This window comes from Hevea brasiliensis, chromosome 1, assembly GCF_030052815.1.
Source record: "Hevea brasiliensis isolate MT/VB/25A 57/8 chromosome 1, ASM3005281v1, whole genome shotgun sequence".
In the NCBI taxonomy this organism is placed as follows: domain Eukaryota; kingdom Viridiplantae; phylum Streptophyta; class Magnoliopsida; order Malpighiales; family Euphorbiaceae; genus Hevea; species Hevea brasiliensis.
The window spans coordinates 113,361,023-113,432,561 of NC_079493.1; the positions used below are offsets into that span (position 1 = coordinate 113,361,023).

Below are 71,539 nucleotides of genomic sequence, written 5' to 3' on the forward strand. Positions count from 1 at the left end.
GAAGGCCAGATTGTTTTAGACGAATTTACTTGACATCCAATTTAATTTTATAGTGATTGACGTTTCTTTGTCTTTAAAGTGACTTATGGCCTATTTGGTTTAACTATTGCATACAGTTGATAACTGTTATCTGATAGCTGTTACTGTTAGCCGATAGCTGGTAGCTAATGATAGCTGATTTATGTTAAGTGTTTAGTAAAACTATATTTAGTTGTTGCTATTTATATGTGAAATATGAGGGTATATATTATATAATTTATTTTATTATTGAAATAAATATAAAATTATAAATTTATTATATTATATTATTTATTTTATTATTAAATTAAATATACAATTATTAAATTAATATATTATATCATTTATTATATTATTAAAATAAATATATAATTATTAATCTATTATATTATATTATTTATTTTATTATTGAAATAAAAAATAATTAAATTTAAAAAAATTAATTAAATAACTTTAAAAGTATGGATAAAGTAATAAAGTAATTATTATTGTTGATAAAGAAAAAACTTATAATTAATTTTAAGTTTTTAGATATAAATAAATATTTTATATTTTATATTGTTAATAAAAATTATTTTAACAAAGTTGAAATACGTTAATTAAAATGTTAAAATTATAAATAAAAAATATAAAAGTATTAATAATATTAATTTTTGAGTTAAATAAAAGAGGATAATATGATCAAAATAAAATCAAACCAGTTATCAGCTGATGAGAAGCAGCTCTAAAAACAGAGCTGATACAAATTGCAGCTGATGGGTACCATATCAGCTACCCATCATGTCGCGACCCAACCTATGGGCCGGACCGGCACTAGGACCTGGGCCTGCATAAAGTCCCCGAGGCCCGTAGTAAGCCTTATTGTTCCCAAACTCATGACCAAGCCCATAATTTAGGCCCAATGTGCATATAAAATAATTTAAATTAACTATTATAATTTTATTTTGGGTCAACTTAACCCAATAATTATCAGAAATTAAAATTAGGGGAGCCCAGCTCAACCCTGTTACATCATTCACAAACGATTTAAAAATCATAAAAATTTTTCATTTGTTAATATAAAAACTTAAATTCATATAGTCCCTAACAAGATCAATACTACTGCTAGTACATGCGGAGTTCTAAATTACAAATTTAGAGAATAATAATACAATTAACTAATTATCGATAACTTGCGAGAAAAAAAGCAGGTTATTCTGAAAAAGGTCTCCTCCTGTAGCCTGGAAGAAAAATAGGGTGAACAGGAGTGAGCGTTCGACTCAGAGAGTAAAATACCAATTTTAAGTATAATTTCTATAACTATCTAAAACCAATGCATCCTAAAGAGTGGAATGCAACACCATCATAATTTTCACACAAATCACATCATAACAGCAAAAAGGTAATTTAGAGCACTCACACACCCATACAATATTCAAACAATAAATATACGGGAGTTGATCCCCTATACAGGTCTCCCGGACTTTCGTTTAATGAACCAATTCTGGGGGTCAGCGAGTATCTCTCGAGCCTTGCCTACCCCGACTTATCCATAAAAGGACCGGGTCCCAGCGAGTGTCTCTCAAGCCGCGTCTATCCGTCCTATCCATATTCAGAAACGCACATACACCAACACACGCACACTGCTCCAAATTACCATAAACAACATTCATGGTATTTCATCAATTAAAAATGCAATATAAAATGTGTCTAGTGTTTATCTACATAGAAACATATTTATAAGTGATGCATAGCATGCCTGAACATATAATAATATTGAAATTATAATTAAAATTAATATTTTACTCACAGTACACCGAGGACTATTGTGGTTGTTGGATGGAGAAAGATAGCTGACCACGATCACCTAAATAATTATATTATAAATTTATTAGTATTAAGTCAAAATAAAACTCTAAAGAGACAACAGATAGCTTAATTCATGCAGAAAATCTGGCAGAGTTTTTCTTATACCTGGGACCTACCCAACCTACAAAAAGATTCAAAGAACACTTCTAAATCTCAATTTCCAAAAATCACATAATCACAACTCAATCACATCACATGGCCCCTCCTAGGCCCATCCAAACAGTCAACAACTACAATTTAAAGAATTACAATTTAGCCTTTATAATTAGCCCTTTTGCAAAAACTACCCAAACGAGCTCTAAAAATTCTAAAATTTTGTCCCGCGGTCCTTAGCAATATTATAGAGCTAAAGCAAAAGGAATTATAATTTTATAATTATCCATGAATATTTTATGAATTTTATTCTAACCCAATATAAGGCAAAATTTGAGCAATGTAGAGTTCGGATTTATCTGTGCCAAATCTGACACCTGAAACGTGTTCGGAACATCTGAAAACACTAAGATTGACTACAATATTGACCACGTTCCGAGACAGGCCGCTGGACAATCGGATCTGACTGAAAATGCAGTCCCGACGCTGGTGAGCGATCCTTAATCCGATTGTACCTAAATTAAGTCCAAATTTTGTTAATAATTATCATAAAATTATTTTTAAATTTTTGAAAATCGAAAAAGTTCGAAAATCTTATCAAGTGATCTGAACCCGTCCAATTGTCATCTTTTTCAAACAGTGTCCGATCGGAGTGGAACTGGTCCTATCTTGAAGATTTCGTTGTCCTGAGTCCATCGGTGGCCTCGGATTTCCGATCCAATGGTCGGATCGACCGGAAACTTGCTAGAAAGCCCACTGCCCAATTTTCTCTCTTCTCTTTCTCTTTCTTCAAAACTTGTTTGAAACCTCCATGGAACGGAGCAGTGCCGGTCGAGATGGGAAGCCCGTGGTCCCAGGAGTGAAGCGCCACCCTCCACTTGCAGGAATGCAACAGAAAATCGTCGAAATTGCGCCTGAAAGGACGCGGCTGCTACACGTGTTGAGGCCTCCCTTGCCGCCATTCGCTGTCCATGGGGGTTGTTGGCGCCGTTGGGGAACTGCTGGAAGCTCGTACTGCCATTCCACCTTCGCCGACCGTCGCCCTCCACTGGGTCAGCCGGAGACGCAATGAACAGAGAGGGAGAGGGAGAGAGACTGGAGGAAGAGAGAGAGAGACGAGAGGGGAGGGCTGTTTGCAAAATTTTTTTTTTTTAAACTCTGCTCTTTTTTTTTAACTTTTAATTTTATTAAATCCCTAAACTTTTCTTCTTTGCTCACATAGATCCCTAATCTTCCTTTAATACATTTAAATTGATAATAATAATAATAATAATAATAATAATAATAATAATAATAATAATAATAATAATAATAATTATTATTATTATTATTATTATTATAAAATTAATAACAATTTAATTAAACTATATTATGATAATTGATTTAATATTAATGTATAAAACTAACAATTTCAATTAAAATTGGACTATTTAGTAATTATAAATTAGGTGAATACTATTAAATTAATATTTTAATACCACATATAAAATTTTAAAACTTGTATTTTAAAATTCAGGTCATTACACATCAGCTATCAGTTTTATTTTTTTAAACTTACTAAACACTCTAGTTCACCTATTTGGCTGTCTATCAGCTATCAGCTGCACCCAACGGGTGAACCAAATACCCCCTTAGTCACTAGTGTGTAGATGATTTAATTTACTTAATCTGAACTACCTAGTAATTAAGAAAGCTTCTATTTGTCACATCTCCCTGCGAACCTCTCACAGGTGGTATCATTTACATTATGTGTGTATGTGATTAAGCTTTATAAACATTTAGTGTATTAAAATTGCTAAAAATCAATTTGCTTAGAGTTTAGAATATGCTTATGTTAAATTTTTAATCTTATATTCTCTTTATTGAATTTGAATAAAATTAGTCTTCTGATGAAAAAAATTAGCATATTCCATTGATGCTCATAAATTTATTTGATTTAATGCCTACCATGTAGTCTACTTAACATAGCACTTACTCATTAATTTTTTTTTTTTTGGAAATTTACTATTTAGTTCTTGAGTTGTGATTGATATTACAATTTAGTATTTATATTTTGAAAATTAAATAATTTAGTCTCTCACTTATATTTTTTTTCAATTAAAATTAATTGTAATTAAATAAATTAATTCTTTATGTTTTATAAAAAAATAAAAAAATTTTAATTAGAACAAAGTTAATAAAAAAATAAATTCCAATAATTTCAGATTACTAAATTATAATTTTTTAAAGTACATTTTTTTTAAATTGTAATATTGAAGTATTTCAATTTATTAAAATAAATTAATTTTTAATAATAAATAATAATATATTATTATATGAAGTGGATTTTAGAAATTTGGAATGGCTACATCTTCTCTCTACCCACTTATTATTTAAGAACCAATTCACATTGGTGAACCATTTTCTTTTCCAAACTCCTTTTTGTCCAAGCTTATTTTCCAACTTGAATTTAAAGTTGAAGAAAAATTATAAAGACCAACACATGAATTTATATATATGAATTCTAACTTATGTTCTTATAAAATACTCTAAGATATCCATCATATTTGTATTACTAGTCTATCATATAATCATATGAATAATATAAATTATATAGATTAATGCACAATCCAAGTGTGTACCTTATTATTACAGAAAAATAAAATACTTCTTACTATTAAGGTTGATAATATCTTTAAAAGAAGTTTAAGAACCAATTTCAAATGGTATCACTTTTATTACTATTCTAATTAACTACTTTTTTCTTAAGAAGGTTGGCTATTTATAATTTAATATAACCACCTTTGATCAATAAATACAACTCTTTATATGGATATATATCTATGTATAGATATAATTCTTTGTATAAATACAATTCTTCATAATTACACAAATTTATTACTTTCTTTTAATATATATATTTTTATTTCATATAATAAAAAATAATAAATTCGAATTGACTCATATAAGTGACTCGATTTATATTTTCAACAAAAGTTAACAATTACGATATAAGGACGACTGATGTTGTATCGGATATGTAAAAAAAACATATACAACTTGAACTAATATACATATATATTTTTTGAAAATGATTATAATATTATTAAATTAAATTTTATTAATCAATTAAATTAAATATATAACGTTAAAATTTGCCCTTGTTTTGGTCAAATTCGTGTTGAAACTGACGATAAATTTTTTTTTTCTTTTTTGCATATAGTTGATAATATATTACTCTTAATGAAGCTGTCAGTACGCGCGCGTATGATAAGCACTAATCAATTGCAAATTGAGTGGCCTGTTTGTCATAATCTCTAACCTATTAAACAATTACCATTAGTTTATTGCAAATTGAGTGGCTTTACAATTATTGTAATTGCCGCTGAAAATCTATTAGAGAAATTGACATGAAATAATTTTATATTTAAATGAAGAAATTATTGTAATTATCGCTGAAAATTTACTGGAGAAATTGACCTGAAATAATTTTATATTTAAATGAAGAAATTATTTTAACTATCTCTAAAAATTTATTAAAGAAATTGACATGAAATAATTTTATATTTAAATAAAAAAATTATTGTAATTATTCCTGAAAATCTACTAGAGAATTGAAATGAAATAATAAAAAAAAAATCTGAGCATAAATGCTTGGGTTGGCTAATGGCTTAGCAAAATATTTGCCATCATATAATTATTCCATATTTCTAATATGTATTTCTATTTTATTACTATTTTTTAATTATTTTTGTCAATAATATTTTCTTTTATTTTTAAAATATTATGAAATCATTAGTAAAAATCTGTTAGATAAAAAGCTTTATATATGTTTGTGTGTGTGGGAGTTGGGGGTAAAAATAAAATATAAGTAATTAATAATAAATTTAAAATATTATTTTATTATATATTTATTTTGTAGAGATTATTTTATTATATATTAAATTAAAAAAAATGTACAAAATTATAATTATTTATGAACTAAAATTATTAATAACCACATGCATTAAATGAGCAAATTTCTAATTATGATTATATATCATTAACACTTAAATAATAAATATATTTAAAATATTAACATACACAAAAACTATTTTTTAATGGTGACAGTTATTGAATCGGCTTACAGTTGAGTTATTACATAGGTATGCTGGAGATATGTTAGCTAATACGTATGAAAGACTAGCTGCAATCAGGCAAGAGAAGACTTTTGATGAGTATATTGACTATTTTGTGCCTCATGCTGCTCATGTGAAAGAGTTAACAAATCGGCAATATGCTGGGCATTTTCTTAATGAATTGAGAGATGAAATCAAGACAAGGATGAGAACTCAAGATACGATTCATATACTTCGCAGAATGAATGTTGCTCACGACATAGAAAGAGAGTTGTAGTTTCTTCAATTTTTCTGGGCGTCCTCTAAAGCTGTTGGAAGGGAAAAATAAAATCTAAACGATTATACTGAATTTATCATTAACTTTTTATTTTTTCATATTTGTATCTTGAATTTATAATAAATCGAATCAAAGTAATAATTTTTAATACTCGTCACTAATACTTAATTTTTTTTTTATTTTGTTGGGTTTGCATAATCAAAGTCCAAAAGATCAATAAGGTTTACCGGTTGTTGTGAAGGTAAAAAATGAAACCAAATTGAAAATGAAGTTACCTGTGCAGAAAATTATAATATTCTTTACAAGTTATATTATTTTGCCTTAACTGTGTTTTTTAATCAGGTAAGGAAAGCAAATAATTTTTCTTATGGAGAGAGAAACTAGGTTTCAAAGCTCGAAATTTATTTTTTGATATTTTTTGTTCGATTTATAGATTACTTTAACGTCTTTAATTCTTGGGTTACTCTAAAGTAACTTATATAGTAATTTTTACAAATTTTTAAAGTTGATTAGCATAATTTTAAAGTTTTAGTTTTATTGAAAATTTTATTGAAATTTAATGAGGAGGTGTGATGTGAAGAACTAGTTTACATGCAGTAATAGGAAATACACTAGAATTACAATCCTGATAATTGAGAATTCACAAGTAGCAAAATCACTCCATTTAGCCGTTCACCAACACAACATCCAAAGTTAAATGCAGTGTTAAAAATGGGTAATTAATATATAAAACTAATTAAAAATCAATTAAATTAAAAAAAAATGAAAGAACAATGTAATCTGCCATGTGAATTGTTCTGCATGTGTTGGAAGTTGAAAAAAACCAGAATACAAGCACATGTAATTCCCACCTCTGTTCTTTTTTAATGCATAATAACGCTACCCAGACTACAAAAACTAAAAATTGATTCGTAAAGATAATAAGCAAAATGGTAAAAGAAGAACATATATATTTAAATAAAAGAAATAATCATTCCACTGTATAATTCATTTTATTGCATTTAGCAGAGAACTGATTACATTCTACTAAAGAACTGTTTGACATATCTGCCGTGAAAGTACTACACCATGCAAGCTATCATGATTATGCCAACGACGATTCCACCAACCATGCAATCAATTTGAGCCGCTGCCAATAGAAGAGAAGCCTCTTTTGGTACAGTAGGATAAAGAGAACACAAGAATCCAAACATTTTGTCCCAAACTGATATAAAATATGATATTTTTTGTATTGTGTTGGTGGGTTGCTTAACATTTCTATAGATGAATCTTTATTTGTAAGTGAAGTCTTGGCTCTTAAAATTCTCATCTGTGTTGATTTCTTCTTCATTTATAACATCATTTAAGTACCATTCATGCATTGATGCTTTTGAGATTCTCAACATCTATTCATTGTTTAGGTTGCCGAATTTCATGCAACTCGTCAAAAGATTATATGCTCCCTCCATTAACAAATAATAGCCACATTTAAAGTTCTTATGGTGATTTAAAAAATAATTAAATAATATCATTTTTATAAAAATAATATTAGTAATTTATTTAATTATTCTTTATCTAAATTGTATAAATATTTATTATATTTTTTAGAGATAAAAGATAAAATTATAAAAAATAATTAATTCTCTTTATTCTTTTAAATGTGATAGATAATTTTAGATAAAATAAAAAAATTAAATATAACTATTATTTAAAGACGAAGAAAATAATTGATTTTTTTGTATAATTTTTTTTATCCTTCATTATCAAGAATCGATTTTTTTTTTTTTTAAATGGTTTGATGGACTCAATTGGACCTTCGGCTTTGAATAATACTTCACCAATGATGGATTTGGACCCATTTGCCTCATAAAAATGCTAAATTTTGTTTGGGCCATTAATCTTCAAAATCTTGTTTCCTCAAGTACTGACAAGCCTGATCGGCTTGATTAACGGAAGAAATACATATATTACATTATTATACATTGCACAGCATTATTTATCGAGAAAATTATTGTTTAAATTTAATTTATTATAAAATTAAAATATAAATATATATTATTTATATAATTAATAAATGAATCTCATTATCTATATATTATATGTTAAATTTTTAACGAATCAGATTTAAATAAAAAAAATCTTATTTTTCATTGGAAATTGGCACCGTTAATGTAATAGGGTTAATTTTGTAATTTTGTTAATGTTTGAGGGTATTCTCTTTATTTTCTTTTGCGGTGGGCTATTTTTTTTTTTTTTTTTTTTTTTTCAAATTTGAGCAGGCCAAATTGATAAATGCGTTAAGCTTAGCAATAAGAACTTGAATTTTTGCTTCCTTTTGAGCCGCATTGTTCGTAATGAACACTAATAAATAAATTGAATGTATCGAAGAAAAAATCAATAAAAATGCTTCACGAGACTTGCAAAATTGTTTAAAATGATTAAAATAAACAGAAAAAAGAAAAAATATGAAAAATTTTAATTTCCAATTAGGATAAAAAAATTAAAAAAAAAATCAATAAGTCTATAAATTATATGCATACTATATGTGATTCTAGAGGAAATTAGTTTATCATGAGTCACAATATTTTTATTTATATATTATATGTTGATTGAAATGGAAAGACTGAAATGATCCAATACCAAATTTTTATTATTAATATGTATAGCCAAATGTCGTTATTCAAGATATTAAAGAAATGGTAGCTTGATCAACCATAAGTAGTAATGTTAGGATCATATAAAATGAATGATTGATAATTTCATTATGAAAGATATAAAATTCATATTTATATATTAAGCAATACAAACACAAAATACTTGCAATCAAATTCAGAAAATTCATAGCTTTAGAATATAGATATGAGATCCAATCTTATATTTAAATAATAATGCAAGCTTACACATGCAGTAATAGGAAATGCACAAGAATTGCTGTCTTGATAGTCGAGAATTCACAAGTACCAAAATCACTCCATTTGGCTGTAACACATCCACCAACATAGCATCCAAAGCTAAATGTAGCATTTGGCCAATAGCACCACTCCACAGTTTGCCAGCTCATCCTCTGCCACTAAAAAAATTGCACCAGAAGTCAGACTCAACAATAATACTGAAAGGCTTCAAGCATTTGATCCAGGAAATAATATGATCAAAAAATGTCAATGCGAAATGATAAAATTGTTTTACGGAGCCAAAGCGTACATTGGGCTTTTGCCTTTTTTTCGGAAAGAATTAGAAGGAGATCGAAGTAACATGTTGAAAACAAAAACTAATTACCTATGGAAACCAAGCAGATGTGAGAATCAATAGTGAGAGCGAGAAGGCACAAAACATGATAGAAAGGTAGTTTTAGTAGAATCATCCTCCCATTCAACATCTTTCCACCATCGTTCCTCTGCTTCAATCTTAACTTTGCCTCCATTTGCGCTGCTCGAGTTTAATGGGAGCTTCTTAAGCTGTGGGTATTTATGTACATTGATTCGTTCTAGAGAGGGAAAGGACAAGGCTTTGGGATAAATGCTTTTCAATTCTGGTAATTCTTCCAAGTCGAGATATTCGAGTTTAAAAAACGGATTGAAATTTTCATCCCCAACTTGAACATCATCTAACTTTTCAACACTTATTATCTCTTCTATATGCTTGTTGTCGCCCACATACAAATACGTCAAATTTGGAGCTAGAATAATCCATGTCAAATCCTTCAATCTGAGTTTTCTCCCTAACATCAATGTATGAAGGCTGTTAGCATAATTACAGTAATTAACATGATTATAGGAGATTTGTGTAGCATAATTATAGCAATTATTATTCTTGTCTAAATTAGTTCATATTCTCATATATAAATAGATGTAATATCTCTGTAAATCAGACACAGACAAATACACAATCATTTCCTTCATTACTTGTATTCTTTCTTCCAACATGGTATCAGAGCCGTAAAGCTTTTATTTCTAATTTCTGGAGTCTCTCTTCTCTCTCTACAACCTGTTCTGGTTCATTCTGTCATTCCTGTTATTATACTATTTTTTTTTCTCCTCATCTTGTTATCAATGGAGAAATCTAATATTTCAAAACCTATTGCAACAGTTCTGACTGGTTCCAACTATAATCATTGGGTTCAAGGAATGAAAAGTTTTTTGATAGGTCGCAAGTTTTAGCGTATTGTTATCGGAGATATCACTATGCCGACAAGAGAGAACGATGAAACAGATGCAAAATTTGTTGATCGTCTTGAGGATTGGGATAGTAAAAATCATCAAATCACCACCTGGTTTCGCGATACCTCTGTCTCGTCCATCCACATCCAATTTGCTAATTATGACTCTATAAAAGAAATCTGAGATTTTTTTGCTATTCGATATCAGACCACTGGACTTGCCCACTATTATCAGTTGTGGACTACTCTTTATAATCTAAAACAAGAAGCAGGTCAATCTGTGAATGATTTTCTTGCCCAGGTCCAACCCATTTGGAATCAAATATCTCAGGCCAAAATCAGTGAAGATCATCTTCATCTCATTCAAGTTCTAATGGCTCTTCGATCAGAATATGAGGCTGTTCGAGTGTCCCTGCTACATTGAAATCCACTCCCATCATTGGATGCTGCTATTCAAGAGATTATTTTTGAAGATACTCGTCTCAGTTTGGATAAAACTCCTCAATTTGAAACTGCTCTTGCAACTACTCGATCCTCACATCAGAAATCTAGCAATCAACTCTGTAAGAATTATAATCAAATTGGTCATGCTTTTGCATATTGTCCTACTATAGAATGCAAATATTGTCATGGCTACGGTCATATTCTTGAACATTGTCCCACACACCCTCCAAGACCAAAAGGAGGGCATTCTAAATTCAAGAATGTCTCAAAGCCTGGATCTTTCTCTGTCACTGCTATTGCTGCTACTGAGAGTTCTACTGCCATCACCATGAGTGATCATGAGGCACTATTCAAACAGGTTATCTCTTCTAATTCTCCTGCTACCATGTTTGCCACTCCGGGTAATTCTTATTGGCTTTTTGACTCTACATGTTGTAATCATATGACCACTAATCTTAAATTCTTGTCTTCCGCAAAACCTGTATCTTCCTTACCACCAATCCATACTACAAATGGTACTAAAATGAACATCACACATACTGGTCATGTGTATACCTCAAATCTTCATCTCCCTGACACTTATTATATCCCTAATTTGGCACTCAATCTTATTTCTGTTGGTCAGTTGTGTGAAAAAGGACTAAATGTTATTTTTTTCTCCCCATGGTGTCCAGGTACAAGATCCACAAATAGGACAGATTCTTGGGGAGAGTCACAGAGTGGGTCGATTATTTGAGCTTACATCTTTACATCTTCCTCAGAGATTTGTGTCTGCAATTACAATCCCTAATTCCTCCATTCACCAATGGCATCTTCTTCTTATTCATGCTTCTGCCAGTAAAATTCAACCTTTAATTTCTCGTAGATTATTAGGATCTACTAAGTTTGAGTCATTTAATTGTTTAAATTGTCAGCTTGCAAAACAACCTGCATTATCTTTTTCTCATAATAATACTACTTCAAACACTCCTTTTGGTTTAATTCATTCTGACATTTGGGGTCCTTCTCCTATTTCTTCAATAAATGGTTTTCGTTATTTTATGATATTTATTGATGATTATTCTCGGTTTACTTGGATATATTTTTTGAAACATTGATCTGAGTTATCACAAATTTACATCACATTTGCAAAAATGATTAAAACTCAGTTCTCTTGTGACATTAAAATTCTCTGAACAGACAATGCCATGGAATATCGGGATTCTTCTTTACTTCAGTTTCTTAGTCAACAAGGCACCATTGTTCAACGTTCTTGTTCTCACACCTCTCAACAAAATGGGCGAGCTGAACGCAAGCATTGCCATATTCTTAATTCTGTACGTACTCTTCTTCTTTCTGCTTCATGTCCAGAAAAATTTTGGGGAGAAGCAGCTCTTCATGCTATTTATATTATTAACCGTCTTCCTACCTTGGTTCTTCATAATTTATCTCCTTTTGAAAAGTTGTTTGGACAACCTCCTGACTATTCCATCCTTAAACCTTTTGGATGTGTTTCTTTTGTTCTTTTATAACCTCATGAACATACCAAATTAGAACCCCGTGCTCGTCTATGTTGTTTTCCTGGTTATGGCATTGAACACAAAGGGTATCATTGTTGGGATCCTGTTTCTAATAAGTTACGCATCTCTCGTCATGTTACCTTTTGGGACAATACTATGTTCTCTTCTCTTTCCAAATTTCATCACTCTGTCAATACTGACTCTCTATTTTTCACTGACTCCTCCAAAGAGCTATTTCCAAGTCCTGATCCAGGTGATTGTGATGTGCTCAATATTGGCCCAACTACACCTGCCCCTGTTGAATCTACACCAGTTGTTGATCCAGTACTTGCGCTTGCATCTCCTCCTAGCACTGCTCTTCGTCGTTCTCCCCGTGTAAGAGAAACTCCTCATTATCTTTCTGATTTTCACTGTTACTCTACTATTGCAACCCTTCATGAGACTCGTTCTTATCGTGAGGCAAGTATTGACCCTCTTTGGCAGCAAACTATGACTGACAAACTTCAGGCTTTAGAGAAAACTCATACTTGGGATTTAGTTGATCTTTCACCAAACAAGACCCCTATTGGTTGCAAATGGATTTACAAAATCAAGACCCGTTCTGATGGAACTATTGAACGCTACAAAGCACGCTTAGTAGCCAAAGGGTACACTCTCAAGAGTATGGTATCGCCTATGAAGAAACTTTTGCTCCAGTGGCCCGATTAACATCTATTCATAGTCTCTTAGCTATTGTTGCAGTTCGTAAATGGAAATTTTCCAGATGGATGTCAAAAATGCTTTTCTTTATGGTGATTTAACAGAAGAGGTTTATATGCATCATCCTCCTAGTTATCATTCTCCTCATAAGGTTTGCAAACTTCGGCGAGTCTTATATGGATTAAAACAAGCTCCCAGGGCCTAGTTTGCCAAATTTAGTTCCACTCTTGCTCAACTTGGTTTTCTCGCTAGTCCATATGATTCTGCATTATTCACTTACCGAACTGACAGTGGTATTGTTCTTCTATTGCTTTATGTTGATGATATGATAATAACAGGAGATGATTTATCTGGTATTTCAAAGTTACAATATTATCTTAATCAGCATTTTGAAATGAAAGACCTGGGTTCTCTTAGCTATTTTTTGGGTCTTGAAGTTTCTCAAAATTCTGATGGCTATTATCTATCTCAAGCCAAGTATGCATCTGACTTACTTTCTCGAGCAGGCATCACTGATAGCAAAACAGTATCAAACCCATTGGAGCTCAATTGCAAACTTGGCACTCCTCTTGATGATCCTACTTTATATCGACAGCTTGTCGGGAGTCTTGTTTATCTCACAGTTACTCAACCTGATATTTCATATGCTGTTCATCTGGTCAGCCAGTTTATGTTTGCTCCTCGCTTAGCTCATTTCTCTGTAGTACTTTGAATCCTTCGTTATATCAAATGCACTCTTTTTCATGGTTTGCACTTTTTCGCTACCTCCTCCCTGGTATTATCTGGCTACTCTAATGCTGATTGGGCTGGTGATCTGACAGATCGTTGCTCTACAACTGGTTATTGTTTCTTCTAGGTAATTCTCTCATCTCTTGGCATAGCAAAAAGCAAACTGTTGTCGCACGTTCTAGCACAGAATCTGAATATCGTGCTCTTGCTGATGCTACATCTAAATTACTTTGGTTATGGTGGTTATTAACTGATTTGGGTGTTACTCATTCTTTTGCCACAATGCTTCATTGCGATAATAGAAGTGCCATACAGATTTCTCATAATGATGTATTTCATGAGCATACCAAACACATTGAAATTGATTGTCATTTTGTACGTCATCATGTTGCTCATGGCACCATATGTTTGATTACTGTCTCCTCTGTCAGCCAAACCGCTGATATATTCACCAAAACGCATCCTTCCGCTCACTTTTAGGATCTCTTAAGCAAACTCAAGTTGGCACCTGTGCTACCACCTTGAGTTTGACCGTGTTAGCATAATTACAGCAATTAGCATGATTATAGGAGATTTGTATAGCATAATTACAGCATTTTTTATTCTTGTCTAAATTAGCTCATATTCTCATGTATAAATAGATGTAATATCTCTGTAAATCAGACACAGACAAATACATAATCCTTTTCTTCATTACTTGTATTCTTTCTTCTAACAAAGGCTATTAAAGCATGTCTCCCTTGAGATCATTAAGTTGCCTAGACCTCCACCTGCATCATCATGTGTTTCTATCTCTTCCATTACAACATCGACATCCAAATCTTCTGAATTCCCTCCACCAACTATAACTAAAACTTCTAGATTCTTCATATTTGTTAACCACCAAATGTTGAGAGATTGTGGACCTGGAAATAATTGAAGGCTTAGAGCTTGAGTACAGTTGAGTAATGCGTAAGAGTTGACATAACACTGGAGACCTGAGACACATGTTATTGTGCTGCTCAGTTCATTCAAGCGTTCCAAACATTGTAACTCCTCTACTAGCATATTATCTTCCCTTTTTTGGACCTCACAAAAACCAATGTTGTGCATTTCGAAAACTTGCAATGATGATAAACTAGATATGACTCCCCTTGGAATCATATTTAGATCGATGTTATTCTCCAAGTTTAGATATTTCAGATTTACCAACAATTTCAACTCAACTGGCAATTGCCTTATCAACGTCCTTGACAAATTAAGATACTGCAATGAGTTTAATTTTGATATTTCCACTGGCAATTCCCTTATACCAGTGAGTGACAGGTCCAGAACATTTAGTGCATCCACAAACTGAACGAAACCATCACTGATCTCCCTCAAACTATGATTATAACTGAGAAATAAAGTTAAAAGATGGGGACATCTAGGAACTTCATGGATTCTATCTATAGAGTTTGCGATCAGGGACATCCGTTTTGTCGTTCCCATTTTCCAACCTCTGGTACTTGAGTTAATTGGGCACCCGCTTCCATAAAAATCTCATGCTTTTCTTTTTCACATTTACATGCTATCCACAGAGCCATGTCACGAATCACATCATGCATTTTCACATGTTCGCCTTGCTCTTCCAATAAACATGCCCCAACAAGTGAACCGATTATAGAATATGACTCATTGCGATCACCAGAATTCTCACAAATCCAATAATCTACCAATCCATGTTTGGGAATTTCAAAGTCTTCCGCAAATAAGGAACAATATAAGAAACAAGATTTAACTTTATCACTACTCATACTATCATAACTAAATTTCAATTGTACAAATACCTCAATCTCCATATCTTGAAATACCTCATCCTCCATGACTGGTAAGCTTGAGGCAGAACTTCTTAGTACCTTAAGAGCATGCTTCCATTCTTCCCTTGTAATTCTACTGGCTGTGGCTCTACCAATGGTAATGAGAGCGATTGGCAATCCTCTACACTCTTTAGCAACATCTTGAGCCAGAGGGAAAATATCAAGATCAATATCCCCAACCTTCTTCTGAAACAATGCCCAAGCTTCTTCCCAATCCAAAGGTCTCACTTTTATCATCTTTTCAGCTTCCATTTGCCTGCCTACTCTGTAAGAGCATGTTGTGAATACTATCTTGCATCTGTTTTGTCTTGTAGGCCGAGGAACCCCAATTTCTTCAAGATCACTCGCTGCCATATGTCAGCTAACAATAATACAAATTTCTTTCTGCTCAATACATGGAATATGTCATCCGCTTTCTCATGGAGGCTTTTCTTTTCCCATTTCTCATAAAAAAAGCCAATTTTTTTCCAAATTTGCGCTTGAATCTTCTCAAGTTTCAAATCTTTAGAAACCATAACCCAAATCAAAACATCAAAATTATTAGATATAGTGGCAAATCTATTGTTGATTTGAGTAAGGAGAGTTGTTTTATCGACTCCCCCCATACCGTCTATGCCAAAAATTCCCACCTTATCTCCCGTGATGAAGCTCCATGCCTTGTCTAAGGTAGTTTCAGTGCCCACAGCTGGATTATGATGCATGCATTTTAGATCATCATTTAGGTGTAATTTTTGCACATAATTTACCCTTATTCATAGCTATTATTATAGATATTAACATATATTTGATCAATTTTATAATTTTCACACTTCTTAGTTTAATTTTTGGAATTTATTTGTTTTATAGGTTAAATTTGAAGAAATTTGGTGTATTTTGATCAGAGTAGCCATTTGGAGGAGATTAGAGTTGAATTGCAAAAATTTTTGAAGTTGAGTAAAAAATGGTCGAGAGCGTCACAACCTGCAGCACAACCGATTTAGCTTATGTCGCAGGTTGTGTCGATCGTCAGATATTCAGGCCGAAGGTTACACAACCCGCGACACAACCAACTCAGCTTATGTCGTTTTTACTGGAAATGGCTGACGTGGCATTTTCGTTACTTTGATTTTATACCTCACTTTCTCTGGAATCTTCCACCTTTTTACCCATTCTAGGGCAGACTCCTAACCCATATAAAGTCTCCTTTATCATTTTCTTTCCATAAGGAGGAAGGGAGGCATTTTTGGCAAGAAAGAAGGAGAGAAAGAGAGGAAGACGGGATTCATTTTTCCAGCAGCTGCAGAGGCATTTTTTGCACTCTCCAGCAGTAGATTCTGCAGCATTCTTCTGGGTTTTTCTATTCCTTAACTTAGATTTCCATTATTTCTTCATTTCTACACTTGGGTTTGTCTTTAAACTATGATTTGTGAGTAGTTATTTGAGGTTCTAGAGATGGGTTTGTAAATATTGTTTTGTATTGTGGTTTTGAACTGATTTAGTCATTTAAATGAGGTTTGTTACATTTTGATTTATTGCTTGTGAGCTTGTTGCCTTGCTTGATGAATGGGCCCTCATTAAGTTAAGCTTTAATCCTTAATAGATGGACTGAAAAGTGAATATTAGGAATAGATAATCTTGCAATAAACTTTGTTTTCTTATTGTTAGAGATAAGCTAAGAGGATTAAGGGGAACTTTCCAAAATCAATTAGAGCTTTAATTGGGTTTTTGTTAGGTTTGAAATACCGTGAAAACAGGGTTTGATTTAATGAAAACCAACTTTGAAATGCTTGAAAAAGGTTTCAAAAATTTAAGAATTGATTTCCCTCAAAATTGCAATTCTCATGTGTTTGGCTAAATTAGGGATAAACCACATGCAAACAATATTGAAAATCCAATCTCTAGAATCACTTTAATTTTTATTGAATTTAGATTTAATTCCTCCAAATTTCATAAATAGAAATTTCAAATTAAATTTTGGTAATCTAGTTTAATTAATTTTAGCTAATTGTTTGATTTAGCTTAAATTCCTCAAATACCAATTTTAATTTCAAATTTCATTTTACATCTTTAAATTTTGTCATTCTAATTAGCTTATACTTTTATTTCCAATTTAAGCTCAATTCCCTGTGGGATCGATATCATTTTTTTTAAAACTATACTACTGTGACCCATGCACTTGCGGACCACAACACCAAGTTTTTGGCACCGTTGCCGGGGAATTGTTTGTTTTTAAGTTGGATTTTAATTGTTTTAAGCTAATTAGAATTTTTATTTTCTTTTATTTTCACTGCTGTTCCTTGTGTTTTTCAGGTACTTTTCTTGTTTATGAGACAATCGAAAAGCACAAGTGATACTGAATTGTTGTTCAACCCTGAAATTGAAAAATTCTGAAGAGCCAACAAAAAGGAATACAAGAGAAGAAAGGAAGCAGAAAAAGAAGAACAACAAAGATTTGAGCAAGAGGAGACAATTGAAAATATGGAGAATCAAAATAGAGTTATTGGTAGAGATAATGGAGGAAATGAGCAAAATAGGCAAAATGCAGTTATTAATCAAAATGATCCTCAGAGAAGATCCATGTTGGATTATGCTTTTCCTAGATGTGCTGATGTGAGAGATAACAGACCTATTATTGGAGCTAATCAATTTGAGCTAAAGACTGGTCTCATTCAAATGGTTCAGAATTCACAATTTGGAGGTAGTCCACTTGAAAATCCTCATTCTCATTTGAAGAAATTTTTGATGATATGTGGTACACAAAGACAACCTGGAGTTTCAGATGAAGTGATTCGGCTCACCTTATTTCCATTCTCTCTTCGGGATTCAGCATTGGAGTGGTATGACTCACTTCCACAAGCTATTATAGCTACTTGGGAGCAGCTATCTCAAGCTTTTCTATCTCAATTTTTCCCACCTGGGAAGACTACTCATTTGAGGAATTTGATGGTAGCTTTTAAGCCAAGGGATGATGAAACTTTGTATGAATCTTGGATGAGATTTAAGGAGCTTGAAAGGCAATGTCCTCATCATGAAATACCCAAATGGATGATTGTTCAGAATTTCTACACCAGAGTTACTCCAGCCATAAGAAACACAATTGATTCACAAGCAGGAGGAGATTTCATGAGAATGACAAGTGAAGAATGCTATGATCTATTAGAGAAGATTGCTCATAATACCCATTTGTGGGGAAATCCTAGAGCACTTGAGCCAAAGAAGGCTGGAATTTATGAACTTGACTCAGTTAGCTACATGAATGCAAGATTTGACCAGTTGACTCAACTTCTTAGTGATTTTTGCACAAAGGCAACAAACTCAACTCCTACAACTATGCAACAAGTTGCTTACACAGATGGAACCCAAAGTTGTGGAGTTGATTATTCTTCTTATAGTGATGATTATTTGCAAGAGCAAGCTGCTTATGCAGGAGGCTATCAACAGAAACCTATGGGAAATGCTTACTCTAATGTGAACAACTCAACATGGAGACCACAAGCAACTTTTGCTCAACAAGGTCAAAGCTCAAATTATGCTCATAACCAGCAGTTTATGCAGCAAAATAAGCCTCAGTTTTAGCCTCAATTTCAGCCCACAAGGCAACCACAACCTGGATATCAAGCAAGAGCACAACAATCCCTCCCACCTCATGAACCAAGGCCAACCTTGGAAAGCATGATGGAGAAATTTTTTGCTAAACAAAGTAAGATGAATAGCAAATTGGAGGAAGAAATGCAACACATGAGACAAACCATGGATCAATTACAAGTCCACAATCGCATGTTGGAGACTCAATTGGCTCAACAAGCAAGCTCATCGGGAAGCAAATCCTATGGGAAACTACCTAGCCAACCTCAAAACCCTCATGAACAATGTAAGGTTGTAACTTTGAGAAGTGGTAAGAAAGTTGGTCAAGCGAGTGAAAACAAGAGAGAAGAAAAAGAGAGCACAAAAGAAGAAAATTTAGTTGAGAGCAAGAAAAATGAAAAAGAAGAAGAAAGCAAAAGTGAGCAAGATGAGGGAGAGAAACCATACATCCCACCTGAACCTTGCAAGCCCACCCTTCCCTACCCTTAAAGATTCATCAAGCATAAGCTAGACAAACAATTTGGCAAATTCCTTGAAGTGCTAAAGAAGTTATATATCAATGTACCATTCACTGAGGCACTATCCCAAATGCCAAGTTATGCCAAGTTTTTGAAGGAGATTCTTACCAACAAAAAAAGGCTAGAAGATTATGATACCATCAACTTGGGAGAGCAATGCCGTGCTATAATTCAGAAGAAGTTACCTCCCAAACTCAAAGATCCGGGTGTGTTTTCCATTCCTTGTCATATTGGTGATAATTGTGTGGCAAATGCCTTATGTGACCTTGGAGCTAGTGTCAGCCTAATGCCACTTTCAATATATGAGAAGTTGAATATGGGAGAGTTGAAGCCCACAAACATGTATCTTTCATTGGCTGACCGTTCAATTAAGTATCCAGAAGGCATTCTAGAAAATGTGCCTATCAAGGTTGGGAAATTCTACATTCCGGTGGACTTTGTCATTCTAGATATGGAAGAAGACACAAAAGTTCCTATCTTATTGGGAAGACCCTTTTTGGCAACAGCTGGTGCTTTAATTGATGTAAAGGGTGAGAAATTGACACTTAGAGTGGGAGATGATCAAATGATATTCAACATCAATCCAGCCATGAAAAGGAAACATGAAGAAGTTGAGTCTTGTTTGCCGGTAGACATTATTGATGAGATTGTTCAAGAGCATTTCAGAAAAAGCTATCCACAAGACTCGCTTGAAAATTGCTTAGTCCATGGTGGGAGCATTGATGATGACAATCACAACATAGCTGCTTTTGCACAACACTTGGAGAGCTCTCCACCACATCCTGAAGCCACAATTTTTCAACTTGAAGGAGTGCAAACTTTGGAGATTAAACCACCATCATTAAAGGTAGAGGATGCCCCAAAGGTAGATCTTAAACCTCTTCCTTCCAACCTCAGGTATGCTTTTCTTGGACCAAATGGAACATATCCTGTTATAATTAATGCATCTTTGACTGATATTGAGAATGAAAAATTGTTGAGAGTTTTGAGACAATATCGAAGAGTTTTGGGTTATGCAATTGATGATATAAAGGGAATTAATCCAACAATTTGTATGCATAGGATTTTCCTAGAGCCAAATAGTAAACCTTCCATTGAACACCAAAGAAGATTAAATCCTACAATGAAGGATGTTGTGAAAAAGGAAATCCTAAAATTACTAGCTGCTGGAATTATTTACCCTATTTCTGACAGTGAGTGGGTTAGTCCTGTGCATGTTGTACCAAAAAAAGGTGGGGTGACAGTTGTTAAAAATGAGAATAATAAATTGATATCCACTAGAACTGTTACAGGTTGGAGAATGTGCATAGACTATAGGAAGTTGAACAATGCTACAAGAAAAGACCATTTTCCCCTTCCTTTTATGGATCAAATGTTAGAGAGATTAGCCAAGCATTCATTCTTTTGTTACTTAGATGGATATTCTGGTTTCTTTCAAATTCCAATCCATCCTGATGACCAAGAAAAAACTACCTTTACCTGTCCCTATGGCACCTTTGCCTATCGAAGGATGCCATTCGGATTGTGTAATGCGCCTGGCACATTTCAAAGGTGCATGATGGCCATTTTTTCTGATTTTATTGAAGAAATTATGGAGGTCTTCATGGATGACTTTTCAGTATATGGAACTAATTTTGATTCATGCTTGACTAATTTGTCTAAAATCTTGCAGAGATGTGCTAATAATGATCTGGTGTTGAATTGGGAGAAATGCCACTTTATGGTCCAAGAGGGGATCGTTTTAGGGCATTTGATCTCAAATAGGGGAATTGAAGTGGATAGAGCTAAAATAGAAATTATTGAAAAAATGCCCCCTCCAACCACTGTCAAAAGAGTGCGGAGTTTTCTTGGACATGCCGGGTTTCACCGGCGATTTATTCAGGATTTTTCTAAACTTGCTAAACCCTTAACAAATCTTTTGAATCATGATATTAAATTTGATTTTAATCAAGATTGTATGGCTGCTTTTTGCAGATTGAAGACGGCCTTAACAACAGCTCCTATCATGCAACCCCTGGATTGGACTTTGCCATTCGAAATCATGTGTGATGCAAGTGAGTTTGCTATTGGAGCTGTCCTTGGCCAGCGAAAAGATAGAAAACCTTATGCCATTTACTATGCAAGCCGAACCCTTGATGAAGCTCAAGTTAATTATGCTACAACTGAAAAGGAGTTCTTTGCTGTAGTATTTGCACTCAATAAATTTCGTTCTTATTTGGTTAACTCAAAGGTAATAGTTTTCACTGATCATGCAGCAATAAGGTATTTAATGAGCAAGAAAGAAGCTAAATCTAGGTTGATTAGATGGATTTTGTTACTTCAAGAATTTGATTTGGAAATAAGAGATAAAAAAGGTGTTGAGAATGTGGTGGCTGATTACCTTTCTAGGATAAAAACTGAAAATAAAGATGATGAAATTGTGCCAATTGATGAGTTTTTCATGAATGAGCAGTTGTATGTGTTGAAATCTGCACTTCCATGGTTTGCTGATATTGTGAACTTCTTGTCTTGTGGTGTCTTGCCACCTGATTTGTCTTGGCAGCAAAAGAAAAGATTCTTGCATGATGTTAAATTTTATTCTTGGGAAGAACCTCTTTTGTTTAGGAGATGTAATGATGGAATAATTAGGAGATGTATACCAGAGGAAGAAATACATGATGTTATTTACCATTGTCATTCTTCTGAATATGGTGGTCATTTTAGTGTCCCAAAAACTGTTGAAAAAGTCTTGACATCAGGTTTCTATTGGCCTAATATGTTTAAACATGTGAGAGATTTTGTAAGCAAGTGTGATAGGTGCCAAAGGGTAGGCAACATTTCCAAGAGAGATGAGATGCCCCAACAGTCCATATTAGAAGTTGAATTATTTGATGTGTGGGGAATTGATTTCATGGGGCCATTTCCATCTTTTTATGGGAATAAATATATCTTGGTAGGGGTGGACTATGTATCTAAATGGGTAAAAGCTATTGCTACACCTACCAACGATGCAAAAGTTGTGGTGAAATTTTTAAAAAATTTTGTTTTAACCAGATTTGGTGCCCCACGTGCCATAATCAGTGATGGTGGTAGCCATTTTTGCAACCACCAATTTGAAAAATTGATGAGAAAGTATGGGGTAAAACATAGGATTGCCACACCATATCACCCTCAAACAAATGGCCAAGTAGAAATCACAAATAGAGAGCTTAAGCAACTCTTGGAGAAAACTGTCAATAAGTCCAGAAAAGATTGGTCCCTTAAATTAGATGACACTCTTTGGGCATATAGAACAACATTTAAAACCCCCATAGGAACTACACCTTATAGGTTAGTTTTTGGGAAATCATGCCATTTGCCCGTAGAGTTAGAACATAAAGCTTATTGGGCCATTAGAGCAATCAATTTTGACTTACAAGCTGCTGGACACAAAAGACTTTTGCAACTTGATGAGTTAGAAGAATTGAGACTTGATGCTTATAAAAATGCTAGGATCTATAAAGAAAGAACTAAAAAATGGCATGATAAGCATATCAAGAAAAAGGACTTTAAAGAAGGAGATTTGGTTCTCTTATTCAATTCAAGGTTAAAATTTTTTCCAGGAAAATTAAAATCAAGGTGGTCTGGTCCATTTAAAGTTGTGAAAGTTTTACCTCATGGTGCCGTGGAAATTTTTGGTGAAAAATCGGGTAATTTCAAGGTAAATGGGCAAAGGTTGAGGCAGTATTCAGTTGGTGAACCAATTGAGAAGATAGCAACTTGCTATCTCTCTCATTCTCCATAAAATCTTGAGTGAGTATGGTCAAGCTAAAGACCTAAACTTAGCATTTTTGGACATAACTCATAATTTTTCATTGATTCTTTATTTCTTTCATATATATATATATTTTTTAATTTTTTCTATACTCCTTATTCAGAGTTTAACATTGTTCTAATTTCCTTGTGCAGATGGGATGCAATGCATTGCAAGCAAATGAGCATAAAAAAAAATTTTGTTTTTGTGTTAGCTTTAAATTTTAGCTTTAAATTTTAGTTTTAAATTTGTTCACTTACCATTTTCATCTTTCTATTGTTGAGTATTTGCTGGTGCATATTGCTGGATTCATTGCCCTTTTTGTTAATTTTAAGAGAAAATTTTTCCAAATTTTGACATCTTGGATTAAAAGGAAAATTATTTGAATGTGGATGTGTGAAATAGTGCTTTGAAAAATTATTTTTATGAGTATTTGATGAACCTAACAAGTTGAACAATTAGAATTCATGTTATAAAGGTTTAATCATTTGAAATCTAATTTGTTTTAATTTTTTTTAGGTGCTATGAAATTTGGTCAAATTTGGGCAGTAGAATTCACAACCTGCGACATAACCGGTTTTGCTTGTGTCACCGCTTATGTTCGCTGGGCACATTTTGGGCAGATTATTTCACAACCTGCGACATAACCGGTTTTGCTTGTGTCACCGCTTATGTTCGCTGGGCACATTTTGGGCAGATTGTTTCACAACTTCCGACACAACCCCTATCCTTATGTTCTAACTTGTGTCGCCTGTTTGTTTTGCAGGATAAGAACTCACTTCACCAGAATGGGCCAGCAACTAAGCCCAAGCCCAAAAGCCCACTAACCCATTTTGACATCATAAAAAAAAAACTAACTAAACGAAAGCCCAAAACCCAAACCCAAAGCCCATAACCTGATAAACCCATTCCCTCCTTCTTCCTCTCGGCTTAGCCTCGACCCCCCCCCCCCCCCCGGATGAATCGTCACCTTCATCTTCACAGTCACCTACACCACCCACCATTCCTCTTCTACTTCTTCACATTATTCTTCTTTTTCAGTCCCTTCCCTCCATTTCGCCATGCCCGACTCCCCACTCTCCTTCGAAAACTCCCCTCCCCATTCCTCACAGCCGCCACAGCCCCAAACCACTCCACCCATAAATGCCAACTCACCGGCGGCCCATTCTGGTGACGTCCCCATCGCTACATACAAGAAGAAAAAGGCGAAAAGCATTAAGCCGCACAAATCAACAAGCGGCGTCAAGAGAAAGCGACCCGAACCGGCCACACAACCCCACCCAGTACCGCCCCCAATTCCTGCCGCACCTGATGTCCGCCGTGGAATCCCAAAATCAGTGGTCAAATGCCCAGGGACATCTAAAGGTAACTTCGCCATTCCCTCCTCTTTGCCTACTGCTAGACATTGGGTGTTGCCTACTGCCGAAATGAAAAGAAATAAGGCAAGAGTCGAAGCTCGAAAAATGGTTCAAACTAGGTATTTGGATGTGTTTACACTTAAATATTTGAAAATATATGATGAAATGCAGACTCTGTTGGATGCTTTAGGTTGGGTGCGCTTTGCACATAAGCAGGAACTGGTTTACCCCATTCTAGTGCAGGAATTTATGGCCTCCCTGTCCACTAGTAAGCATAAGAATGACTTGGATAATAACTTGACAATCAATTTTAGATGCCTTGGTTAGATAGGGTGCTGTCTATGGATGATTTTCACCATATATTCGGCTTTCCAACTGATGGTTTGCTCAAAATACCTACTAGCTAAAGGGATTATAATGGGTATGAATTTTGGCAGCAAATTGCACATTCAGCAGGTATTTTCAAACCGGGACACAGTAAGGCCTCTAAGATTCAGAGTCATTCCTTGAGATTGCTTCAGAGATTAATTGCAAATACAATTTTGGGAAGAGGAACTAGTGTTGGCACAATGTCTCAATATGACTTATTCTTTTTGTGGTGTGCAAAAACTGGTAAAAAAGCTTCACCTGGTTATTATTTTTGCCGTCATGTGATCCGCCAAACTACTAGGGGTACTGGTAACATTGTATTTGGAGGTTTGGTCACACCCATTGCACATTATTTTGGCTTTAATCCTCAAGTTCACAAGTGTGCTGCTGTTCCAACTGGTTTGCTATTTTTGGATGGACCTCATTTGGCCAACCAAAAATTTTGTATAAAAAATGAGGCTACACAGCTTTATGAGATTCCTGCACCAACAGCAACACCACCTGGCTCTCCCACTGCAATTAGCTCTTCCTCAGCATCTGAGAAACCATCTGAGCAGCCTTTTACACAACCTCCATGCCAGGCTCCACCAGCTGCCCAACCTGCTTCATCAACAGCTTCTGGACCATCCATGGCAACCCTTCTGACATTCATGGAGAATCTCAGTGATGAGATCTACTCTTTTCGGCAAATGACGGATGTCTCTTTTCAAACATTAAGGGATTTAGCTGATATATATTTGGATAGAAGTGCTGAAATGTAAGACGAGTTGAAAGTCATGTGAGCTAAGCTGGAGCATATCGAAACAAACCAAGCACTAATTCTGAGTATCATCTCTCCACAGCCACCACCAAAAGCACCACCACCTCCACAAGATGGCAAGGGCAAAGGAGTTTTCATACCTGACTGACCAGCTTTTATTCTCCATTTACATTTCATGTCTTTAATTTCGTTGCTTAATTAATTAGTATTTTGAACTTATTTAGTTAATATTTTGCTTGTGTTGTTTTTCTTTTACTTGAACCATTTACTTATTCAGTTTTTTTTTAGTTCCTCATAAAGTACATTTTTCTTTTATATCTTTAGTACATTGCTCACTTGCTTTGATTTGCTACTTCGGATTTACACTTGATGGCTATATTTTTTTAGCTTAACCTCTCTATTTCAACTTTTTGAGTTTAATTGATTTAATGGATTCCATTGCACCGTTTCTTTTGCAATGAGTGCAGCAGCTGTCCAAAATTTATTTAATTATATTGGCTGCACTTCAATGAGGTAACAATTCTCATCTCAGCTTGTGTCACTTTTCACACAAGTTGTGCTATCGCTTATGCAACAGGGTAATAATTCTTTATGCACATATGAGCCACCCATTTTCTGCACATATAGCCACAATTATCCCATTCCTTGCAATCTTTTAACATTGAGGACAATGTTCATTCTGAGTATGGGGGAGAGGGTAAATTTTTTGCAAAAATTACTTTTTCGCAAAAATTACTTTTTCCTTTTTCATTTGCATATAGTGACAAACTCATTCATTACTTCATACTTGTACATATTCACATATATACACCTGCATATAGCTTCATATACTTAGTTATGCATTCTTAGTTACATATAGGATGATTATACATTTATACATTGATGCATTTCATTAATTCATTTAAAATTTTTGAATTTTTAAATCATTCTTTGAATTCCATAAGTCGCTTATTCAAGCAATCCAACTTGCCTTTAGATGGTTAGTGGAATGAAAGTTCCAGCTGGGTACAAAGTCTTAAGCATTATTCTTTCTCTTACTTAATAGCTGAAAATTAATATATTTATCTAGGTATGCAGATTCTGATTAGTTATTTTGAGTTTTGAGTGTCTGAATTAGTCTTTAAGGAAGAAAATGGTCTTTGCCGTCTCACCATTCCTAGAACAAGCATCTTAGATCTTTCAAAGCGAAATTTTTAACTTGCATTTGATAAGAATATGATTTAGGCATTCCTTCATATTTTAAACCTCACATTTAGCCTTAACCTACCTTAATTTCATTTCAACCCTTGCAAACCCCCTTGAACCTTAATTCCCTAATTTCTTTGGAACCCAAATCATTTACCTAGCCATAAAACCTAAACACTACCACCTATTTATGAGAATAATATTTTAGCAATTAAGTGCATAAAAAAATAATAATAAAAAAATTTTATTATAAAAAAAAATGGAGGATTGAAACATCTTGAAAAGTGCTAGAGTAATTGTGAAAAGTTTATAAAAAAAAAAAAAAGGTCACCAAAATATCCCAAAGGTAATTTTGGGTGTGACATGAAATAGGGACGCATACAAAATAAAAAAAAATACATTATAAAAGTAGTCCCTTTATTGTGATAGCACTTGAGATTCATTGTGAATTTCTTTCCTCTTGATAAAAAATTCTATTATAAAAAAAAATGGATGCACTTTGAGTTTCATGATTAATATTATTCTCATATTTTGTTTACCTTATTCCCTTTCTTTGTTAACCACAATTTTACCCTATTGAACCCCATTACAACCCTTAAAAAGATCTAATGATTCTTTGAAAAATGCTTGTTACATTAGTGGAGTTAGATCTTTTATGCTTGCATATGGGTTTGGCAATATAATCTTCCATACATTACTCACCATCTATTTGAGACACATTGGCTATCTATTTCATTTAGGTTTGTTTTGGCATAATTGACTCTTGTAGCTGGTTGGTATTTGTTGCTTGGGTTGATTGGTTAATTCTTAGCTATTTTGTAATTGTTGAGAGTGATTGCTTCATTCTTTGTGCTTCGCTGGTGGGAACTTGGAATGTTGGTGGCTAGGGGTAAGTTGGTGGTTTGGATTAGTGATTTTTGCGTTTTCAAAGACTGATTCTATTCCCTTCCAAATGAGTTTTAATGAAATTTTGCTTGAGGACAAGCAAGAGTTTGAGTATGAGGGAATTTGATGCATGCATTTTAGATCATCATTTAGGTGTAATTTTTGCACATAATTTACCCTTGTTCATAGCTATTATTATAGATATTAGCATATATTTAATCAATTTTATAATTTTCACACTTCTTAGTTTAATTTTTGGAATTTATTTATTTTATAGGTTAAATTTGGAGAAATTTGGTGTATTTTGATCAGAGTAGCCATTTGGAGGAGATTAGAGTTGAACTGCAAAAATTTTTGAAGTTGAGTAAAAAATGGCCGAGAGCGTCACAACCTGAAGCACAATCGATTTAGCCTATGTCGCAGGTTGTGTCGATCGTCAGATATTCAGGCCGAAGGTTACACAACCTGCGACACAACCCGCGACACAACCGACTCAGCTTATGTCGTTTTTACTGGAAATGGCTGATGTGGCATTTTCGTTACTCTGATTTTATACCTCACTTTCTCTGGAATCTTCCACCTTTTTACCCATTCTAGGGCAGACCCCTAACCCATATAAAGTCTCCTTTATCATTTTCTTTCCATAAGGAGGAAGGGAGGCATTTTTGGCAAGAAAGAAGGAGAGAAAGAGAGGAAGACGGGATCCATTTTTCCAGCAGCTGCAGAGGCATTTTCTGCACTCTCCAGCAGCAGATTCTGCAGCATTCTTTTGGGTTTTTCTATTCCTTAACTTAGATTTCCATTATTTCTTCATTTCTACACTTGGGTTTGTCTTTAAACTATGATTTGTGAGTAGTTATTTGAGATTCTAGAGATGGGTTTGTAAATATTGTTTTGTATTGTGGTTTTGAACTGATTTAGTCATTTAAATGAGGTTTGTTACATTTTGATTTATTGCTTGTGAGCTTGTTGCCTTGCTTGATGAATGGGCCCTCATTAAGTTAAGCTTTAATCCTTAATAGATGGACTGAAAAGTGAATATTAGGGATAGATAATCTCGCAATAAACTTTGTTTTCTTAGTGTTAGAGATAAGCTAAGAGGATTAAGGGGAACTTTCCAAAATCAATTAGAGCTTTAATTGGGTTTTTGTTAGGTTTGAAATACCGTGAAAACAGAGTTTGATTTAATGAAAACCAACTTTGAAATGCTTGAAAAAGGTTTCAAAAATTTAAGAATTGATTTCCCTCAAAATTGCAATTCTCATGTGTTTGGCTAAATTATGGATAAACCACATGCAAACAATATTGAAAATCCAATCTCTAGAATCACTTTAATTTTTATTGAATTTAGATTTAATTCCTCCAAATTTCATAAATAGAAATTTCAAATTAAATTTTGGTAATCTAGTTTAATTAATTTTAGCTAATTGTTTGATTTAGCTTAAATTCTTCAAATACCAATTTTAATTTCAAATTTCATTTTACATCTTTAAAATTTGTCATTCTAATTAGCTTATACTTTTATTTCCAATTTAAGCTCAATTCCCTGTGGGATCGATATCATTTTTTTTAAAACTATACTACTGTGACCCGTGCACTTGCGGACATCACACATACCAGATTAACATTTCTTACTTCCACTAGTTCTGGAAGTGTCCTCTCAACCACTTCCTTAAAATCTCCTTTGGCTTTTAACGCAATCACATCTTCTAATTTTTTGAGGACCCTTCCCACGAACATGTAATTGGAAATATCTCTAGCTAGCAATTTCTGAACTTGTTGTGGACCATCACTTTCGAGCTCCTCTGCTTCGGTTATCATCGCTTCCGCCACCGAAAGCCACAATAGAACTTGTTGCAGTGCCTTCTTTTGTTGTCCTTCCTCTAAGTCAACCTTTCGCTTCACATCCTCCTTTGAAGCCCATAATTCTCATCTTGCAGAAAATTAAAATGTGTGGAAGACAAATAATTTTGCTCATAGAGAGAGAAACTAGCTTTCAAAGCTTAAATTTTATTTTTTAACATATTTTTTTAAATTTTATAAATTATTTTGAACATCATTAATTCTTGAGTTTCCCTCAAGTAACTTATATATTAATTTTTATGAAATTTTTAAAATTGATTAGCATCATAATTGAGAATTCACAAGTAGCAAAATCACTCCGTTTAGCCGTAACACATCCACCAACACAGCATCCAAAGCTAAATGTAGTATTAAAAATGGATAATTAATATATAAAATTAATTAAAAATTGACTAAATTTTAAAAATATCAAAGAACAATGTAATTTGGCATGTGATGTCTTGCATGATAGAAATAGTTAGTGATAAAAAAGTTGTCCCATATTGAAAAAGTTATGTCTATACATTAAAAGATATCAAAACGAACTGTTTATTATCAACAGTTATTTCTGCTCTAAAAGGTATAAGTGAATAGATATAATTGTTTTAAAAGTTACAAAGTGAACAGATCTAATTATTCTAATAAATGCAAAGTGAACTGTTGTATTTGTTCGAAGAGGTGCAAATGCTTTATAAATAATAGTTTGAACAAAAATCTATGAATTCTTTCTCTTTTATCTCTTCTCTTCATTTCTACTTACAATCAACATTGTTATTTTTTAATTCGTTCTTGAGATAATTCTAAAATCGTTGTCTAAAATTCTGTTTTGGTTTTATTATCCTAGAGGGATTTGCTCAAAATATCTGATAGCAACACAGTGGGAGGCATAATTCCCTTAAAGAGTGCAACTACATGATCGAAGCTTATTGTTATTGTTATTATTTTTTTTCTAACAATCTTAAGGGAATTATTCAATAATGGAGGCTTCTGGTACTGATGTTTTTGATTCTGTTTTCAACAAGATTGTCATTCCTGATGTCTTCAAACTAGAGCATTTTGATAGAAACAATTTCACTCGCTGAAAGGACAAATTATTATTTTGACTTGCCGAATTGGGTATTGCATATTTGCTGAGCGATAATTTTCCCAAAATTCCTAAACCATCTAATAATGAGACTGCAACAATCACAGCACCTCGCAAGATATGTGAAGGAGATGAAGTTTGCTACATAGGATTTATTCTGAATTCTCTTTTTGACAGATTATATGATTTATTTCGGTTTATCAAAATTTCGCAAGAAATTTGGCAAGCCTTAGAGTGTAAGTATACTTATGAAAAACAAGGTATTGACAGATTTCTAAGTATGATTTTTTTTTTTTTAGTTTCAAATGTTAGAAAATAAACCTGTTATGAATTAAGTAGATGAATTGCCTATTTTAGTATTTAGACTCAAAGATTTGACAATAAAAGTGTCTGAACAACTTCAAGTGACTGCTGTGAATGCAAAATTACTCACTTGGAATGATTATAGAAAGTTATGAGAGAAGTGGATGCTATTTTAGGTATCAAAATTAAAAAACATAGTGGAGGTTTTGCTTTGAGTCGATTTTATTATATTGATAAGATTCTTTCCAAGTATAATTATTTGGGTATTAAATAAGCTAATACTCCATTTAATGTTTCCAACAAATTAGTTGAAAATTCAGGAAGATCTGCAAGTCAATTAGACTATGCTAGTGCAATTGTTAGCTTGATGTATGTTATGTATTGTGCTAGGCCAGATATTGCTTTTGCTATTTGTAAACAGTTAAGATATACTCATAATCCTATCACTGATCATTAGAGAGCTGTTGAAAAAGTTCTTGGTTATCTTAAAAGGGCAAAGTCTTTTGCCTTGTTTTACAATAAGTTTCCTTCAATGCTTGAGGGTTATAGTAACGCCAGTTGGATACTAGTGTTAATGATAATAAGCCTACATCCGATTGGATATTCACTTTATTGGATGAGCTATCTCATGGGCTCATAAGAAACAGATATGTATTACTCATTCCATAATGAAATCTGAGTTTAATGCATTAACAATAGTAAGTAAATAAGCAGAATGACTGAATAATTTATTGCTAGGTACAAAGTTGTGGCCATAACCGATGTCATCAATCTCTTTGCACTGTGATAGTGAAGCTACTATGTTTAGAACATTTAGCAAGATTTATAATGGCAAGTCTAGACATATTGCTTTAAGACATGATTATGTTAGACAACTAATTTCTGATGTTATCATCACTATTGTTTATATTAGATCAAAGAACAATCTTACTAACCATTAATCAAAGGGCTCCCAAGGGATATGATTAGTAGCACTACATGTGCGATAGGTCTAAAATTTTTCTGACTTGTCATTAGTAATGAAAACCTTACCTTTCTTGTTGCTCAGCAATTTTAAATATTAAAAGATAATAACAAGTTATAATGCACTGTAATAGTGAAGCTACTATGTTTAGAACATTTAGCAAGATTTATAATGGCAAGTCTAGACATATTGCTTTAAGACATTATTATGTTAGACATCTAATTTCTGATGTTATCATCACTATTGTTTATATTAGATCAAAGAACAATCTTGCTAACCATTAATCAAAGGGCTCCCAAGGGATATGATTAGTAGCACTACATGTGCGATAGGTCTAAAATTTTTCTGACTTGTCATTAGTAATGAAAACCTTACCTTTCTTGTTGCTCAACAATTTTAAATATGAAAAGATAATAACAAGTTATAATTTGTGACAACTTGCAAGTGCTAGAAATTAAGCATGCTTAAGAAAAAAGATGGTGAGTGTTTATTACTCTTAATGAAGATACTGGGTTTGGTTTAACATTGCACTTGTTGAAAGTTGAAAAAACTTAGAATATCAACTGCTACAATATCGGCGTGTATGCAAGGAGCTATGTGATTCCTACCTCCGTTCTTTTTAAAAGCATAATACCACTATACATACTATTGGCAAGGTGGAGCCAGCAAATTGAATTAGCAGGGTTAAAAAAATATTTTATTTAATTTAAAAAATATATTATTTATAATAATAAATTATCTACTAAGAAAAAGAAAATATAAAAAATAATTTCATAATTCTCGCCACAATCTCAAATTACAATTATCTTTGAAGAGTTTTTAGTTTCTAAAAGCGTTGCCTGATCACTTCATAATTAACATTATCAAAAATATCTTTCAATATACGTAATCAAATAATCTTTTAATAACTCATCTCTTACTTGATTACGCAATTGAGTTTTTACATTCTTTATGGCAGAAAATGCTCTTTAACACTTATAGTTGCAATGGGTAATATCATCACCAATTTCACAAAGTTAATAAACTAATAGGTACACTAGATTTTTCATATATAAAATGTTAATTATCAAAATAATAAGTATAATAATTATTAATTTAAATGTTAATTATTATATAATAAGTATGATAATTGTTAAAACAATAAGTCTAAATTTATTAAATATGATAATATTTTAATATTTTAAAAATTATTTTAGTGAGACCCACTCAATATGAAGTAGATTGACCCTTGACTATTGGTAACCTTTGCCAGAAATCATATTATCGGTATTCCCCTGGTTTGGGAAATATTTCCTAGACTATGAATAATTACATTTTTATTTGACAACGTTTTGGCAAAAGGCTCTAGGATGCTCTTGGGTTTCTGCGTTTAATCTTGAGCATGCTCTTGGGTGCATTTAGTTAAGACTATTTGTATTAAATCTTCATTTTTAATGGGTCTCATGCCTTATTTAATCAACGAATCATATATGTATCTACCAATTTAAAAAAAAATTGTGAGAAACAAATTATAAGACAAGAAGTAAAAAGCAATGCATCAAACCCCATATACAAAAGAATCCAAAGAAAGTGCAAAATCACATGCCGTAACACACCACTGAAGACCTGGACCAACAATTTCTCCTAGCGTAGAAATTTTTTTCTTTAAATATTTCTAAACATAATAGTTTTTTTAATTCTTAACCAAATTATACTTAAAAGATGAAATGGGTATGGAAATCTTATTTATTTGTTTTTTTTTTTTAAATAAAAAAGTAGATCACCTTAGCCAAAAGTATTTATATAAGTGCTTCAGCAATGGGAATAACAAGTAATGGGAACTGGTCTTCTAATTTTCCAATTGTAGTGCTAGTGTTTTATCAAGTTCATTCAAGCCTATTTCTAGCACTCGAATTTATTTAATTGATTTTTCTTTCCTTGAAAATCTATTATAGCCTATATTGAAAGTCAATATTGCTGGGTAGACTTACATAAAAGGATGATCAATTTCATTCCATGATAATATAATTAATTACCATAAATCGCAAAGATAGAGAACTTATTACATTCTATTCGAAAGTATTACATGAACCAGTTTCAAAAGAAAAGAAAACTTATTTGCCATTTTCAACGACCACACAAACAGCTATAAAATATGATATTTTGTGTTGTGTTCATGGGTTGCTTAATTCATATAGATGCATCTTTATTTGTAAGCGACGTCTTGGCTCTTAAAATTCTCATCTTTGTTGATTTCTTCTTCATTTATAACATCATTTAATTGTCATTCATGCGTTGATGCTTTCGAGATTCTTGATATCCCTTCATTTCATTATTTAGGTGACTGAAATTCATGTAGCTACTTATTTAAAAGATGAACTTAACTAGGGGCAAATTATTAGGTGCACTTGGTGTATGTGGACCTTTACTAATAAAATAATGAGTCTCATCTTTCTATTTTTATTGTGTAATTGTTTTTATGTGAGTATAAGGTGTATTAGTTTTTAGTACATTGGGTACACTCTATAATTTGCCCTTGACTAAGATGTACAAAAATTTGTGTACAAAAATGTATGAATAGATGTAATTCAGTAAATTCCAAATACTTTTTGGATGTGCAATGCCTATTTAGCCTTTGATAAAATTTTCAGATTTAAATTTCAAATTTTGCAATTTCTCTTTCTTTTATTATTGGTTATCCAATTAAATACCATCAACAACTCTTTAACCAATCATTTTTCATCAATTATTCAACCAATTAAAGATATCCTACCATTCCTTTAACCTATCAGAGTCCACCATTACTCTAACCAATAATGACTCATAAGTAAGAGACTCTATAACCCATCTCAAGTATCTTCTTCATGTATCCATTTCTGTTTTTTTTTTTTTTTTTTGAATCAAATTTATAATTTCCATTTCATACACCCTTCAAACTTTACAACAATGAGAGGTGATCCGATTTTCACAAGATGGAAGAAAAAAAAAAAAGAAAAGTTGTCTCTAAAATTGAATTGAATAAACTGAAAAATTCAAAAATCAAAATTGAACTGAGCCAAATTTCTACAAAAATAGAACCGAATTTTCAAATTAAATTGGTTTAGTTGATTATTTCGATTTGAAACAAATATTGCTCACTATTGTTTAATTGATTAATTAATTATAATGTAATTGATTATAGTTACTTGATTTATAATCCAGTTTACTATTATCTACTTGATTAATTGATAAAATACTCAATAGTACTTGATTATAATTTAATTGATTATGATTACTTGATTTATGATCTAATTGACTATGATCTAACTGACTAATTGATAAAATATTCGATAGTACTTTATGATATAATTAACTATATTTATTTAATTTATGATCTAATTTGCTAATTGATAAAATACTCAACAATACTTAATTAATTGATTTACTCTAATCAATAAGTGTACCATCCCTTTAACCTATTAATCTAACCAATAATGACCCATCTTAACCTTTAACTCCATAACCCTTCACAAGCAAATAATTTGGTTTAATTGGTTATTTCAGTATGAATCGAATAATACTCACTCCTATCTAATAGATTAGCTAATAAAATTAATTATAATGTAATTGATTATATTTACTTGATTTATGATCTAATTGATTATGATATATTTAATTAATTGATAAAATACACTATAGTACTTAATTATAATATAATTGATCATAATTACTTGATTATAATCCACTTGATTAATTGAAAAAAATACCCAATTGTACTTGATTATGATGTAATTGATTATAGCTACTTGATTTATTATTTACTTGATTAATTGATAAAATACCCTATGACACTTGATTATAGTCTAATTGATAATAATTACTTGATTTATGATCTAATTGATTATGATGTACTTGATTAATTTATAAAATACTATATTATACTTGATTATGATTTAATTAATTATAGTTTCTTGATTTATTATCTAATTGATTATGATTTACTTGATTAATTGATAAAATACCTGATTGTAGTTGTTTATGATGTAATTAATTATAATTATTTGATTTATAATCTACTTGATTAATTTATAAAATACCCTATTTTACTTGATTTTGATCTAATTGATTATAATTACTTGATTTATATCTAATTGATTATGATCTACTTGATTAATTTATAAGATACCCTATTGTACTTGATTATGATCTAATTGATCATCATTACTTGATTATGATCTAATTGATTATGATCAACTTGATTAATTTATAAAATACCCTATTGTACTTGATTATGATTTAATTAATCATAGTTGATTTATGACCTAATTGATAATGATCTACTTGATTAATTGATAAAATATCCTATTATACTTGATTATGATCTAATTGATCATAGTTACATGATTTATAATATAAATTTATTATAATCTACTTGATTATTTGATAAAATACCATATTGTACTTGATTATGATTTAATTGATCATAGTTACTTGATTTATGACTTAATTGATTATAATCTACTTGATTAATTAATAAAATACTCGATAGTATTTGATTATGATGTAATTGGTCATAATTACTTGATTTATGATCTAATTGATAATGATATACTTAATTAATTGATAAAATACCTTATTGTACTTAATCATAATCTAATTAATCATAGTTACTTAATTTATTATCAATTTGATTATGATCTACTTGATTAATTATGACTTTATTTAATTGATCAATTACTTGATAGTACTTGATTAATATATAATTGATCATAGTTACTTGATTTAAGATCTAATTGTTAATAGTTATTTGATTAATTAATCTAATTGTTAATTGTTACTTGATTAGTTGTGTAACAGTCGGGCTCCAACCACTAGAGGAATTATCCGCTTTGGCCATAAGTCTCATGGTTTTGTCCCATAGGTGGAATGGAGAACTTCTCAGGAGGTCACCCATCCTAGGATTTTTCTCAAGCGAGTATGCTTAACCCCGGAGTTCTTCCAACTCTCCAGGTTATTCCACCAAAAGGCGCCTCTAGTAATTAGTTCCCCCATTTTATATATCATTACTTTTTGAACCCAAGACCATCTCCGTGCTTTGCCGATGTGGGATTTGCCTAAGGGACCTTTCTCCCCCCCTTTTGGGACTCAGCGTACTCGATGAGATTTGCCCCACCATCGCCCAAAAGGACAAGCGAGCGGTTTTGATACCAATTATAACGGTCCAGCTCCAACCATTAGAGGAATTGTCTGCTTTGGCCATAAGCCTTATGGCTTTGTCCCATAGGTGGAATGGAGAACTTTCCAGGAGGTTACCCATCCTAGGATTTCTCTCAAGCGAGCACGCTTAACACTGGAGTTCTTCCAACTCTCCAGGCCATTCAAAGGTCCCTTAGGCAAATCTTACATCGGCAAAGCACGGAGATGGTATTGGGTTCAAAAAGTAATAATATATAAAATGGGAAAACTAATCACTAGAGGCGCCTTTTGGTGGAATGGCCTGGAGAGTTGGAAGAACTTTAGGGTTAAGCGTGCTCGCTTGAGAGAAATCCTAGGATGGGTGACCTCCTGGGAAGTTCTCCATTCCACCTATGGGACAAAACCATAAGGCTTATGGCAAAAGCAGACAATTCCTCTAGTGATTGGAGCCCAACCGTTACAAGTTGATCTAATTAATTAGTTCACCAGTTACTGACTGGTTCGGATAAGTCAACTCTAGTTTGCTAAATAAAGGGTTTGAAGCTTGAATCGCTGGTCAAACTGAACAAATCATTGGTCTGATTCTAGCTTAAATTGAATCAACAGTTGGTCCAGTTTGGTCCAGTTCTAATAACACAATATGAAATCAAGTGTAATTGATTGAATTTTTAGTGTGGTTAGACTTGATTGGTGTAATTTTTGGTTTGCTATGATTGGTTGAAAGATTGATAGGTACTACTGATTGGTTAAAGATTTGGTAAAATATGATTGGTCAAAAAAAAAGAAGACTATGATTGATTGAGAGATTGGTGAGAGTTGATTGGTCAAAAAAAGGAAAGTTATAATTTGTTGTATCTTGGAGGGAAAGCAAACTAATTTAGAGCCAAAATGGTATAAGGGTAAAGTAAGCATTTCAGGTTCTTTGTATATTTTTTGTAAACATTTTTTTGTACACTAAAGGTTTTCCTTAGAAGAGTAATCTCATATTGTTTGGAGTTTTGACTGGTTGTGTATATAGATATAGAAAGAGAAAGCTCTAAGCACCAATAACCACAACCGAAAAGCAGGCCACTCTCAATTGATCATGCACAGGGCACTGCCTCAAATTAGTGGGAGGTTGAGGGAGATTAAACACACCCTGATCCAGAGAAGAAGCCTAATGGGCAAGCCAATTCGCACAATTGTTTGCTTCCCGGTAAATGTGTCGAAATATTTTCATAGTATAACGGAGCCAGTTGAGGTTTCTGACAATTAACAATTTGGCAAAGATTATCTTTTTACATGACTCGAAATTTATTTAACATGTATTTGACAGATTGCTTCTCAAAGTACAAGCTCAATAAACTGAGCAAGTAGAAAATACCAAATAGGCAAATACATATTAGAGACAATAACGTCAAATAACTATTTCTAAAATTCAAATACACATTCAGCCAATTAAATTAAAAAAAAAACTAAAAAGAAAAATTTTTAAAATAGGAATAAGCTGTGGTAACTTGGTAAATCAAAAGATAAACAAATAAAATCTGGATTATACATTTCTTTCATGCCATTTATTCCTTACAACATCTTGACATCAATTAAGGAAAATATATTAGAGGAGGAGAAAAAAGAGACTAAATCAGATCAGCTGACAAGAAGCATACTATCAAATTTCTTAGCACTATCAAATGCTCATCGTCCGAAATATGAAGCATGCGGCGTAGATTTGTCAAATTTCTTACCTTTACCGAATTGTGTAATGTGTGAAATGGGGTAGAAAGGCAGCTTTAGTAGCATCATCCTCCCATTTAAGATGTTCCCACCATTGTGCCTCTGCTTCAATGACAAATTTGCATCCCTTTGCATTATCAGAATTTAATGGAAGCTTCTTGAGCATAGGGCATTTATACACTTTCATTTTTCTCAGGAATGGGAAGGGCAGTGCATTCCAACACATACTCTTCAATTTCGGTAATTTACGCAATTCAAGAAATTCAAGTTTCGTGAATGGAGTTGAATTTCTGCTCCTAATTAGCAGTTCAATAATTTTTCTGGTACTGAATATTTCTTCCATATTGTGGTTAGATATGACTCTCAAATTTTCCAGATTTGGGGCTAGAATAAGCCATGTCAACTCCCGCAATCTGTCGCATTTATAAACAAGTACTTGCCGAAGGCTGTCAAAGCATTTCCTAGTTGAGATCATAGAGGGCACTTGTGATGTTCCTTGCACAGCAAAATCAACATGCAACTCTTCCAAATTAGGATTGGCTAGGATTTCCAGGACGCCCAGATGCCTCATATTTGCTAAAGATGAAATGTTGATCGACTTTGGCGAATCAAAGCACATTAGGAGTAGAGCTTTAGTGCAGTTCTGTAATCTGTGGGCGTTGAGAAAGCTCTGGAGAATGGACGCATAGTTGATTGTGAAGCTTAATTCATTCAGATTTTCCAAACACCTGAGCTCCTCTATTTGCAAATTACCATCAGACAATATATTATCTCCCGCCTTTTCATACAAATGACTCCCACATCTCAGCATTCTCAGAACTTGCAGTGATGACAAATTAGATATCACCTGCCCTGGAATCATTTTCAGGTGACCATTGCTCTCCAAGTTCAAGTATTTTAGTTTTTTCAGCCCCTTTAGCTCAAATGATAATCGCCTTAACCATGTATTAGATAGATTAAGATATTGCAATGAAATCAATCTGGAAATTCCTAGAGGCAATTCTTCTATACGAGTCTCCGACAGATCTAGAACTGCTAATGCATCCATAAACTGGAAGAAGTCACCATTGATCATGCTCAAATCATGATTATGACAAAGAAATAAAGTCAAAAGACGAGGACAACTAGGACTTTCTGGTAGATCTTTAAAGGAATTCGCCATCAATGACATCCGGCTTGCCCCTACCCATTCATCAGCCTTTGGCGTTTTAATCAACTGAGCACCTGCTTGCACCAAAAAATGTTCTTTTTGCTCTGCACATTCGGATGCAATCCATAAAGCCATGTCACGAATCACATCATGAATCTTTACGTATTTGCCTTCATCTTCCAATAAACACGCACGTCCAAGAGTACCAATAATTTCGTACCCTTCATTACGAGCAGATGGAATTTCATCTTTCAGTAATCGAGTAGTAATACTGTTGAATCCCTCGGTGGGAGAAGTACTCCCTCCATTATGATCAAAATCATTCCAAAATACATCACAATTCCAATAATCTATCAAGTCATCCTTATCAATTTTATAGTCTTCTGGGAACAAGGTGCAATATAAGAAGCAAGATTGAATTCTCACATTAGGCAAACTATCATAACTGAACTTTAAAAGAGGAAACACCTCATCACCCATACCTTGTAATTCTGAGGCAGATTTTCTCAGCACTTCAAGACCATGACTCCATTCCTGGGGTGTCTTCTTGCAAGCCATGGCTCGAGCAATAGTAATGAGTGCAATTGGCAAACCATCGCACTCTCTGGCAACAGCTTGAGCAAGATGAGGTATATCTGGATGAATACCGAGGATGTCTTCTCCAACCTTGTCTCGAAATAGTTTCCAGGCTTCTTCCCACTCCAGAGTCTCCACTTTAATCTTCTTTTGAGCATCCATTAGGCTGCATACAGTCTCCGAACGAGTTGTGAATACTACCTTGGAGCTGTTTTGTCCATCTGGAAAAGGAACTCCTAGTCTTATCAGATTAACTCGCTCCCATACATCATCTAACAACAACACAAACTTCTTTTTGCGCAACACGTTGTAGATGTCTACAGCTTTCTCATCAATTCTTTTTGTATGCCATTTCTCGTCAAAAAAACCTATCTTTTCCCCAATTTCATCTTGAAACTTTTCAAGTCTCAAATCTTTTGACACAGTTACCCAGATAACAACATCAAAATCACGAGACGTATTGATAAACCTGTTGTTGATTTGGGTCAAGAGTGTAGTTTTGCCAACTCCTCCCATGCCGTATAGGCCAATGATTCCCACATGTTCTTGAATGAGGCAGCTCCATACCTTATCTAGCATATTTTCCAAGCCCACTGTTGGTTCACTTGGTCTTCCTCTTCCCTCAACCCTACAAGCTCGCCCAGCAATCCATTGCCACAAGCCACCAAGGTCCCCAGGCGAGATTGATATTGAGATAGAGAAAACGTTACCCATATATGCAAGAGATAGGAAAAACAATGGATGGTGTAGCAGATGAATGATTAATGGCAATTAAATTATGAATTCTGTATTGTATTAAAAGCAAAGAAACGAGTGAAATAAGGATGAAACGTTTTCAAGTTCTTTTGACTTCTGAGATTAGGTATGCTCCTTTTTTTAAAAGAAAAGTTAGGTACGTTCTTTCAGCATATCCTTCCTTGCACCTTCGTTTATTTACAAAATTCTTAACAATAATTCAAAATCAATTCAATTCTTCATAAAAAAATGGAAAAAAAATACCCATTAAAGAAAAGAATACAACTACGTAGAGAAATTGACTATTAAGCATAATAATTCCTACTTGTAAATATTCTTCATTCTGATCTATTTGGCCAAGTTTTTTCATTTAAAATTATGAATCCCAGATCAGGTGTACTGAGTTAGGTCTGTCAACCTGCGTTTAAAATGAATATATTTTATTAAGTTTTTCTTAAATTTTTTGGATAAAATATAGTTTATTTAAAACAAATTAAGTATAAACCATACATATTTGAGACTGTCTATTTCCACAATTCAATATACTTGGTCACAATTAAAATAAAAAATAGACTAAAACACTCTTAAAATTAGTTATTTATAAATAAAATTAAAGAAAATAACAATCTCTTTTAAAATAACTGCCATATTTACATTCATATCTTCTTCCATATTTATTAGTCAACTTTAAATTTTAAAAAATTTTAATTAAATTTAAAAATAAACGTTGCAGCGTATACAAAAAATTTACACTTTATTCTTAATAAATTAATAATTCTTGAAATAAATTAAACCTTATTTTATTTAAATTACCATTATCAACTATGGTTAAATAACTTATTAAAATATCTTAAAAAATAATTTACTAAAATATAAAATAATTATTCCATCAACACAACATGCTAGATGTGATATAATAATTTCTATTTGTAAATATTCTTCATTCTGATCTATTTGGCCAAGTTTTTTCATTTAAAATTATGAATCCCAGATCAGGCGTAGTGAGTTAGGTCTACCAACCTGGGTTTAAAATGAATATACTTTATTAATTTTTTCTTAAAATTTTTTGATAAAATATAGTTTATTTAAAAAAAAGTTAAATATAACCGTACATACACGAGAGTGTCTATTTTCATAATTCAATATATTTGATCGCAATTAAAATAAAAAATAGACTAAAACACTCTTAAAATTAATTATTTATAAATAAAATTAAAAAAAATAATAATTTCTTTTAAAATAACTGTCACATATATATTAATAATTAATTTTTATTTTTATCTCTTAAATTTAATTTGTATTACATAAATTTTTTAACTCTAATCGGGAATGTCATAAAGTCGTTTTGCCTGCATTCCATTAGGGACTCCAGTGAAAAGCTAACCTGTCAAGTCCAAGCTAACATTTTTATAATAAAAAATTGCCTTACTCCTCTACTTGGCATTGACGTTCTATCTTTCCTCATTCTCTCATACTTTTTAACTTACCAATTCTCCTGTTTACCTTTATTCTTATCTCTATCCCTGCACCACCCCACTTTTGTCCATCTCTCTTTTCGAAAATTTTCTAAAACACCCTTTACTGGCTCCCCAAAACTAGCCAAGTCACCTCCTTCCAAGTGCCTCCATAGGTCCTTCAAAAAAGATGAATCTGTTGTGGTAGGTGACATAGGATGCGTCAGTGAGCTTGGTGACATATACGTCAATGAAAGGAGGAAGTTGTGAAGCAAAAATTAAATCGTTGAAGATGTCATTGCCAATGATAAGATTGATCACGTCCAAATGGAGCGAGGCTAGTGCTTCATGCGTTGTCCAAACAGAGCAAGGTGAGTGCGTCCCCTGCTTTGTTCTCTCTCTCACTCACAACGAATTTTTCAAAATTGAAATGGCTGATTTGTGAATTTGGAAGTGAAATTTGGAGAAGAAAAAGGGGGAATTTTTACCATGTAATAAAAAAAATTATACAAAAAAAATGGATTTGAATTTAATTAAAAAATGAGAGAGGTGAATTATACTAAGGTGAAAAATGTGAGAACGATACACATTTTGAGAGTTCGAATGCTATTTATAATAGCATGTATCATTTAAATAAAATATAAATATTATTTTAATAAATAAAATTATAATAATTAATATTATATATTATAATATTTTTATTATAAATATTATTTTTTTATTTAAAATTAAATTAAAATTTAATGAAATAAAAAATTAAAATTAAAAAAATAAAATAATTAAAAAATTTAATGAAAAGTTGGACGTACTTATCTAACTTTTTTTTAAAATTTTAAATTATTTTATTTTATATTTTAAATAAAATATAAATATTATTTTAATAAAAAAATTATAATAATTAATATTATTTATTATATTATTTTTATTAAAATTTAATAATTAATTTATTATAACATTATTTATTAAAATAATATTTTTATTACAAAATTTAAAATAATTAAAATTTAAAATTTAAAGAAATAAAAAAATTAAAATAAAAAAAAACAATTAAAAAATTTAAAAAAAGTTGGTTTTAAATAAAAAAATAATTTTTTATAATAAAAATATTATAATATATAATTTTAATTATTATAATTTTATTTATTAAAATAATATTTATATTTTATTTAAAATATAAAATAAAATAATTAAAAAGTTTAAAGGAAAGCTGGACACTAATCAAGTCTACCTGCCAGATCTAGGGGGCAAAAATAAATAAATAAGTACTACTAGATGCAAGCATAAACTACTTAAATTAATTTCAAATGCCTTTAATTACTTTAATTTATGCTTTAAGCACAATCATGCGACAAAAAATGCATCGATATTAGAAAGTAATGCATTAGAATCATACTTGATGAAATTGCTTATATGTTTATGATGTGAGGTAGATTATGGATGATCCACTGACTTCTCCTATGTTTATGACTATGTTATATTATGTATGTTATGAATCCATAAGTAAATTCCATGGGTAGATCTTTATGATGTCTCATCAGGGGAGATCTCTAAGTTACCTCGGGTGCATCATACATGTCATGTTTAAGCGAAAGTCCTGAAGAGCCTCCATATGAGCTGGACACATTGGATTATAGGGAATTCACTGGTGACATAACTAGCATATTTGCATATGTTTGATGATTTATGCATTCATGTGTTTGGCAAACCATGTGTATGTAAATACTTTAAGGAGTCTATGCTTACTGAGCCTCCCAGCTTACACCCCCTCCCCCCCAACCAATCAGTTTTTGTAGGTAGCAGGAGCACAATAATATAAGAGTGGTTATGGCATGTTAGAAGAAAAGAGGTTGTAATAGTGTTAGTAATCGGCATGTTATGTATAATGTATTAATAGTGTGGAAGTATGTATTTATGTGATGTTATAGGGTTATGTAAGTATATGTATTTGATGTTTTTTGTTTGTGGTTTGGGCATGTATGTTTTATGTATGATGACATCATGAAAAATGTGTTTGCCAGTAAGTTATTTAGATGCATGTGTAGTGAGATGCCTATGGAAGAGCATGATAAAATCTAAATGCATAATTATATAATGAAGATAAAGGTTTTATCCTATTAGTCACACTAAATTGAGAAATTTAATAAAAGTCTGCTAGGGTAATCAATGACCCTCTTGAGTATTTCCATACCAAGGGTAGACTGAATGTTCATAAAGAAGTAAAGATAGTGTGATTAATAGAATATAGTTAAAGTTAAAAAAATGTTTTATCTAAGTAAAAGATGTCCGTTTAAGGGGATATTCCCATAGTTTATGTATGAAGATGATGAATAGCCATAACAGAAAAAAAAAAAAAAAAAAAAAAAAGTAAAGGTTTATAGTTTGCTCTTCCTAGGGAAACAATTCAAATGACGTTTTGTGGTTTATAACAGTCATGTGAAGGTTATGTAAAGACTTGGTTTTGTACAAATAAAGTTTAGTACAATAATAATGATAATGAAAGATAAAAACAGATAAAGAAATTTCCATATAATGCACTTAAAGTTTTAAGTTTTTTCTTATGACTCTGAGTCTGAAGGAAGAAAGAACTTCCCTTAGATTTTGAGGAAAGCTCCGGAGTAGTTATGTGGGCCCTTAGAAGATCAAAGTCTATAGTCATAGGCTTGCTACAAGTTTTGATAGCCTTAAACTGATCTATTCCCTAACGCCGGTTACAACTCCGTTGTCGGGTCGTGACAGTCAACCCCAAAATGTTTATTGCTCTAAAATTGCACCTCTCTAATCCTAATTGCACCTCCTACTCCTCTCTCCAATTTGTCTCCCATTGATACCTCTACAATCTCTGCCATCTAATTCGGCGCCACTCATCTGTTCTCTTGCCCTATGATTCCATCTTGCCACCACTAGTTACAAAATCCTCAATATCTTTAGAATACGTTGTTATTGTTAGAACTTCGCCATTTTCTCATTTTAATCTTCAGCTCTCTCAGTGGAATTTTACCCAATATGTAACACCCCAAAATTTTAAATTTTATTAATTTATGAGTATTTTGATATTTTAATTTTATTTAAATTTTAAGAAATTATTTGAGATTTTTCGGATTTTAAAAATCGGGTTCGATTTTCCGAAAATATAAACTTTGATGATTTTTAAAAATTTATTTAAAGACCACGTGGCAAAACTAAAAATATATTTGGAGTCTAAGTATTTTTCTGAGTTTTTTGAAATTTTTTTTGGAATTTTTGGACCTCGTTTTCGGTCCCGAGGCAGAGTAAAAATTCAAAATTTTGTATCCTGAATCGAACCGGCAGAATCGAACCGGACCGGATCGGACCGGTTGAATCGGACCGGCCTTTTCTTTTTCTCCTTTCCCCTTCCTCTCGTGCGTCCGATCTTCTCCCCTTCTCTCTCTCTTTTTTCTCTCTCCTCCCTCCTCCCCTTGCCGCGCCGCCACCCTGCCTCCCATTTCACGGCTGGCCCCAGTCCCATTTGCCTCCCCAAACGGCCGAAAAACACCCGCGAACGTCCCTCCCTTGCGCGCGCGACCGTTCGTCTTTCCAGCCAAAATTCGGCCGATCCGACCACCAATTGGACCGGGTCTTGTGTCTAAACTCATCTACTCGTCGAGAGCTTTCCATAGACACCAAGAACACTGAAATCCATCGAGCAGTTTGTCCAATTTTTCCCCGGGAAGTTTTAGCCCATTTTGACTTTCGGGCTAGATTTCTCACAAACCGTGAATCCCACGAGAAAACCGAGAGTACCAGAGTGCTCCACTCGTCGAGAGCTTCGCGGCGACATAAATTTCAAATTTTTCCGACACCGTTTTTCGGTGGGTCCCACGGACTTCGCAGTGTATTTTCGAGCATTAAATGAGCTTAGAAAATTCTGAAAAATTTATGTACTGACCCCCGTGTTGTGGGCTTCGTGCAAGTATCCTCAATTAGCGGAAATTCGACAGTTGCCCAGGTCTGTGAATTTCCGGCCAGACAGACCCGTTACCGGAAAAGTCTCCGAATTGGACCGAGGTTTTGGCTACCCCCCCATTGTCAGACGTCCCGAGCGCGTCCTCGAAGTCGGAATCGGCAAAGGTAAATCCGAACCTTGCTTTTTCATAATTTTCTAGTGCTTAAATAGGATTAAAAATCCATAAAATATTCTTGGTAGCTCAGAAAATTATGATTCTTTTTGCAATAGCCTAGTAATGTTACTAAGGACCGCGGGGCAAAGTTTTAGAATTTTTAGAGCTTGTTTGGGTAGTTTTTGCAAAAATAATCAATTATAAGGACTAAATTGAAATTTTACATACTATGATGGATGACTGATTTGATGGGCCCAGGAGGGGCTGTGTAATGTGATTGAATTATGGATATATGGATTGTGGATTTAGAAGTGTGTTTTGAGCCCTTTTGCAGGTTGGGTAGGTCCTAGGTATAGGGGAGACTCTGCCGGATTTTCGGCACGACATAGGACGTATTTGGTCTTTTCTTGATTTGTATTGAGTCATTTGTATTAAATAATTGTAATGTAATTGTCAGGTGAGCCGATGACCTTCTTCCTCCGCCAGTACGCCATGATGGTTGTCAAGTCTGTGAGTAAAATATTAATTTTAATTGTAATTTCGATATTATTATATGTTCAAGCATGCCCATGCATCACTTATATGCATATATTTATGTAGATAAACTTTAGGCATACTTTATGTTGCATTCATAACTGTGAAAGTGCCATGTATGTTGTTGTGGTAATTTGGAGCAGTGTGCGTGCGTTGGCGTGCGTGTGATGTGGTGTGGACTATGGATAGGACGGGTAGACACGGCTTGAGATCTTCGCTGGGACCCGGTCCTTCGGGGTAGACACGGCTTGAGTTCTTCGTTGGGACCCCGATTTGGTTATTAAGTGGAAGTCACAGCTGAGTTCTTCACTGGCACAGTTGGAATTAAGAGAGCTGTATAGGGGATCAGCTCCCATATATATTATGATTGATATTACTGGGTGCGTGAGTGCTCCAAATTACCTTTTTGATGTTATGATGTGAAATTATTGCTGGTGTTGCATTTCACTCTACAGGGTGCATTAGTTTTAGATAGTTATAGAGATTATGGTTAAAATTGATATTTTACTCTCTGAGTCGAACGCTCACTCTTGTTCAATATTTTTTTCAGGCTACAGGAGGATTTTATTGTGGTTAACCTGCTTTTCTCCTTCGCAGGTTGTTTATCAATATTTGTGTAATTTTATTTACTCCTAGAATTTCCGCATGTGTTAGAAGTTTTTATTTGATTTTGGTCTGTAATATTATTATTATCATATTGGACCTGTAAACGTATAATAATATGCATGTTTGATGGACTGGATGAGGGAGCTGAGCTCCCATATATTTTTATGATGATATGAGTATGTGGAGGGTGAGCTAAGCTCCCCAATTAAGTATTTACTGTGTTTACAGGTCGGGTGAGTCAAAAACTCTCCGTTGGAAGGTCCATTTTATGGCCGGACTCTTTCCGATTGAATTCTTGAAATTGGGCCCAAATGGACCTTAGAGTTGGGTTAATGAATAGTTAGGCTTACTACGGGCCTCGGGGGCTTTAGGCTGGCCCAGGTCCTAGTGCCGGTCCGCCCATAGGTTGGGTCGTGACAAATGTGGTATCAGAGCTTAGGCTCCAGATTCATAGGGAAAAAAAAAATTATCTAAGTGTTGGGAAGAGTCTACTAGGAGTCACATGCGGAAAAAATAGGGTCCACATTCGTCTTGCATTGTCATCTTTGCTTCTAGTTTCTGCTTTATATATTGTGTGTAAATATGAGTCATAGAGCTGTGTAACGTGCAGTTTTGAATTTTGTGGGCTAATACTGCTGAATTTCAGGAAAATGCGTAGAAGCAGGAGAGCTGCCACTGCACCAGAACCAGATGTGCCTGACGAGGTGTCAGCACAGGATGAGGCGCCTGTCCCGAGGAGGCGGGGTAGGAGGCCTAGAACTGCTCAAGTAGAAGAGCAACTGCCACCAGTTCAGGATCAGTCTTTCATGGCACAGGGTCCCATGGACCCTATGGCAGCTACTCTAGCTAGGTTGCAGAGAACCATCGATATGATGGCACAGTATATGGTCCACCCTCCACAGCAGCAGCAGTCCACCGCACCAAGAGGAGAACCTTACAAACAGATCATAAATTTCAAGAAGTTGGTGCCTGGTACTTATGATGTGTCAGATGATGCATATCGGTTTTTGGATTCCTGCAAACAGGCAGGAACAGAATTACAGTTGACTGACAGAAGACTTATAGAGTGTATGCAGCATGTCATGGGGCCTATGCCTAGACAATGGATGAATGACTACATATTACCTCGGATGGAGGGTTTGTTGTGGACTCAGTTTGTGAAACTGTTCATCAACCGGTTTGTACCAGAAAGTTTTAGAGACCAAAAGCAGTGGGCCTTTGAGGCCTTAAGACAGAATGGCAGGTCTGTAGATGAATATGCTATAGAATTTCTGGAACTGAGCAGGTATGCCCCTACAGCAGTAGCTACAGAAACTATGAAGGTGAAGAGATTCCTAAAGGGGCTTGACAGGAGGTATGCAAACCTGGCCATGATGTCGGATCAGTCGTTTGATGTGGTAGTTGATCGAGCCAGACAGATAGAGATTAGCTATGCTGCAGATGACAGCGGAAGAGCAAAGAAAAACAGAGCAGAGGGTTCTTCAGGTGTTCCCCACATGGGTACTACGGATAGTGGTGGCCAGACTACTTACAGAGAAAGAAGCAGGAATAAGAGGAGTGGTTTTAGACACAAATCCCGAGGGTTCAGACCAGGGTACGGATCCAGCAGTGGTCACAGTTCAGGGTACAACAGTTCTGGGTCTGGTTCAAGATCCTCCTTGGCACCTTGTGCACAGTGTGGAAGAGGACATTCAGGACCTTGTATGATGGGTTCAGGAGTATGCTTCAGATGTGGCCAACCAGGTCACTTTGCTAGGGAATGCCCCATGTTTAGTGAGCCACAGATGGGGTCACAGGGTTCTGTTGCAAATGTTCCTCGCCAGTTGTATCCGAGTGCTTCCAGCATGGCAGGCAGTCAGTTCAGTGGCCAACAGGGCCGAGGACAAGGGGGACGTGGATTTGGAGGCAGATCAGGAAGTAGAAGTCAATATCAGGGTTCTGCCACTCAGGGTAGGGGTCAAGCTCAGGTTTTCACCCTGACCCATCAGGATGCTCAGGCTTCAAATGTAGTTGTGGCAGGTATTCTTCTGGTCTGTTCCTATGAGGCTCGTGTTTTAATAGATCCGGGTGCTACGCACTCATTTGTCTCCCCTGTGTTTGCCATGAGGTTGGGTAGGAACCCTACAACTTTATAATGCCCTTTGTCGGTAGCTACCCCACTTAGTGACAACATAGATGTAGATATGGTTTTTTCGAGTAGCCCAGTAGTGGTGGATGGAAAGATCCTCCTAGCAGACTTGGTTCCTCTACCAGTAATGGATTTCGATGTAATCTTGGGGATGGATTGGTTGGCAACTCATTATGCCACTTTAGACTGCAGGAACAAAAAGGTGCATTTCCACATACCTGGTGTGGAAGAGTTTAGCTTTGATGATGACAGGAGCGTGGCTCCATATAACTTGGTGTCAGCAATTAGTGCTAGAAAAATGTTGAGGCGTGGATGCCAAGGGTATTTGGCATTGGTGAGAGATACCTCTGTAGAAGGTGTCAGCATGGAAAATGTTCCTGTTGTCAGAGAATTTATGGATGTCTTTCCAGAGGAGCTTCCAGGGTTGCCACCAGGAAGGGAAATAGAGTTCTGCATTGATGTTGTTCAGGGTACAAATCCCATATCCATGCCACCTTACAGGATGGCACCAGCAGAATTGAAAAAGCTAAAGGAGCAACTACAGGAGCTTTTGGACAAGGGTTTTATACGTCCGAGCACTTCACCTTGGGGTGCTCCTGTTCTATTCGTAAGAAAGAAAGATGGGTCATTGAGGTTGTGTATTGACTATAGACAGCTGAACAAGGTGACTGTGAAGAACAAGTATCCACTTCCTCGGATCGACGATCTGTTTGATCAGCTCCAAGGGGCTAGATTCTTTTCCAAGATAGATCTGCGATCAGGCTACCATCAGTTGAGAATCAGGAATGAGGACGTGTCCAAAACGGCATTCAGGACAAGATATGGTCATTATGAGTTCTTGGTGATGTCTTTTGGACTCACTAATGCACCAGCAGCCTTCATGGACTTGATGAATAGGGTGTTCAAGCCGTTTTTGGACCGTTTTGTCATCGTATTCATAGATGACATTTTGGTATACTCTCGGACCGAGGAAGAACACGTGTGGCACTTGAGGATGGTGTTGCAGACCTTGAGGGAGCACCAGCTATATGCCAAATTTTCAAAATGTGAATTTTGGCTAGAAAGCATCTCATTCTTGGGACACGTGGTTTCTAGTGACGGCATTCAAGTGGATCCCAAGAAAATTGAAGCTGTAACTGATTGGCTTAGGCCTACAACAGTCACTGAGGTGCGAAGTTTTCTGGGTCTAGCTAGCTACTATAGGCGTTTTGTGCAAGATTTTTCCAAAATAGCGGCTCCCCTAACTAAGTTAACTCGGAAGAATGTTCCATTCATTTGGACAGATGACTGTGAGAAGAGTTTCCAGACACTTAAGGAGTGTCTAACCACCGCCCCTGTGTTGACACTACCTATGAGTGGTGAAGGATACACCGTGTACTGTGACGCCTCCAGAGTTGGCCTAGGGTGTGTTTTGATGCAGAATGGAAAAGTAGTGGCTTATGCTTCAAGAAAGCTGAAGAGGCATGAGCAGAACTACCCCACCCATGATTTGGAAATGGCGGCTGTAGTCTTTGCACTAAAAATCTGGAGACACTACCTGTATGGTGAAGTGTGCGAGATATACACCGACCACAAGAGTTTGAAGTACATCTTCCAACAGAGGGATTTAAACTTGAGACAGAGGAGATGGATGGAGCTTCTGAAAGACTATGATTGCACTATCCAGTACCACCCTGGGAAGGCCAATGTAGTAGCAAATGCATTGAGCAGAAAATCTTCTGGCAGTTTGGCGCACATTTCAGCAGAGAAAAGACCATTGATTCGGGAAGTACATGAATTGATGGATCAAGGTTTAATCCTAGATCTTTCAGATGAGGGGGTATTATTGGCTCACTTTTCAGTGAGGCCAGACTTGCGAGACAGAGTTAGAGTTTCCCAGCACAGAGACCAACAATTGATGAAGATCATAGAAAGAGTCCAGCAAGGTGAAGGTGGTGAGTTCGGGTTTGCCAATGATGGCGCCCTTATGCAAGGTTCTAGGATATGTGTGCCCGATGTGGACAATCTCAGAGATGAAATCATGCGAGAGGCACACTATACACTGTATAGTGTCCACCCAGGCTCCACCAAGATGTACCATGATGTGAAGGATAGCTATTGGTGGAATGGCATGAAGAGAGACATAGCAGACTTCGTGTCCAAGTGTTTGACTTGTCAGAAGGTGAAGTTTGAACACCAGAGACCGTCAGGGAAGCTGCAAGAGCTCCCTATCCCAGAATGGAAGTGGAAAATGATCACTATGGATTTTGTGACTGGGTTGCCTCGTACCACGCGAGGGTATGATTCGATATGGGTAATTGTAGACCGCCTAACCAAATCAGCTCACTTCTTGCCGGTGAAGACTACATATTCTGTGGCACAGTACGCCTGACTCTACATTCGAGAAATCGTCAGATTGCATGGAGTTTCGGCTTCCATAATATCTCACAGAGAGCCCCAGTTCACTTCTCGGTTTTGGAGAAAGTTGCAGGAGGCACTTGGCACACAGTTAAACTTTAGTACGGCTTTCCACCTCGCAGACGGACAAATTGAAGGACAATCCAAACACTGGAAGACATGCTTCGCATGAGTGTTTTGGATTTTGGAGGTCAATGGGATGATCAGCTAGCTTTGGTGGAGTTTGCCTACAACAACAGTTACCATTCCAGCATAGGAGTAGCACCCTATGAGGCACTATATGGAAGGAAGTGTAGGTCGCCTCTGTGTTGGACGGAAATGGGAGAAGCGAAGGTGCATGATGTAGACTTAGTGCAGTACACTTCTAAGATAGTTTCTTTAATCAGGGAACGATTGAAAATAGCTTTCAGTAGGCAAAAGAGTTATGCAGACCCTAGACGGAGGGATGTAGAGTTTGCAGTAGGCGACTATGTATTCCTAAAGGTTTCTCCAATGAAGGGAGTCATGAGATTTGGAAAGAAGGGGTATATCGGACCTTTTGAGGTTACTGATAGAGTTAGAGCAGTTGCCTACCGGTTGGAGCTACCACCCAACCTTTCTCATGTTCATCCTGTGTTTCACATCTCCATGCTCAGGAAATACATTCCAGATCTTTTTCATGTACTATAGTCGTATGTAATAGAGCTAAAAGAGAACTTGACATTTGAGGAGCAACCTGTAGCCATAGTGGACTACCAAGTGAGGCAGCTAAGATCAAAATAGATCCCTATGGTTAAGGTTTTGTGGAGGAGTCAGTCGGTGGAAGAGTGTTCTTGGGAGTCAGAACGGGACATGCGTAGCAAGTACCCTTATCTGTTCAATGTGTAACCATGTACTTTATTCTGCCTTGTGTAAAATTCGAGGACGAATTTTCTGTAAGGGGGGAAGAATGTAACACCCTAAAATTTTAAATTTTATTAATTTATGAGTATTATTGATATTTTAATTTTATTTAAATTTTAAGAAATTATTTGAGATTTTTCGGATTTTAAAAATCGGGTTCGATTTTCCGAAAATATAAACTTTGATGATTTTTAAAAATTTATTTAACGACCACGTGGCAAAACTAAAAATATATTTGGAGTCTAAGTATTTTTCTGAGTTTTCTGAAATTTTTTTTGGAATTTTTGGACCTCGTTTTTGGTCCCGAGGCAGAGTAAAAATTCAAAATTTTGTATCCTGAATCGAACCGGCGGAATCGAACCGGACCGGATCGGACCGATCGAATCAAACCGGCCTTTTCTTTTTCTCCTTTCCCCTTCCCCGCGCGCGTCCGACCTTCTCCCCTTCTCTCTCTCTTTTTTCTCTCTCCTCCCTCCTCCCCTTGCCGCGCCGCCACCTCCCCGCCTCCCAGCCTCTCAAGACCGACTTCACTGCCCCAGCCCACCGGCTGCCGCCCCAAACGGCCGGAAAATGCGCGCGAACGTCCCTCCCTTGCGCGCTACCGTTCGTCTTCCCAGCCAAAATCCGGTCGATCCGACCACCAATCGGACCGGGTCTTGTATCTAAACTCATCTACTCGTCGAGACCTTTCCATAGACACCAAGAACACCGAAATCCATCGAGCAGTTTGTCCAATTTTTGCCCGGGAAGTTTTAGCCCATTTTGACTTTCGGGCTAGATTTCTCACAAACCGTGAATCCCACGAGAAAACCGAGAGTACCAGAACGCTCCACTCGTCGAGAGCTTCGCGGCGACATAAATTTCGAATTTTTCCGACACCGTTTTTCGATGGGTCCCACGGAACTTCGCAGTGTATTTTCGAGCATTAAATGAGCTTAGAAAATTCTAAAAAATTTATGTACTGACCCCCGTGTTGTGGGCTTCGTGTAGGTATCCTCAATTCACGGAAATTCGTGATTGCCTGTGTCCGTGAATTTCCGGCCGCATGCACTGCACGGAAAAGTCTCCGAATTGGACCGAGGTTTTGGCTACCCCCCCCATTGTCAGATGTCCCGAGCGCGTCCTCGAAGTCGGAATCGGCAAAGGTAAATCTAAACCTTGCTTTTTCATAATTTTCTAGTGCTTAAATAGGATTAAAAATCCATAAAATATTCGTGGTAGCTCAGAAAATTATGATTCTTTTTGCAATAGCCTAGTAATGTTACTAAGGACCGCAGGGCAAAGTTTTAGAATTTTTAGAGCTTGTTTGGGTAGTTTTTGCAAAAATGATCAATTATAAGGACTAAATTGAAATTTTACATACTATGATGGATGACTGATTTGATGGGCCCAGGAGGGGCTGTGTGATGTGATTGAATTATGGATATATGGATTGTGGATTTAGAAGTGTGTTTTGAGCCCTTTTGCAGGTTGGGTAGGTCCTAGGTATAGGGGAGACTCTGCCGGATTTTCGGCACGACTTAGGACGTATTTGGTCTTTTCTTGATTTGTATAGAGTCATTTGTATTAAATAATTATAATGTAATTGTCAGGTGAGCCGGGACAGCCTTCTTCCTCCGCCCAGCCGCCACAGTGACCGTTGTCAAGTCTGTGAGTAAAATATTAATTTTAATTGTAATTTCGATATTATTATATGTTCAAGCATGCCCATGCATCACTTATATGCATATATTTATGTAGATAAACTTTAGGCAAGCTTTATGTTGCATTCATAACTGTGAAAGTGCCATGTATGTTGTTGTGGTAATTTGGAGCAGTATGCGTGCGTTGGCGTGCGTGTGATGTGGTGTTGACTATGGATAGGACGGGTAGACACGGCTTGAGATCTTCGCTGGGACCTGATCCTTCGGGGTAGACACTGCTTGAGTTCTTCGCTGGGACCCCGATTTGGTTATTAAGTGGAAGTCCCAGCTGAGTTCTTCGCTGGCACAGTTGGAATTAAGAGAGCTGTATAGGGGATCAGCTCCCATATATATTGTGATTGATATTACTGGGTGCGTGAGTGCTCCAAATTACCTTTTTGATGTTATGATGTGAAATTATTGCTGGTGTTGCATTTCACTCTACAGGGTGCATTAGTTTTAGATAGTTATAGAGATTATGGTTAAAATTGATATTTTACTCTCTGAGTCGAACGCTCACTCCTGTTCAATATTTTTTTCAGGCTACAGGAGGATTTTATTGTGGTTAACCTGCTTTTCTCCTTCGCATGTTGTTTATCAATATTTGTGTAATTTTATTTACTCCTAGAATTTTCGCATGTGTTAAAAGTTTTTATTTGATTTTGGTCTGTAATATTATTATTATTACCATGTTGGACCTGTAAACGTATAATAATATGCATGTTTTAATAATATGCATGTTTGATGGACTGGATGAGGGAGCTGAGCTCTCATATATTTTTATGATGATATGAGTATGTGGAGGGTGAGTTGAGCTCCCCAATTGAGTATTTACTGTGTTTACAGGTCGGGTGAGTCAAAAACTCTCCGTTGGAAGGTCCATTTTATGGCCGGACTCTGTCCGATTGAATTCTTGAAATTGGGCCCAAATGGACCTTAGAGTTGGGTTAATGAATAGTTAGGCTTACTACGGGCCTCAGGGGCTTTAGGCTGGCCCAGGTCCTAGTGCCGGTCCGCCCATAGGTTGGGTCGTGACACAATACCACATCCTTATGCTCAATATCATTGCTTGTGCAGTATAATTTCTTTTTTATTTTTAATTAAATAATAAAGACATTGAATTTTTTTGTTGCTAAAAGATATTTTATGGCCAATTTGATATGAAATTGTGATGGTTTTGCAAGTGACAGTCTCAGCAACTTGGTTTTTTTATTTTTTCTTGCAATTTCAACTTTTCTTGTATGCAATTCCTTTTTCTTAGGTACTTATTTGATATGTTTTACTTGTGAATTTTTGGTTTTCATTCTCAATTTTCAATTTTGGATACCATTTATAGGCTTTCAAGAGAGCAGCGAAATCACTTGAGAAGCTGATGGATACCATAAGGGAAGAATTTCCTCTTGCAATGGCTGTCATTCGTTTATCCGGCATGGAGATTAGTGACCTAACAATTGAGCTAAGTGATCTTGGGTCAGTATATTTTTGCAAGACACTCTTATTCTTGTCATTTCAACCTTAAAATTCTTTCTTAAATTAAATGGAAATTTTCATTTCATCTTAATCATGTGTTTGCATAGATAAGAGATAACTGAAGGCGTTAGAAGTTTATGAGAAGACTTTGAGCGAGGAAAAAAGGGAAGGGAAGAAGATTGTGAGATAAAGGGATTCTTAGAGAGAGAAAATGGATAGGCTAAAATATAGAAATGATAGGGTTATATTTCTTTTATTATGTTAATCCACGTAGGCATATACATATCAACTGTTGGCTGAATAATCATCGGAAAGTGGTAAGAGGACTTTAAGTTGTATTAAATTAAAATTGAAGAAATTTTATAATACAAATTAAAGTTAAAGAATGATATTCAAATAATCCAAAATTTAAGGGTCGTGAGTGAAAATTACCCTGATATACTTTTATTGAGTATGCATTATTTTACTTATTACTTTATATATAATGTTTTTTTAATATTAATAAATATCTAATTATATCACATGATAATTTCAAGAACATAAAATTATTCATATTATAAAAAATTACTTTTGAAAGATTATAATATGCAGATTTTTTTAAAGGATATATATAAATAAAAGATAAAATTTTTGTCTTTTGTATTATTCTTTCATTTAAAAATAGAAACAAGAGATAATATAGACTATGAATGTGAAAAATAATTTTAAATTAAATTTAAATATTTTTATTTATAAAAAAAATTATTTGATGATATTTTAATGTCTTTATAAATTATTTATTAACTTAACTCAGACCCAATAAATTAGGTTATGAAAATAGGTAATCCCTATATATTTTGGTTCTTTGCTACTAATCTTTTTTTTTTCCCCCTCAACTGCATATGAATTTAATTTTCAAGCCCAGTTAGCTTTAATTTAAATATCACAACCCAAAATATTATTATTATTATTATTATTCAATTCAATGTAGTACATATATGATCACCTCAGAGTAATACTGTACAGATATAAAAATATTACTTATATTTATATATAATTGACACAATTAAAAGAAAAATGATTATGGTAATTGCAAATTGGGCCAAAGATAAAAGTAAATTCAACGTGCCCATCAATTATTTTTATAATATAACAATTTCAGAGATTAATAATTTTTAATTTTTTAGAATTAAAGTGTGATTATATATATTTAAAATATATCATATCAAAAATTAAAGTGTAAGTATCATTGTATGCCAAATCCTAAATTACGATTATATATTATTATTTTTATAGTTATTAAAATCTTATTCTTGGGGGAATATTAAATTATTATTGTAATATTAAATATTAGAAATTTAATAACTTTAAGAATATTAGAATAATTCTAATAATTTATCTTAATAAATTGTTGGTTGCTACCACGCTAACCTTAATAATTTTTTAGAATTTTTTTTTATAGGGAATTTGAGAACTTCGCACCTGCTAGGTGAGAATACAACTAATAATACTACATAAATCCTATTTATAAGAGCATTTAATTTTTTATAAAATACATAAAAAAAATAAGTTTATTAAAATCGGAATCGTAAAAGCTCATACCAATCAACTAATCAACTTACAAGAAATTCAGACATGTTTGCTTATTTGTCTGGTTGCTTTTGTTTTTGTTCATTTTTTGTGGATGTGCAGTTTTTGTGGCTGATTGTTGTTGAATCTTTAGCATGAATCAGTAGAACTCATGTTTTTTCGCTTTTGTGCTCTGGTCCAGGTTTTTCCACATAACATGTGGTGCTTAAGTTGGGTATTTTGAGGAAGGCTAATTATTAGATATGCGGGGAGTACTAAAAAATATTACTCATTCTCTCACAGAAAAGTGGGTTCAGGGAACATGATGGTTGGGCGTGGTTATGATACTACATAGTAAGCTTTTCCTAAAATTTTATTAATAAAAGTCTTATTTATAAAAAAAAAAAAAAAAAGGCAAACTGCAAGAACAGAAGCACTACCATTTCATCTCTTTTTCCCCAAAGAGATGAAAAACTTCAGTGAGATCTTTAGACTAGAAATCATACTATGAAACATATCATTAAAAAAAAAAAAAAGATGATGTAATTTTGAATTACTCGTCCCTGGGCAGGCTCATGTCCATCCCAGAAAACGTAAGTCTGGATCATATCCAAACCTCCTGCTTTAGCTATTTGAATGAGTCCCGGCCACATCTATATTCACCACAAAATCCTAACCATTGCAATGCTACACAAGCAATCATAAGAAACAGAAGCACTTATCATGACAGTGGAACAGAACGCTTCTAATTTTCATGATTCGAATTTCCTTTAACCCACAAGGATAATGTCTGTTCTATCATTATTAACATGATATCGTAAATATTGTGCTAATGGAATCAAATTCGAAAGATAGCTAGGCATTAAAAATCATAAAAACAATTATACCAATGGCCAGGGCAGCCAGTCACGAGTTTATGAGGGAAATCAAGTGTGGATGTTGGGGCCAGTATGAGGGTAACTATATGAATCATCCATCACATCTTAAGGCCTCTAGAAATAAGCAAGCCTCCACTATTGGCCAGAATATGCACAGGACAATGGTGAAGCATCAGCAGATTCTTCACCTTAACCTCCATGCTGCTACATATTATACATTACAGGATATGAAAAAGGTTTGATGGAAAATCCCATAGAAAGATCATTTCAAAAGCTAAAAAACAAGAAATGTTGCTAATCCTGACCATTCGAGTTCTGGAATATCAAAACAACAAATGCAATGCATTTAAACAATTTAAAGTCTACAATTACAATTTATATATTTCAGCATACGAAATTGCTATTTATATTAAGGCCATATTATTAATAAATTTATGTTTTTTTTTTAAGGAAAAAAAAAAAGAATGAAGTCGGTTTAGTGTATTGACACCTCTGTTTGGCTTGCTAAAATAAATCAAGGGCATTATTATTATTATTATTTATGCACTATCTATCTATCTATATATATATATATATTGAAAACGATTATAACATTATTAAATCAAAATTCATTAATCAATTAAATTAAATATATAATGCTGAAGTTTGCTCTTGTTTTTTGTATCACTTGGTCAAATTCGTGTTGAAACTAACAATAAATAGTTTTTTTTTTTTTTTTTATTCATCTGGTTGATAATATATTACTCTTAATGAAGCTGTCAATACAGGTATGATAAGCACTAATCTATTGCAAATTGAATGCTTGTTTGTCATAGCCTCCTATTAAACAATTTGCATTAGTTTATTGCAAATTGAGTGGCTTTACAATTATTCAATTATTGTAGTTACCGCTGAAAATCTAGTAGAGAAATTGTCACGAAATAATTTTATATTTTAAATTAATAAATTATTGTAACTACTACTAAAAATCTACTAGAGAAATTGACATGAAATTATTTTATTTTTATACAGACTTAATAAAAAAAAAAGTGAGCGTAAATAATTTTATTTTTATACAGACTTAGTAAAAAAAATTTGAGCATAAATAATTATTTTTATAACCAAATCTTAATTAGATGTCATAATTATAACAAAAAGGACTGAATTGAATTTTGAAAAAGTTAACGATGAGTTATAATATAGCCCTTGAAAAGTTGGGATCCTTAGAGGAAATCGTGGAGAAATGCCACCTTGGCCACATGAAGATTCTAACATAATGAGAGAATGAAAGAATAAATTGAATTGGGGAGGAGACAGCTTTAGAATTCTCTGGATTGCAGCAGCAGATGGGGCTAACATTTGACTGGTTCGGCAGAATTCATCTCCTGGTTGTCTTGTTTAGATTTTTCTTCTTCTCCTCTGTTGTTTTCCAGTTATTGGATCTATTTTGACTGTCAAGTTTGGGTAATGGAGAAAGTACAGAAAAACTAATTGTATTGAGTTATTTGATATTTCAATTCAATACAATTCTTCATCCCACTTTTGTTTGCTCTATATATTTGTTCCTAACTCTATCAACTAGTTTGAAGTGCAGGAAAGTAGGAGGGAGAGTGAAGCAGGTAGAAAGGAACATGACCAACATGGCAGAATTCATGATGGCCATAAAGTTGGACCAGGAGCAATGTTTCCAGCAACTTGAAACTTTCTTGCTGCGTTAGTAAGGGGGAAGGCTATCATGGATGAGGGTGTGAAGAAATAGCTATAGAATTTGTAAAATTGAGCAGAAAATAGCTGCATTGTATTGAATGAATTGCTATGTTTATATACACTCTCAAAGAATAATCTAGAATCAAATTAATTTTCTATTTTGCCCTACCATATTTACAGGATGTAAAAAACTAATCATCAACAAATTTACTGAAGCTAAGAAATGTAAATGATGAGCTGGAATTCTTCTAACTTATTCTTGTTGCTTCTATTGAGAAAATATTTGGTGAATTGAGCTGGTAAGCTTCTTATACCGGGCCTGTCCTTCTTCTCCTCTTAGTTAATTGTCAGCCCATTAAATTAATTAAATCTAGCCTTTTGCCCCAGCTTGCTCTTGCTCAGAATGCCCACTTGTGTATGGAAAATAGTTTTCATAGAAAATCACATCTCTTGAAATGAGTATTTTTCTTGTTATGCAAATCATATAATTTATATGCCTTAAATCCTAAAGCGTAACCAATAAAAATGCATTTGAAAGCCCTTTCTTCAAAATTGAGCTTTTGTGGTCTGTGTTGGTAGCATAACATAGACAGCCAAAAATTTTGAGATGATTATAATATGATTTTTTGTTAAATAAAATTTCATAAGGAGTTTTATAATTTAAAACAGTGCTTGGCATCCTATTTATGAGATAAATACTTTCTCCCCAAAAACATTTTAGTATTTTTTATGCAAACATTAAGGCCCTTGCCACTTGCAATAAATGCTTGTGTTTTCTTACCACCTCTCCATTCTTTTATGGAGAATATGGACAGGTCCTTTGATGTAAAATCCTCCTATTTTTGAAAAATGTGGAGCATTGTTGACTGATGAATTTAGTACCATTATTTGACCTTATTGCTCTAATTTGTTTTTGAAACTGGTTTTGGACCATGTTGAAAAACTCAATCAATGCATTGTAAACTCTGATTTTATCATGCAATAAATATGTCCATGTGACCCTTGAGCAATCATCAACAATGATGAGAACATACTTGGAATTTGAAATAGAATGCACTTGACATAGTCCCCATAAATCAATGTGGATCAAATCAAAGAGTTTGTGGTAATTTTTCTTTTTTAGAAACTGAGTCTTTGTTGTTTGGCAAGTGGGCATATCTCACATATTTCATGACTTTTGTGCTTTGGAGTAATGGCTTTGATGTGAGACAGTTTGGTGTTTGATATGTGCCCAAGTCTGTAATGCCACAGTTCATAAGAATTAGATGATGCAAATGTTTGATGAACTTCATTCATTTGAATTTGGGCTTAGTACAATTGATTTTAAAAGCAGGATTACAGTTGTTTTCATAGACCTCATGGTTACACTTATTCCCCTTCAAGATGTATAAACCCCCCTATAGTTCTACTCTTGCTACTACTTTCTTAGTCACTAGGTCTTGCAAAATGTAATGGTCAGTGAAGAAATGAACAATTATGTTGGAATGCTTGGTAAGTGCGCTAATAGATATCAAATTGTATTTGAAGCTTGGTGTGTGCAGTACATGAGTGAGGTGTAGGTGGGGGTTTATTTTGATGTTTCCTTTGTATTTTACTAGTTTGGTATTTCCATCTGGTAGGGTAACAAAATAGTGGTTATTCAACTTTGTGGGGTTTTGGAAGAGAGAAAAATCATGACACATGTGTGGAGGCTCCTGAATCCACCATCCATATACCACAGTCCTTACCATGTCTGCTAGAAGAGTAGTAAGTTGGATTCTTACCTGCATAACTAGTAAAATTAACACGGCTTACCTCATTTGCTGTAGGATTTTGGTGCTGCATATACTTGGCAATCTCAAGCTGGATCATACTTCCCGAGTCAACTCCTGCTACCTCATTCTTGTGTTCAGCTTTGCTTTCACATTCAGGTACCTTCTCATATGCATTAGCTGCCATATTTGCCTTAGCTTTGCCTTGTGTTCAGCTTTCCCTTGACTGCCATTACTGAGTTGAACTCTTCTGCTATATCAACAAGGATCTCTCTCTATTTCTCTACTCTTAGCACCATGGAATATGCCTTGTTGAAGCTAGGTAATGGATCCATGAGAAGGATTTGGTTTCTGACATGGTCATAAGTTTCATTCAACCCCATCAAAAACTGGATAAGTTTATCTTCACTGGTAATTTCATCCATTTGTTTTGCTACATTACATTCACATACTTGTAGAGGCTTAAGACATGTCAATTCATCCCACAATCTTTTAAGCTTAGTAATACACTAAAACATATGTATTTGCTTGAGTTAGAGTACTTATCTCTCTTTTCAGCTGGTATAGGAGAGGTCCATTGCTCTCTCCAAATCTCTCCTTAATCTCTTCCCATAGGTTCTTTGAAGAAGTAGAATAAATGAAGGCATCAACCAACTCTTTTGAGAGTGAATTCAGAATCCAGGAAGTCACCATGTTGTCCACCTTCTTCCATTTGTCCAGAGTTGCAGCATCTGCAGATGGTGCCTCATAGCTTCCATCCACAAATCCTAGCTTGTCTTTGGCTCTTAAAGCCAATATCATGGCTCTACTCCATGATAGATAATTCTTCCCTATGAGAGGTGAGCTTACAAGTATCATCCCCGGATGATCAGAGTTATGCAGGTAGAGGATGTCATTTCTAACACCAGCTGCTGCCTGCACTTCATTTTCACTGCTAGCATCATTGGTTCAAGTTGGTGGTACTTCAGCCATTTTTCAAAAGGTTTTAGAGAGAAAATATCAGTAGCACAGGTTGTGCTCTGATACCATGAAAAAATAGCTATAGAATTTGTAAAATTGAGCAGAAAATAGTTGCATTGTATTGAATGAATTACTATGTTTATATACACTCTCAAAAAATAATCTAGAATCAAATTAATTTCCTATTTTGCCCTACCATATTTATAGGATGTAAACAACCAATCTACAACAAATTTGCTGGAGCTAAGAAACATAAATGATGAGCTGGAATTCTTTTAACTTCTTCTTGTTGCTTCTATTGAGAAAATATCTGGTGAATTGAGCTAGTGAGCTTCTTATACCGGGCTTGTCCTTCTTCTTCTCTTCTTAGTTAATTGTCAGCCCATTAAATCAATTAAATCTAGCCTTTTGTTCCAGCTTAAGTCCAGCCTTTTGCTCCAGCTCTACAGTCTACTCTACCAGCTATCTGTCAGGGTGATACTTCAAATCCATCCCCTTAGGCCATAGCTACTGGGGACACTTCCAACATTTGCCCCACCGCTCATGTGGTAGTAGTAGAGGAATCACCATTGGCTGTCAAAATGGTAGAGTTGCCAAATTTTGATGGGACAGACCCAGTTGGATGGTTAGCGAGGTTGAGCAATACTTCATCATCAACCAGACAAGGGAAGAAATGAAAGTACATCAACCAAACAAGGGAAGAAATGAAAGTAGCTTTGGCTATGGTATGCATGGAAAGGGAAGAAAAGAAAGTACATCAACCAAACAAGGGAAGAAATGAAATTAGCTTTGGCTATGGTATGCATGGAAGGGCCTAATTTACGCTGGTTGAGATGGTTGCGCTAATGTACACCAGGAATGACTTGGAATCAGCTTACAGTCGAGTTATTACATAGGCATGCTGGAGATATGTTAGTTAATACATATGAAAAACTAGCTGCAATTAGGCAAGAGAAGAATGTTGATGAGTATATTGACTATTTTGTACCTCATGCTGCTCAATGGAAGACTTAACAAATCAACAATGTCTAGGGCACTTTCTTAATGAGTTGAGAGATGAAATCAGCACGAGGATGAGAACTCAAGATCCAGTTGATATATTTCGCACTATGAATGTTGCTCATGAAATAGAAACAGAGTTGCAGTTTCTTCAACCTTTTCGGGCGTCCTCTAAAGCTATTGGGGAGGGACGAATAAAATTTTAAAGATTATATTATAATTTATTATTAACTTTTTAAAATTTAATTTAGTTCTTTTAATTATAATTGTGATAATTAACTAATATTCGACTATAATATACACAATTTAAAGTTTTTGACTATAATTATGAATATCCTAAAAGTTTTGGATTTTTAATCTAATAGGCCAAGGTAATTTATTTATATAGATCAAATAACTTAAATTTTAATTTAAAAAATAAATAAATAAAAATATTATGATCTAAATAATTCAATTTATGTAAATTAACTCAACATTTTTTATATAATAATTAATAAATAACTTAAATTAATTTATAATTAAAAATAATTGAATTTAAAAAATAAAATTCAAAATATTTATATTTTAAAATAATCTCAAACTACTCAATTTAATCCGTTTACTACTTCAAATTAAATATGGCGTTTGAACCATCTTAAATATTATGAGTGCCACATAATCAATTTTAAAATATAATGTTTAATCTGATAACTACTTAACGTTTAGTATTTCAAATATGGCTTCTCATTTTACAGAGGTTTTTGAGGGCCATCTATATGTGATTATTAGTTACTAAAAATTAAAAATGGATTCGAATCTATTATTTAACCGTGGAATAAATCTTGGGCTAAACTTTAAAGGCCAAAATGTGTCTTTGACCATAAGTTTGAGCTAAATAATTTATATTTTTTGAATTTTTTTTTTATTTATACTTGATTGATCATAACTGGAGCCAATAATTTTTTTTATCTACACCTCAACTGGAGCCAAGCAGAAATTGAAATGCAGAATCTTATTTACTACCTAAAAGCAAATAATTTCATGGGAAGCTATATTTCAAAACCGAATGTGAAGTATCATGCAAAAAATTATGCAATGCACATATATATATATATATATATATATATATATATATATATATATATATATATATTGCTTCCAAAGATGGACAAAATGAAGAAAAAAATTGTTTTATTTAATTTAAGGAAAAAAAATAGAGAAAGTGATTAAGACTAGCTACTTGGTATAGCCTTTCAATAGGAACTTGATATTGATCAGATAGAAAAACTTGAATTAGAGATTAAAAAAAAAATTAAAATCACCATTGCCAAGAGTTAATCATGACTATAATCATTATATAAATTGCTTCCAAAAATAAAGATAAAGCAAAAAGAAAATAAAATGAAAGGACTGATCAAAAGTCTATTTGATAGACAATTATCATTATCAAATCAACAATGATGAAATCAAAATAAAAGCAATAAATTTCAATCATTGTTTCTAAATCAACAACCCAAAAAAAATACAGAAATAGGAAACAGATTAATTCAGGAATGGTCTGACCATAAATAATCAGCTAGGGCATAAATTATAAAGTATGATTATAAGTAGAAATTGCATTCTCCAGTGAATCTAAAGTTGCTACATAAATGATGTAATCAATATTAGGCTATAGCAGGTAGTGTAATGATCATAAACTAAGATTGTAACTAAGTACCTGTTCTGGTGCTTTGCTCACTCTAAGCATCTTTCCTCTAAATATGTAAATGTTGTCCTTTTATCAGTTTGATTAAATGGAAGAAAGGGAACTTCAATAATTCCAGCCTGAGCCTAACAATTGAACAAAAGACAGTCTCAATTCATCATAAACTTAATTAACATAGCACATAATAAAACATTTTGGCTACTATCCCAACCATCAAAAAGTTATACTATTCTACCAAAATAAATTAATCGTATGTAAATTTTCCCAGAGGATCAAAGCATGTTGGATGTTGATAATCATCAACTTGTGCTATTTGACAACGATAGCATCTTCACTGGAGCACCAGTTCATATATTTCATACTTCTACATAAATGAAGATAGGAATAAATTGCATTGAATATTTAATTAAGAAGATGCAATACCCAACTTGAGAGATCATCATCTTTATATGAAAGCAAAGGACCTCTCACAGGCTCCACCTCCCCTTACTAAACTTTGGTTCCTTCTTCATTACTACAGCACAATTTCTTTAAGAAGTTGAATGCTAACAACCTAAGCATAGTCATTACAGCTGCAGACAGAAAATCAAGTAAACAAATAATCACCCCGTGTTAAAGTTTTGAAAGAAAATATAAATATACTTGTGCCAAAAATATATGTTACCCATCTTCATCCACAGGACAGTTTGACATAACACTTATTACTAGGTGAATACTGAAGAAAATAAGAAAATAATGATAAATAAAAAGTTGGTTTTTCATAACTAAGATTAATGGGGATTATATCTAGTGAAAGTCTATTAAATCCATATTTCTACAGATTATTCATTTGTAAGCTTTTAATCTCATCTCTGCCAGTAGAACTGAATCAATAGTATAATAATGTGCAAGGACCACTGGCACAGTCTTTAAAGATACCTTGGGAATAGACAACCATATTTAGACTTGTCCAAAATGACAAACAACAAAAGAGTAAACTCTTTTCAAAATTGAATTTCAAACCAGATAATGCTTTAACTAACATGAAACTCCAATTCCTTTTAATGCATTTGAAATTTTTAAAAGGGACAGGGGCGTTAGGGTTAAAATCACTAAACTTTGCACAAAGAGACAAGGCCATTGGCCTAGGCTCAAAGGCTTCAATTTCCATATGTTCAATATTAATTTTCACTCCTTCATCTCGTTATCTGATGATGCTCTTTGAATTCACTTTTTTTTGCTTGAATTTTTAGGATAATAATATACATTTTCTTCTCAATTTATGGACATTAAAAAGTAACCGAATAGGAAAAGAAGAAAAACTACAAAATAGAGAAATCGATCATTAAGCTTGCTAGGAAAGCAAAATTACACTTCAAAAGAAAATTTAAAATCCAATAATTTATAATCTTAATTTTGTTTCACATAACACTTCAAAAGAAAATTTAAAATCCAATAATTTATAATCTTAATTTTGTTTCACATAACGCAAACGAGAGATAACTGAACTAGCAAAAATTAAAATCCAATTTCATTTCACACAACGCATTTGCTCAGAATCCTAACATTCCTTAAAAAGAAGAATAATTTGTAAAAGAAAAGGCATACTTTGAATTGCCGGAGAAAGAAGACGGAGAAGAATGAGCTCAAAAGGCAAAATTGAAGTTGACACCTCAATTGAGTAAGCTGACGGTGCCATTCCAGAATCTTTTATTTCTCTTATCTGGAAAGTATCGACAAGAAGATATGAATAGATGATTATGATGAATATCAGATATGGAAAAGTCGAGCGCAATCCCCTTTTTGGTGGGAGCCGGTCGAACGGTTGTAATGGGCAGAGATAAGAAAGAGGGAGAGGAGCAATGGATTGGCGATAATGGGAAGGAGGAAGAAGAAAAAAAGAAAGAGGGAATTTTAATTTTAGCAAAAAAAAAATGGCGCTAGGTTATTTTTTCTTAGAGAAAATTAAAATTAAATATTTTATTATAATATTATAATATTATTTTTAATAAATTATTTTTATTAATATTAATAATAAATATTAAAATAATTAATAAATTTTAAGTTATATATTTATATGGAGAATTATTAAATTAAAATATTTATAAATGTAACAAATAATTAGTTAATAAAATTAATAATTAGTAAAATGAGTTAATTAAAATAATAAAAGAAATAAAATAATATGCTTGAATAAGAAATACTAATAAACATGAAAGAATACTAATAGCAAGTATTTGGTCTAGTGGTTAAGCTTGAGCCAGGAATTTTTGAGCTCTTAGGTTGAAGCCCTGCTAAAAACATTCATAAATATAGTTATCTTCACAGGTAATAAATGATGGGTACATGCGGGTACTCACTAACTATTTACAGAGACGAGGTTGAGCATTCACGAGGTACCTGCTACTCAACTCCTTGATAGTAAACTCAAACTCTACCTGAACTCACCCAAATCTCTTTAAAAAATATCTGAACTCATCCCTAACAACAAAGTAACAATATTTTTAATTACTCAGAACTTAAATAATTTTTAATTACATGTCATTCTACAATCTGCTCTTATTTTAAAACACAAGCTGCTCTACATCTATCACCTTAAAATATTCATTTAAATTAATAAGAAAATAAATAAAATAAGTATATGGAGAACGATGAAAAAGGAGATGTATTTTCTTCTCCATCTTCTGCTGCTAGTGGAGGTGGTAGACAACACCGACGAAGGGAAAGGAGGTGGCGAGGTGGGGAGGAAAGGGAAGAAGAAAGAAAGAGGAGCAATTGTTTGATTAAAAGATTCTAATTTTTAAGGCTGAGCTTTTGTGACGGATTAACTTATCCGTCATAAATTTTTGACGAAAAACATAATTTCATCACAAAATTTGTGACAGAATATATTATGTCGTCACAAATTTGTAATGGATAAGTTGATTTGTCACAAATTTGTGACAAGTTAATTCGTCACAAATTTATGACAGAATAATGTATTCTGTCACAAATTTTGTGATAGAATTATGTTTTCCGTCAAAAATTTGTGATTGATAAGTTAATTCGTCACAAATTTGTGACGGATAAGTTAATTCGTTATAAATTTGTGACTGAATAATTTATTTTGCCACAAACTTGGTGACAGAATTATGTTTTCCATCAAAAATTTGTGACGAATAATTATTTTCCATCACAAATTTGTGATGGAAATACATTTCGTCACAAAAATTTTTATGACAATATTTTTCTGTCACAAATTAGTGGCGGATAAATCCATCTGTTACAAAATAATAACGGTTTAGAGACGGAATATTCCGTCCGTCAATAATTAAAATATTAAAAAAATAATTAAAAAATTTGTGACGGATATTTCGTCACAAATCTATCAAATGATGTAATCTGTCTCTAATTTGTAACGGAATATTTTCGTCACAAAAAATCCGTCACAATATTCTGTTTTTCTTGTGGTGTATCATAAATGGCATAATCTCTCCAGTAGAAAGATCCCATGCTATTGTTGACAAGTTTCCTAAAATCCAACTTCAAAGATTTTTAAGATGTTTAAACTATATTATTGATTTTTATCCAAACCTTGTCGGGATACTTCAAGCCTTAGACACAATAACACACTCTTGTTATTCAGAAAATTAAAGCCCAAATAAAAAAAATTCCTTAATATATATATATATATGTATATATATATATTATGAAATTTAAAAATTATTTTCAAAAATGTTTCTTATATTTAAATTTTAAGAATTTTAATAATGATAATTTTAAAGTTGCCATACGATGTATGTGTTTTTTTTTTTTTTTTACCTTTTTTTCCTTTTATTGATATATGATAACTAATTTAGAAAATAATAAAAAATAACCTATTAATCAATTTTTTTCAAATTTTAAAATTAAATGATATATTATCAAATACAAAATTACAGCAAATATTATTAAAAAAAATTATATATTAATACTTCAAATAAAATCAAATTTTTATTTAATATTTTTAAATTTCAACGCTAAAAATCTTATATTATACTAAAAAATAATATTTTTTTTAATTAAATTTTCAATTAGATTAGAAAAAAGATTAATTTCAATTTTTTTTTTAGAAAATAAAAGATAAAAACTTACATTAAATTGAGGTGAAATACAAATATGAGGTACACAATTTCTAACCACTATAATTTTGTCACGATCCAATTTCTGAGCTAGATCGATACTAGGATCTTAGCCAACATAAAACCTCCGAGGTCCATAGTAAGCCTCACTACTCCCAAACCAATAACTAGGAACAAAATTTAGGCCCAACATACAAATAAAATAAAATAAAATAAAATAAAATATTTTTATTTGAGCCAACTCAATCCGCTAACTATCAGAAACCAAAAGTAAGAGAGCCTAGCTCAACCCTGATACGATCATGTATAAACTATTTAATATTATAAAAATTTTTCATCAATTAATACCATAAATACATAAGCCAACGTCACAACGGAGTTCTAGTTATTAAATAAATAGATAGATATAAGACTATTAAACTAAGAAGCACAACCTGCGAGGAAAAATACTGGTTAGACTCGAAGAAATAAATTTGCTCCTTCTGCAACTTGGGAAAAATATTTGAATAAGAATGAGCGTTTGACTCAGAGAGTTTAGATATTTATTATAGATGTAATTTCTATAACTATCTAAGACTAGTGCAATCCCAAGTGCCAGTGAGCTATCACTGATCCGATCACATCTAAACGAAGCCCAAAAATTATTAATAATTACCATATAATTATATTTCATTTACAAGCATTGAAAAAGGTCGAAAATCACACCAACTGATCTGGACCGTTCAATAATTGCCTTTTTCAAACGGTATCCGATCAGAGTGGAGTCAGTCCCATCTCGAAGGTTTCACTGCGTTGAGTTTATCGATAGTCTCGGATCGCCAATCCGATGGTCGAATCACCGGAAAAATGGTCGAAAAGTGGCAAAACCTATATTTTTCTCTCTCCTCATTTTGCATGAATCTAGTGGCTGCCGGTGGTGAGGCTGGTTGGAAAATGAAGCTGGGCTCATGAGGAGTCGAGCGCCACTTTTATCACCGGCGTTGGCTGCTAGAATCAACCGAAAAATGGCTTGGAAGTTCTCTTTCTCTCTCTTATGTCTCTTACATTGATTTGCTTGGCTGTTAGAGCTACTAGTCGGCATTCATGGGGGCTGGGGAAGGTCGCCAGACCTGC

The 71,539-nt window shown here is 33.7% G+C and overlaps 1 protein-coding gene, 1 non-coding gene and 1 pseudogene across 2 annotated transcripts; all 3 read right to left on the reverse strand.

The window, feature by feature from the left end:
- Nucleotides 1–14,550: 14,550 nt before the first annotated feature.
- On the reverse strand, nt 14,551–16,378 carry LOC131183327 (probable disease resistance protein At5g63020; annotated as a pseudogene).
- Nucleotides 16,379–18,584: 2,206 nt separating this feature from the next.
- Nucleotides 18,585–18,691, reverse strand: LOC131169804 (small nucleolar RNA R71). Its single transcript, XR_009140715.1, has one exon. It is a non-coding gene; the product is annotated as a small nucleolar RNA R71 (small nucleolar RNA).
- A 20,470-nt stretch (nt 18,692–39,161) lies between these two features.
- Nucleotides 39,162–41,588, reverse strand: LOC131183328 (probable disease resistance protein At5g63020). Its single transcript, XM_058154088.1, has one exon. The coding sequence runs from the start codon at nt 41,586–41,588 to the stop codon at nt 39,162–39,164; it is 2,427 nt and encodes an 808-aa protein (XP_058010071.1).
- Nucleotides 41,589–71,539: the final 29,951 nt, after the last annotated feature.

What these genes read in the sequence shown, in the direction of transcription:
- LOC131183328 (XM_058154088.1), bottom strand. Translation starts at nt 41,588, where the DNA reads ATGGGTAACGTTTTCTCTATCTCAATATCAATCTCGCCTGGGGACCTT.